The 72089-nt window shown below is 41.1% G+C and overlaps 1 protein-coding gene across 1 annotated transcript; it reads left to right on the forward strand.

The window, feature by feature from the left end:
- The first annotated feature begins 18194 nt into the window (after window positions 1–18194).
- LOC100341492 (vomeronasal type-2 receptor 116) lies at window positions 18195–25569 on the forward strand. Its single transcript, XM_089315515.1, has 4 exons — window positions 18195–18263; window positions 20224–20451; window positions 23019–23142; window positions 24656–25569. Exons 1-4 carry the CDS (start codon window positions 18195–18197, stop codon window positions 25567–25569), a joined length of 1335 nt encoding a protein of 444 aa, XP_089171641.1.
- The last annotated feature ends 46520 nt before the right edge of the window (window positions 25570–72089 follow it).

Raw genomic sequence — 72089 nt, forward strand, 5'->3', positions numbered from 1 at the left:
CTCTTCACTATAACACTTTCCTGTTCTACTAGTTTCTGAGTTTCATTTTGACTCTTCCTTAAAATTTCATTTTCACGAGAGAGATTTTCAATCTTGTCCATTAAGGATTTCTGTAGTTCAAGGATTTGCTTTTGAAAACTTCTAAATGTTCTTATCATAAATTTTTTGAAATCCGTATCTTGCATTTCTTCTATCTCATCATCTTCATACTCTTGGCTTGGGGTGTTTTGCTTATTTGGAGGCATCATAGTGTCTTCGTTGATCTTGCTCCCTCTATTTCTGTGTTTGTTACTCGGCATAGTTAATTCTTCTTGCGTCACTGTGCGTTTTTTTTTTCTTTCTTTTTTTTTTTTTATACTGTGTCCGTGTTAAGTGGACTTCCTGCTGTTGGAGGAGCCTTGGAGGCTTGAGATGGGTGCGGCCTGAGAGCTCTGCCTGGTTCTTCCAGGTTAAGGGTGTGCAAAGGTGACACCCTCAGGTTATGCGTGGTAAATCTCTCTCTTTTTATTTATTTATTTATTTTATTTATTCAGAGGGTAAGTAACACCGCAGGGCACGGCTGTGCAGAATTGATGGTATTTAGCTTCCAGTCTTTGGCTCCTCTGGACTCCCACTGGGTTGCCTAGGCTACTGAATTGTAGTGACTCAGTTCCTTAGCTCTCCCCCATTGATATGTAAATCCAGAGAGCAGGCCTGCTCTTTGTCTCTTGGGAATTCTTCTAGCCTTGCAGCCTTGTAACCTTTGCAAGGTTAGGGGGAAGAGAAACCCTGAAGCTTTTTTTTTTTTTTTCCTTCTTTCCGGTAGTGAGTTTGCTGCACTTTCCGGCCCCCCTCTAGATTCTGACCCCCGTTTCCCCACCAATGTCTCGGGTTATTGAGCTCACCTCCCCTTCCAGCGCCGATGTGTGGACTCGGAGCCCTGAGCGTCCCAAGTCTCCCCACTGTTGTCTGTGTGGCATGCACTCCCCTTGGAGCACTGGGGCTTCTGCGGCTCGGTCCCGCGACTTGGCTTCCGCGCGGTGGGCGGCCTTGTTCTCCCAGTAGGTCCTCCGATTCACGATTCCCGTGCAATTTTTTCCTGGTTCTTTTTTCTGCGGCTACCGTAACTCCCCTTTTATTAAACTAAATTTTCCCGGACTATCGGTGCGCGCCCTCACTATTCCGCCATCTTGGCTCCGCCCCAGTTGGTTTCTTTTTTGTGTTTTTTTTTTTTTTCACTGCAGCAGCTTTTATGTTTGGACTATGTCTTTTGCATGAATGGAATGTCTGCTTGCAGCAAATACCTAGAGGTATGATTTGGCTGTGGCCAAGGAGCTCTGTTCAGTGCTCTAGGTTGAAGGGAGTTTTAAGGTGACACCTAGGTTGGCATGGTAAAACTTTGTTATCAGAGGGGAGGTATGTTCTGTGCTGTTGGCGTGGATTCAGCTCCCTTAATCTCCTCAAAGGAGACCAGTGCTGGGTGCTAGCCGCAGTGTGTATAATATTTGTCTCACTTCCACAAGGGCCACACAAAGGATCTGTGCAGTCCTCAGTGTAAGCAGATTTCCCAGCAATGTCCCTCACCAGGGAACCAGGGAGCCCTGAGTGTGTGGATCCTCTCACAGTGACTGCCAAAAGTCCCAGTCACACCCTGAGCCTTCCCACATGGCCTCAGTGTTTTCTCAGTTCTGGCACACAAGCCTCCCACAGTCTCAAGCACCCAGGTGCCTGTCAGTCCTCCCTGCCAGACTCAGGCGTCTCCACTCAGCTGGTTTCTGGGTATGGACATGGGCTGGTGCAGCTGTTATGTATGTCCAAAATTGCACCCACTCTCTATTGGCTTCTTACAGGACACTCTTGCAGAGTGATCTGAGAGAAAAACATGCCCCTTCCTCCTTTGTTTCTCCTCTAGTTAGGCAGGTACACTATCTGCCACAGAGCTGCAATCAGGATTCCCTCCAGGATTTTCTTGCAGCTTTATCACCAGTGGCTTGGGCTACTGCAGTCTGGTCTCATCTCTCTATACAAAGCTGGTATGGAGGCTCTTGGCTGCTGGAGTCCTTTTTTGTGTGCATCCACACCCTCCATGTAGGTCTGCTGTGTCCATCTAATTTGTGTGGCGTTTTCTCTGCTGTTTTCTAACTCTTCCCTGTGACTGTACTCTCTCCACTTTTTAAAAACTATCTTCTCATAGATTAGAGCAGCAAGCTTCCTCCCTAGTCTGTCATCTTAACCATTTTAAACTGAAGTCAGTTGTATTTAAGTATACTCACATTCATATTTTACATCCATAGTGTAAATAGCATGTTCAAAAATTATGCTATCATCTTCTCTATGTAGATGCAAAACTAGAAGGTACTATCAGTGAAATTTGCATACATTAGTCTTGGAAATGATTTGTAGGATAAGTGTGAAAAGCCATAACAAGAATAAGACAAAAAACAAAGAAGATTCCTTCTATCTAAAAATTTTCAAAAGAACAGACAATACAGTGAAGAAGCAACCAATAGAAAGCTTTTGCATGGGAAAGGAAATGATCAATAGAGTTAAGAGACATCCAACAAAATGTGAAATATTATTTGCAAGCCACCTATGTGACAAAGGATTAATAGCCCAAATATACCAGCAACTTAAAAATTCAACAAGAACAAAACCCATCCAGTTGGGAAGGGTTCTAAGGACCTCAATAGACAGTTCTCAAAAAAAAGAAATACAAATGGCCAAAAAAATATATGAGAAAATGCTCAACCTCAGTAGCCATCGGAAAATGCAAGTCAAAACCATAATGAGATATGACCTCACCCCTCCCAGAATGGCTAAATTCCAAAACAGAGAGTTACAGATGCTAGAGAGGATATGGACAAAAGGGACACTTATATAGTGATTAGGGGGATGTAAATTAGTTCAACCAGTGTGGGAAACAGTGTGAAAATTTCTTACAAAGCTAGAAATAGACTTGGCATATGATCCAGCAATTCCACTACTGGGAATATACCCAAATGACTTGAACACTGTGCATCAAAGAGATACCTACATCACCACATTCATAGCAGCTCTGTTCACAGTAGAAAAAAGTGAAATCAACCAAGGTGTTGGTCATCAGATGAATGGATAAAGAAAATATACATTTGTATATTTTATATACATCTTATATACATATGCATTTGTATATTTTGTATATTTGTACATTTTGTACAACAAGGAATGAAATTCTATCATATGCAGCAAAATGCACACAACTGGAGTACATCATGTTGAGTGAACTAAGCCGGACCCAGAAAGACAAATACCATATGTTCTCTTTTATGTGGGAGCTAAAATTAAAAAAAAAGAAAAAAAGTAAGAAATGTCTGTGTGTATCATTATTCTGCATCTATATATATATATATATACATATATATATGTAAAATTTTGTTTTATACCTGGGTGAAACCAATGGTTAAAAATGTGATACTACTATAGTTTTTTTTTTCTGTTTTTTTTTTTAACTTTTATTTAATGAATATAAGTTTCCAAAGTACGAATAATGGGTTACTATGGCTTCCCCCCCATACCGTCCCTCCCACCCACAACCCTCCCCTTTCCCACTCCCTCTCCCCTTCCATTCACATCAAGATTCATTTTCGATTATCTTAATATACAGAAGATCAGCTTAGTATACATTAAGTAAGGATTTCAACAGTTTGCTCCCACACAGAAACATAAAGTGAAAAATAATGGATGATTTTTTTTTTAATGATGATGAAATCAGATCAGACCTATTGTCATGTTTAATCCCAGTGAGAGTCAAGTTGGGAGTTGATAGTTTCTTTTCTTTTCTTTTTTTTTTTTTCCAGAGGATCAGTTTAGTATGCATTAAGTAAAGATTTCAACAGTTTGCACACCCATAGAAACACAAAGTGAAATATATTGTTTGAGTACTCGTTATAGCATTAAATCTCAATGCACAGCACATTAAGGACAGAGATCCTACATGAGGAGTAAGTGCACAGTGACTCCTGTTGTTGACTTTACCAATTGACACTCCTGTCTATGGCATCAGCAATCCCCCTATGCTCCAGTCATGAGTTTCCAAGGCTATGGAAGCCCCTTGAGTTCTCCGACTCTTATCTTGTTTAGACAAGGTCATAGTCAAAGTGGAGGTTCTCTCCTCCCTTCAGAGAAAGGTACCTCCTTCTTTGAAGACCTGTTCTTTCCACTGAGATCTCACTCACAGAGATCTTTTGCCAGAGTGTCTTGGCTTTCCATGCCTGAAATACTCTCATGGGCTTTTCAGCCAGATCCGAGTGCCTTTAGGGCTGATTCTGAGGCCAGAGTGCTATTTAGGACATCTGCCATTCTAGGAGTCTGCTGAGTATCTCACTTCCCATGTTGGATCACTCTCCCCTTTATTTATTCTATCGGTTAGTGTTAGCAGGTACTAGACTTGCTTATGTGCTCCCTTTGACTCTTAGTCCTTTCATTATGATCAATTGTGAACTGAAATTGATCACTTGGACTAGTGAGATGGCATTGGTACATGCCACCTTGATGGGATTAAATTGGAGTCCCCTGGTATGTTTCTAACTCTACCATTTGGGGCAAGTCAGCTTGAGCATGTCCCAAATTATATATCTCTTCCCTCTCTTATTCCCACTCTTATGTTTAACAGGGATCACATTTCAGTTAAATTTCAACACTTAAGAATAACTGTGTATTAATTACAGAATTAGACCAGTCATATTAAGTAGAACAGACAAAAAAACTACTAAAAGGGATAATGTATTAAGTTGTTCATTAACAGTCAGGGCTATGCTGATCAAGTCACCGTTTCCCATAGTGTCCATTCCACTTCAACAGGTTTCCTTCAACGGTGTTCAGTCAGTTGTCACCGATCAGGGAAAACATATGGTATTTGTCCCTTTGGGACTGGCTTATTTCACTCAGCATGATGTGTTCCAGATTCCTCCATTTTGTTGCAACTGACTGGATTTCATTGTTTCTTACTGCGGTATAGTATTCTAAAGAGTACATATCCCATAATTTCTTTATCCAGTCTACCGTTGATGGGCATTTAGGTTGGCCCTGGGAGTGACATCAGACACGGTAATGATGACGATTCCTGTGGTGCATGAAAGGTTATTGTGATGGATGTCAACCCTTCATCTTTTGTCAACAGTATTATGTGGGAAGATGCAGCTGGGTGTTTTTGTCATTCCAACACCAACTTTTTCTAACCCTGCCAAATCTATGAAAGCTGTCTATTCACACAACTCTTGGCCACTGTGCACACTGTTTAACAGGGATGCCGTTCCAGGATGCAATGATTGCCAAAGCCTTGTTTGACTATTATGCAACCCTAGAGGCAAGGGAGGTAGACAAATGCAAAACATGTTTTTCAAAAGGGTTTTCCCCCATAATGGAGGGCAACAGGTGCAGTGCCTCAGGCAGGTGGATCCCCTGAGTTTCTGGATGAGACAAATGGGAAGCATTGAAAATACAGGGAACCCAGAGCAGCTCTGATCACAGGACACTCACAGCCAGGTCTCAGCACTGTGACTTGCTTTGAACTCTGCATTCTGCTTCTAGCTGTGCTCTGGTCTAGCTCACCAGACTGGCACACAGGTTCCTACAGGCAGAGGACACTTGTCAATACCTGGAGTAAGCTGTGCTCTACACAGAGCTCCACTGTCACTGCTGATTGATGAGCCCTCAGACCTGATCCAGCCCTGTGTCTCCTCCTCTCAGCTGAGACTCAGGGCTCTCACTATAGTTTGGGGAGACAGTGACATGTCATTGCCTCTGATTTTTCTCTACCTACTCCTGCAGGCTTTATCTAATTCACAGGTCAAGAATGATGAGAACTGCCTTGATTACCTGAAGCCAAGTGTCTTCAGAGATGGAGACCTAGTGCTGGGAGTGTTTTTTCCCCTGTACTACATGGAACCAGAAAGAGAGATGATCCAATTATCCTTTTTATTCAAGCCTGAGTACAAAGTGGTGGCATCTTGGTAAGTTCAAGGTGTGTGTATCTGTGCTTTTAAAGTTTTATTTAAGGTACACATATTCATGCATTTCATATATGCAGGATCAGGAATAGTAATCCTTCCCTCTCCCTGTGCTCTCACTCTTCTTCCTCTTCCCTTTCCCATTCCTACTACTAATTCTACAAACCTATTTTCAATTTTCTTTATACTCATAAGATTAATCCTACAGTACATAAAGAATTCAACAAATAATATGAGGGGAAAAACCCACTGTTCCTCAACAGTAATCGAAGGGCTGTAAATAATCATTGAATCTCAAAATGTCATTTTCACTCCTATCCATTATATGTTAGATATTCTATATCTGTTAAGCGTTGTTATGCCTGCATTTGAGTACATGCTCATGTCTGTATGTGTTCAGTACCTCTTGAGGCTTCTGACAATTCTGCACAGAATGGCAGAAACACAGTTCCATGAAAGCTAAGGTCCTCTCCTTTCTTTCACGTTTCACTACCTTTCAATTCCATTTGCTTTCTGACTCCTTCAGATACATAGGCAAGGCACTAAGATTTTTGTGCCTATTCCATTGGCCAGCTATCTATGATTAAGCCCTGGGGTTCTTGGAATCAGATGGTTAGGAGCTCAAGTCCTCTGTTGCTAGCACCTTTGGAGGGAGCACACTGGAGTTCTAAGACCATGTCCTGAGGTCAATGTCGGGAGGGCCTCCGTCTAGGTAGCCACTGATGACAAGGGTGATACTCATTTTGTCTGTGACTTGAAGCCATGAGGCAGACCCTGTGCCCTCACAGATTAATAATTAAATCCTACTACACTAGAGGCATTTGAACCCTCATCCTGAAAATCAGAAGCAAGGGAAATAATCTTCCATATGTGTTTAATGGCTTCTCCTTGGAATCTGACATTTTCTTCTCCAGGAACAATGCAGAAACTGCATGTATTCTGAGCTTTGCATCAGTGGTGTGTCTTTCTGTTAACGGAACACTGTGTTTGTGCCTAAGAAGGGGCTTAGTAGAAGGCCTGTGTCCGCACACTTTGCTGGTGCCAACAGTGGAGTTGGCCTCTCAGTCGACCCTGAGATCCACATGCTTATGTGTTAGGAGAGAGTTTTGCAGTGTGCAGTTTGTTTAAATGATGTGAGTCTGTCCTTGTCAGTTCTTTCTGGTGTGTAACACTTGTTACCTCTGCAGGTTATGCTGTGCTAGTGAGAAAGTGGGGGTGCTGATCTTTGGGTCAGAATCACACCTTGTATTTTCTCCTAACAGTACCATTACATTCTTGTTCTTTTTCAGTGTTTCTCTTTGAGTTTCCTTACCTCTTTGTATTTTCTTCATTGCTAGTCCCAAAGTGAAATGGCACTTGTGTTGGAAAACGTTTCATGCTTGTGGATTCTCTGCTTAGGTGGCAGCTGATTTCTGTTTGCATTCTGCCAGTGGTGGGGCTCTGTGTAGGGAAAGTGAGGACCTGCCTTGTTCATGAGTCCCAGAGGAGAGTTCTGTTTATGTCACAAGTTTAGAGGCCAAACTCTGCACTCTGCCTTATGTCCTCCAGCCCAAAACATGTCTGGCCACCCTCCCTGTGTGCTGAAGAGTGCCAACCATCATGTGCTTGTTGTGTCCTAGAATGTTCTAGGCCTCAACCAAGGTAAGCCCTGTTACAGGCAGACTCAGTTTCTCCTCTATTATGCTTGCAAACCTAACAATATATCATGAATGTATTTCCCTATAACTGATGGATATTGTTACTGTTTCCATGCCAGCCAAGTTTTATTTTATGTTAATAATGCACACCTGTTTGCTCAGTATTGTATATTTAGGAACTCACTAATTGTGTGTGATTATGAGTAATATATAATGATCATTTTTAGTTAATAAAGCTTGCATTTTTTTCTTACTGAGATAATTAGGCTAATTAATAGGTCATGAGGTATGCTGTTTCATAAATCTTTCAGTGCTTATTGCCAAATACTTGCTGATCAACTGGGAGACTTTCAAATTCTCCATACCTATTTTCAGTGCACCCCCATCCCTCTGACCTTCCCTCCTTCACTGGATAACTCTAATCCATCCTTGGTCTCTGTGGAGCTGCCTATTATGGACATTTTCTGTAAACTGATTCATGTGTTTGTGATCTTTTTGACTGAGCTTTTTGGGTGCACATTATTTTCACACTTTATCCATGGCAGAGCTTATAACAATGCCTAGTATACATTTATCCTAATATCTTAATAACTAAGTCTACTTTTGGCATTAAGATCTTTCTGGTTGCTCGTAGCAGGCAAGGAATATTATTTGTTCCTCAATGTTCTGGGTATTAGTTGTACCACTGGCAATATCTATAATTTAAACAATCAGAAAAAAGTCCTGAGTTTGAGCCATCATATTCTTTTGCCTTTAGAAATTGGATTGTAGATTCAATCTTACTTTATCATTGGTTCCTTAAAGCTGTCCTTTGTTTCTAAAATGTTTGATAGACATGCACTGTTATTCACTTTAGTTGTACCAAATAAATATCTAAAACATGTATATAGCATAAACTGACACTATAATATATTGCATTCACCAATGTATTCTGTGAAATGATTGCATCAAGATTTGTAAGTGGAATCAGAAGAAAATAATTCCTTTAAGAATAGTAATGCCTCTTCCTCTTTCCTCTTCCACTCTTTATTCAGTCACCAGAATTTTATGGGGATTGCAATGAATCTGTAGATAGCATTTTTTTTTACATGCAGAGTGAACATTGAGAGAGAGAGACACAGAGAGAAAGGTCTTCCATTGCCGTTGGTTCACCCTCCAATGGCCGCCACAATCGGCGCGCTGTGGCTGGTGCACCATGCTGATCTGAAGGCAGGAGCCAGGTGCTTCTCCTGGTCTCCCATGGGTTGCAGGGCCCAAGCACTTGGGACATCCTCCACTGCACTCCCGGGCCAAAGCAGAGAGCTGGCCTGGAAGAGTGGCAACCGGGACAGAATCTGTCACCCCGACTGGGACTAGAACCCGGTGTGCCGGTGCTGCAAGGTGGAGGATTAGCTTATTGAGCTACAGCACTGGCAATGTAGATAGCATTTTAACACTATCATTTATTCCAATCCATGAACAAGGGATATCCTTCCATTTTTTGTGTCCTTCATGATGCCTCTCATAAGTGTTTAATAAATTTCACTATTAGTTTCATGCTAGATAAATTTACCTTTTTGGTTTCATTTATTCCTAAATATTCAATTTTTTTGAAGGTAATGTGAATGAGATTTCTTTTTACAAAATTATTATATATTTTTTATTTATTTTCATTTTCTTTGAAATGCAGAGAAACAGAGACAGGAGAGAAGTGATATCTTCCATTTTCTGGTTTACTTCTCAAATGCCAGCAACAGCCAGGGCTAGGCCAGGCCATAGAAGCAGCTCAGAATTCAATCCAGGATGGCAGAGACCCAAGTACTTGAGCTATCACTGCTGCGTCCTAGCGTGTACATTAGCAGGTAGCTGGAATCAGAAGGAGAACCATGGCTCAAACATTGGCACTCTAAAGTGGGTTGTAGGAATCCCAAGCAGTGTCTTTTTTTCCTAAGTGAGAGCCATTATTTTATTTTAACTTCATGTATTTCAAAAGTACATCTTTAGGAATACAGTGATTCTGCCCACCATTGATCATTTTTTCTTTCTATTTGTATCTAATATCTTTTTCAACCCTTTACTCTCAGTGAATGTGTATCTTTACCTGTGAAGTGAGTTTCTTATAGATAATGTAGGGTTGGTTATAGTTTCTTTTTTTAAGATTTTATTTGCTTATTTGAGAGGTAGAGTTACAGACAGTGAGAGGAGGAGACAGAAAGAAAGATCTTCCTTCCTTTGGTTCACTCCTCAAATGGCTGCAATGGCTGGAGCTGTGCTGATCTGAAGCCAGTAGCCAGGAGCTTCTTCCAGGTCTCCCTCATGGGTGCAGGGGCCCAAGAACTTGGGCCATCTTCTATTGCTTTCCCAGGTCAAAGCAGGGAGCTAGGTTGTATATGTAAATTCTGAGAACTGATTGTCACCTAATGTATGGTTTATCCTGGACAGTGTTTGATGTTCTAATGAGGAGAATGTATATTCTTGTGGTATTTAATTAAAATGTTCTATCAATGCCTGAGTTATTCATTTGCTCCATGGTTTGGCTCTCTTATATACCTTTGTGGAGTTTCTGGCTAGATGATGTGCCTATTGATGACAGTGAGATATTGAAGTGTATCACTGTTATTGTATTGCAATCTATCTCATTTACTTATAATAATATTTGCCTTATATATTTGTTTTTTATTATATATGCCTATATGTTGTTATTTCTTCTTGCTCCATGAATCCTCTTATTAATATATAATCTTCTTTGTCTCTTTTTTAATTTCTGGATTGAAATCTGTTTTTACTTGATATGAGTACATCTACTCTTGATCATTTTTTCTTTCTATTTGTATCTAATATCTTTTTCAACTTTTTATTCTCCCTCATGGGTGCAGGGGCTCAAGCACTTGGGCCATCTTCTACTGCTTTCCCAGGTCATAGCAGGGAGCTCGATCAGAAAAGGACCAGCCGGGACTAGAACTGGCGCCCGTATGGGATGCCAGTGCTGCAGTGGTGGATTAACTTACTGCACCACAGCACCGGCCCTGGGTATGTTTTCTCTCTTCTCTTCTCTTCTCTTCTCTTCTCTTCTCTTCTCTTCTCTTCTCTTCTCCTCTCCTCTCCTCTCCTCTCCTCTCCTCTCCTCTCCTCTCCTCTCCTCTCCCCTCCCCTCCCCTCCCCTCCCCTCCCCTTCCCTTCCCTTCTCCTCTCCTCTCCTCTCCTCTCCTCTCCTCTCCTCTCCTCTCCTCTCCTCTCCTCTCCTCTCCTCTCCTCTCCTCTCCTCTCCCCTTCCCTCCCTTCCCTTCCCTTCCCTTCCCTTCCCTTCCCTTCCCTTCCCTTCCCTTCTCTTCTTGAAAATTATTTATTTATTTATTTGAGAGGTAGAGTTACAGACAGTGAGAGGAAGAGATAGAGAAAGGTCTTCCATCTATTGGCCCACTCCCTAGATGGCCGCAATGGCCAGAGGTGAGGCCATCTGAAGCCAGGAGCCAGGAGCTTCTTCTGGGTCAACCACATGGGTGCAGGGGCCCAACAACTTGGGCCATCTTCTACTGCTATCCCAGGCCATAGAAGAGAGCTATATCAGAAGAGGAGCAGCTAGGACTAGAACCAGTGCCCATATGAGATTCCAGTGCTTCAGGACAGGTATTTAACCCACTGCAATGTAGTGCTGGCCCCCTATTATTAACTTTTGACAATTTGATTGCAACATTCCTTGTGGAAAGTCTTTATAGTTTGAGTCTGTTCAGGGTTAAACGTCCTTTATCTGGATGTTCATATCTCTTTCAAGACCTAGGAGGCTGGCCGGCGGCGTGGCTCAATAGGCTAATCCTCTGCCTTGTGGTGCCAGCACACTGGGTTCTAGTCCTGGTCAGAGCACCGGATTCTGTCCCAGTTGCCCCTCTTCCAGGCCAGCTCTCTGCTGTGGCCCAGGAGTGCAGTGGAGGATGTCCCAAGTGCTTGGGCCCTGCACCCCATGGGAGACCAGGAGAAGCACTTGGCTCCTGTCTTCGGATCAGCGCAGTGCGCTGGCTGCAGCATGCCAGCCATGGCGCCCATTGGAGGGTGAACCAATGGCAAAAGGAAGACCTTTCTCTCTGTCTCTCTCACTGTCCACTCTGCCTGTCCCCCCAAAAAAGACCTAGGAGGCTTCCAATTATTGCATTCAGGAAGTTCTCCATGGCTTTTTCCTTTAATTATTCCTGTAACAACAAATGTTTGTTACTTATTGATATCCTACATATCACACTGGCCTTTTTATGGTTTTTATGATTGTATTGTTTCAAAAACCTACTCTCAAGATCAGCAGTTTGTTTAGATGGGATGTGGAATGTCAGCTGTGTGGTTGTTACTCTGGCTTTGGTTCTTGGTGAGCCCAGGATTGTAATCTCTAAGTGATCTCTTCAGCTATGACCAATGTCAGCAGTGTCTACAAATCCTACAGTTATCCAGTCTGCAGCAGTTCATGGGGGTAGTGGTAAGATTTTGTAGTGGGTTTGAGCTTCCAAATGTGTCTGTCTTCAGGCCCCAGAGTAAGCTGTGAATTGTAGTAGAGTTTGTGATGTCAGTCCTACCTTTTTAGATTGGGAGGGACACATATGTCTTTCCCTTGTCCCAGACTTGCTGGAACTTGGCACCAGTAGCTTTGTCCCTGTAACTGGGTGATGTGAGTAGACCTTTCCCATGTTTCCTGGCAGTGTGTGGGTAATAGTGGGGCTTATAGCACCAAAAGCTCTACTTCTAGCACTGGGAAATTTGAAAGGGACCATGCAGTTAAATGCAGGCAGGATTTCACATGGTCCTGCAGGCTGTTTACAGGTGATCTAAGAACTATAGTACTAACAATCTCAGTACTGTAGTTTCTGAGCAGGAAGGATATCTTTCATAGGTCCCAGAGTAAAAGTGTAGGTTGTGGTGAGGCTTACACATTGTCAGCCAAGGACTTCCATCAGTGCAATGGAAATAGAGCATTTCCCAGGTCCCACAGGAAAAGCAAGGTACTCCCAGGGCTTATCAATAGTTGCAGTTCTGGTGCTACTGGGTGCAGCTGAGACCTAGAACCTGGGGAACAAAGCACCAAGTGGTAAGAGATGCAGAAGGGGACTTCCTAAGTTTTGGTTTTCTGGGATTGTGTATTGGCTACTTCCAGTTGGCTCCAACACAGAAAAGCTTAAGAGAATTTCCTGAGATTGTGTTGAGGGAGCATAGCTCCAGGCCTGGTGCCCTGGAAATGTGGTCCTTCCTTTGTTCTGTGTTTTTATTTTCTGTCATGGAGCAAATGTTGGCCATCTCTAGCCATCTTGAATATTACTTCTTATATTCTGAATCTCTGCAAGTTTATGGCAGGGTCATTGATTAGAGAAGTATTCACTTTATTATCTGGTACTGGAAAGATTGGCCCTGGTAAAACAACCTTGTTATGGGCTTTGGTGCCATGTGGGGAATAAGGCTGCATATGTCACTTTTTTAAAAAAAGACTTATTCATTTATTTGAAAGTCAGAGTTACACAGAGAGAGGAGAGGCAGAGAGAAAGAAAGAGAGAAAGAGAGAAAGAGAGAGAGAGAGAGAGAGGTCTTCCATCCGATGTTTCACTCCCCAATTGGCTGGAATGGCTGGAGCTGCAGTGATCCAAAGCCAGGAGCCAGGAGCTTCCTCTAGGTCTCCCACATGGGGGCGGGGCCCCAAGGACCTGGGCCATCCTCAACTGCTTTCCCAGGCCATAGCAGAGAGCGGAATTGGAAGTGGAGCAACCGGATCTCAGCATAGGGGATGCCAATGCTTCAGGCCAGGGTGTTAATCCCCTGTGCCACAGTACCAGCCCTGCCACATTTTTTTTTAAAAGAGGACTTTTTTTCTTTGAAGACTTATTTATTTATTTGAAAGGCAGAGTTATAGAGAGGCAGAGGCAGAGGCAGGGAAATAGAGAGCAAACAAGCGAATGAGAGAGGTCTTCCATCTGATGGTTCACTTCCCAGATGACTGCAATGGCCAGAGCTGCACCGATCCAAAGCCAGGAGCCAGGAGCTTCTTCTGGGTCTCCTACATGTGTGCAGGGCCCCAAGACCCTGGGCCATCTTCTACTGCTTTCCCAAGCCATAGCAGAGAGCTGTATCGAAAGTGGAGCAGCTGGGACTCGAACTGGAACTCATATGGGATGCTGGCATTGTAGGTAGTGGCTTTACTTGCTATGTCACAGTGCCAGCCCCAACACATGTCACTTTGATGCTTATGATCTCTGAAGGTTTTCTACCAGCTTATAGCAGTGTTTACAAGTTTACATTAGGAAACAAAGAATTCAGCTGGTCATACTTCACTTGATAGCAGGTACTACAAATAGCTCTAGAGTGAATATAACTTCACTTCAAAAAGGAAAATCATAGCAATAAGGTAAAATGGTGAAAAGTAAAAAAAATCATTAACACTCTTAATTTATCATTTAAAATAATGTAAGCATTGGACAGATCTTCAAAGCCTAATTTTTGTGTTGGATCTACTTTATGTATAACAAATAATCCTGTATATGAGCTCAAATGTTTTTGATTAAATGTTTCCATAAAGGGAACATTTATTTAGGCAATAGAAGAAAAGTTCCAGTTTCATATGTAAGAATAATGCACACAATACTGTGTGACACACATGTAAACTCATTTTTCCTAAATGGAAAACTATGCCTTTTGGGAACTGTATAAAATGCTTTATAAATATTTAAAATAAAGTGACATTATATATTAGTATTAATCCCAACATTGAAACATAAGAATAAATACAAACCTCTAGTCTCATATAACCTATGAAGAAGTGATATTTTTCATAAGATTCAAATTATGGATGAAATGTAGAAATTAGAAAAAAGTTCAGAGCAATTCGCAGGAAGTTATTTTTTTGGCAAAAAATGCATAGAATGTTCAATGTGAAATATTAAGGAAGTTCAATGAAGAGGAAAAAGGACAACAAAATGATATAATTTGGGTTTATGTCACTTAGAAGTCCTAAATCTATTATTTATACTTGTTAAACTGTAGCTATAAATAATCACTATGTTCAGTGATTATAAAGTGAATTGAAACTATGTTATTAAAAATTAAAAGTAAAAAAAGAAAGGAATAAAGGAAGAGGGAAGGAGGGAAGTGCCATGTTCTTAGAATTGTTTCTTTGAAATGCACAATATCAGTCCTCTTTATATTAATAATAAAACAGGAAAAAAGCCCCTAATCAAATGCTTATTTTCAAAGGAAATATAATTTTTAAAGATTTATTTATCTATTTGAAAACCAGAGTTACACAGAGAGAAAAGGAGAGGCAGAGAGACAGAGAGGGAGAGGCAGAGAGAGAGAGAGAGAGAGAGAGAGAGAGATAGAGAGATCTTCCATCCGGTGGTTCACTCCTCAGCTGGTCGCAACAGCTGGAGCTGTGCTGATTTGAACTCAGGAGCCAGGAGATTCCTCTGAGTCTCCCACGCAGGTGCTGGGGCCCAAAGACTTGGGCTATCCTCCACGACCTTCCCAAACCATAGCAGAGAGCTGAACTGGAAGAGGAGCTGCCGGGACACAAAATGGACCCATATGAGATGCCAGCACTGTAGGCAGTGGCACCACCCAGTACACAACAGTGCTGGCCCCCAAAGTAAATATAATTTAACAAAGCTTCTTTCACAGGAGCTGATACATCAGAGTAGAAAATTGCAGAAATGGCACATGCAAAATGAATTCAGGTGAATGTGGTTAGAGAGGATAATATTTAAACAACTGGCAAATCAGTTGTCATTTAAACTCTTTCAGAACTAACAGAAAAGAAAAAGTGCATCTTGATTTCTGTCTCTGAGTAAAACTCAGATTCCATATTGGGATACATCCAGGCTTGTCTATAAAGCTCACACAGATGAGTGTGTGCGTAGGCAGTTTGCTTCTTTCTCACATCTGCACTGAAGAACTCACTCCTTTCCCTAAATATGACCTCTTCATAGGTGGTTATGGAAGAACTACCAACATGTCCTGGCTTTTCACTTTGCCATCCAGGAGATCAATAAGAATCCCCACTTACTCCCCAACATGTCCTTGGGTTTCCAACTCTACAATGGTTTTCCCAGTGATCAGTTCAATTTATGGAGCACTCTGCACTGGCTCTCAGGACAGGGTATATTTGTCCCTAACTACAACTGCAAAAAACAAGACAAATCAGTCGCCATCATTGCAGGAACCACAGCAACATTTTCTGCTGAAATTGGAACCCTTTTGGAGCTCTACAAAATCCCACAGGTATGTGTGTTCTGAATTTCAGAGAAGAATGCTTGAATGTCCCCTAACTCCATTCTCACCTGTGTCTAAAATGCAATGTGGAAGCCAAGAATACATATCCCACCGTGATTTAAAGCAGGAAAACCCTGGGTCGTGAAATTATTAACAGAGGGAGGGAGAAGGAAGAAAGCGAAGGGGCAGTGAATGCTTAGAGTCTCCACTCAGATTCCTACCTAGGGCCAATATATCCATCCCCTACTACTGGGCTTATTGACTTCATTGTACTCACAGCTCAGTGCCTCCAAGGAAATATCCACAGCACCAAGCAGTGTCCTGTCCTGGGTGGCATCCACAGGTGAAAGATACAGATGTGGAGATTTAAAGACCTGGACATTTACTTTTTCTTTGGGACATCACAGAGGGCCATGCCTTCCCAAAGACTGCTGAGTGTTGGAGGCTCAGTTCCAGGGAGATAGGTGTTCCCAGACTCCCTCTTCCAAACTTCTCTCACTCACCTGCACCCAATGATTTCTTCATAGGAATCCCAGTGAGTGTTCAACTATTTACAATTCCTGAAAACACAGATTGTTTTTCATAACTGTTGATTCAAGAGGCAGAAAGAATGATAGCAGAGGTCTTCCTTTCATTGCTTACTCACTGATGTGCTGGGCGTCTGGCCATTGCAGGCCCTGGTTCTATAAATTCTGTTCAGGTCTCTCATGAGGGTTAACTATTTCAATTAATCAAAACATCACAGCTGCCTCCCAGGGACTGTATTAGTTTCTCAGAGACTTTTGTGAGATACAGTACACACCATCACCAATATGGGCACATTGCCACCAGACACATACTAGGATTCTAAGCTGGAAAAATTATTTCATGAAAAATCAGAGTGGGTAATTGTGATTCTCATAACAAGATTTGTGGTGTTGTGAAAAGAAATGGACTTGTATATCCTAAAAACCATACAAATTTTGTCATAGTTTACATGCCACCTTGGTTCTGTCCCACACTGGGTGAGGATGAGGGCAAGGATACTATCAGGGCCGGTGCTGTGGCTCACTTGATTAATCCTCTGCCTGCAGTCGTGGCATCCCATCTGGGTGCCGGTTCTAGTCCCAGCTGCTCCTCTTCCAGTCCAGCTTTCTTCTGTGGCTCAGGAAGGCAGTGGACAATGGCCCAAGTGTTTGGGCCCCGTACCTGCATGGGAGACCAGGAGGAAGCACCTGGTTCCTGGCTTTGGATTGGCATAGCTCTGGCTGTAGCAGCCATTTGGGGAGTGAACCAATGGAAGGAAGACCTTTCTGTTTCTCTCTCTCACTGTCTAACTCTATCTGTCAAATAAATGAAAAAATAAAAAAGGTTACTATCTTGGTGATATTGCATTCAAAATTCATGCCTTCCCAGTTTGCACTGCAGAATGTGAAGAGCTCACAGGGATATTACACATTTTCATGCTATCATATCAGCTTTCTTCCAAAGGCAAAGGGCATAAGAAGCATGGTGTTCTCTGGGTGCAGAATAACAGAGTTCAGCTATCTCTAGAGCAATTTTTCTTTTTACCCAGTAACATTCTCCTCAAAGGCCTCCCTTGGAGAGAATATCTCAGCCTTACCCCAACAAAGATACTTCACAGTCATGACTACTTTGGCTTTCAGATCACCTATGGCCCTTTTGATCCTCTGCTAAGTGATAAAGACTGGTTTCCCTCACTCTATCAGTGTCACACCAGTGACAGCGCTGTGGTCCATGGAATGATCTCCTTGTTGCTGCATTTTGGCTGGACTTGGGTGGCGCTCTTTGTATCTGATGATATGAAAGGAGAGCAGTTCCTTCGGTACTTCGAGGCAGAGATGGTAAAGAAAGGTCTCTGTGTGGCCTTCACACAAAAGCTCCCTGCCACCAAGAGACTGTATGCCTCCACTGATATCACTTTCATGACTGGGATCAGCCTTTCTTCTGCAAGTGTGCACATACTCTATGGTGAAGTAAGGAGCCTCATCAGTGTGGACTTTGCAGGAGGATACTTTTTAACCGTGGGCAAGGTGTGGATCATGGTAGCAAAGTGGAACATCGTTGTGCATGAGACATACCGTGCACTGCACTCTTTCCATGGAGGCTTCTCATTTTCACCACACAAGGGGGAAATCCCAGGCCTCAAACATTTTCTCAAGACAGTGGACCCTTCCCACTACCAGAAGACTTTTACTTCACTAAACTATGGTTCCACATTTTCACCTGCCTACCTTCTGGGTCGCTATGTGGAGAAATAGGAGACTGCCCACCAAACACTTCCTTAGAGTTTTCCCCAGGAGACATCGACATAATGACCATATCTGACTCTAGCTATTTCATCTACAATGCTGTGTATGCAGTGGCCCATGCCCTCCATAAGATGTTTCTAGAGAAAGTAGAAATGGGATCTCTAGGAGATGCAGCTCAACCTAAGCTTCTTCCCTGGCAGGTAATCCCCCTCCAGAGCAGGGTGGGCATGGAGCCACTAATGGCATTTACACATTTTTTTTTACAGAAGTAGAACTCCCTGGTTTTTGTCATATACTTCCAAATAAAATGTAGAAAGTTAATGAGTCCCTCAACTAATAGAGTGAGGAGAAACCCATATGGTATCTATTCTAAACATTATTGAGGTATAAAATTTTATGTATATAGAATTGAACATATATCACACATATGTTTGTCTTAAGTTGGGTCCTCAGGGACCTCCAGACATCTTTAGTTTTAGAAAAGTGTATATCTTTAACATAAACTAGGCTTATATGTCAAATTTTTGAAACATTAAAAAATAATCTTACTGTTAAGTTTACTTTGTTGAACCCTAGAAAGAGCTCAGGTAAGAACACAACTTGTTACGATCAAAAAATCATCCTTCAGCACCGCCATCCATGACAAACCCATGTTGAAGTACAAAGCTTAACTTCCATAAAGCCCCAAGTAAACCACCATCCTGGTCAATGACACATCAGAGTTCATACCTAAGTCACTTAATATAATTTACTGATTATATTACATCAGTTCTCATCCTTGTAATCAGGCAATGGTAGAATGGTTCTCTTTGCTTGAACCCATGAGATGATGACGACTCAAACCCTGCAAGTCTCTCCCAAGAAGAATTCCTGAGGATAGGGAGCCTGGGAATTGACTTCTTTTTGCACATGCACTGCTACAGCATCTCTGACTGAATTCCATTTCTGGGATTTCTTCAGTCTCATTATCTTCACAATCTAGTATTTACGTGTTGTGTTCTTTCTGGGTGTCATGTTGTCTTCCTTATTCTCTATCTTGAATTTGTTCATATGTTTTTTGGCATTTGTGGAGATAATTGTTCATTTCTTTGTTTTTTTTTTTTTTTCACTGTGGTGTCTTTCATCTTTGGACTATGTGTGTATTAGTGGAGTGTCTGCTTTCAGGGGCTACCTAGAGCTATGAAGTAGGTGTGGCCAAGAAGCTCTTTTCAATGCTCCAGTGTGAGAGCTATATCTGCAGTGACACACCCAGGTTTGCATAGTAAATCTCTCTCTCTCTTTTTGATCAGAGGGAAGGTTTGTTCTTGTCTGTTGGTGTAGACTCAGTTGAGTTCCTTTCCTCAAAGGAGACCAGTACCTGGGTGTTAGCCTCAGTGTGTATATTATTTGTCTGCTCTGCCACAAGGATGACACAGAGGATCTGTGCAACCTCTGTGTAAACTCAGATTGCTGGCAATGTCACTCACCAGGTAACCAGGCAGCCCTAATTGAGCGGAGCCCACTACAGTGACTGTCCAATGTCCCAGCCACACCCTGAGTCCTCCAATGCAGCCTCAGTGTTTTCAAATCCCAGCACACAAGCCTCCCACAGTCATGAGCACTCAGCCCCCTGTCTGTTCTCACCAGGCTCAGGAGTTTCTACATGGCTGTTTTCTGGTACAGCTTTTATGTATGTCCAAGATGACGCCTGCTCTCTATCAGCTTGTTAGAAGGCGCAGTTGCAGGGTGATTGGGGAGAGAGAAAACATGTTCCACCTTTGTTTTTTCTCCTGTAGTTTGGCAGGTACACTATCCCCCATGGGACTCCAAGCTGGATTCCCTCTAAGCTCTTCCTGCAGCTTCTTGCCAGTGGCTTGGACTGCTGCGGTTTGGTCTCACCTCACTCTCCAGTGCTGGTGCAGAGGCTCTCAGCTGCTGGGGTCCTGAGTTGTGCATGTCCTTGCCCTCCACATAGGTCCACCATGTCCCTCCAATTTGTGTAGAGTTTTCTCTGCTATTTTCTCCTTAACTCTTCCTGGAGCCTACAGTCTTTCCACTTTTTCTTAATCTATGTTCTCCTAGACTAGAGCAACAATCACCCTCCCTTGTCCACCATCTTAATCCCATCGCTAGCACCTAAACTTGAATGCTGTCCTTCTTACAATTATGTTTGTCCTCTAGCTTCACCCACTTCTGAAGAAAATCCAATTTAGGAACAGTGCTGGATATGACATATCCTTCCATGAAACAAGGCACGATGTGGTACAATATGATATCCAGAATATTGTGAATTTTCCTGTGGGCCTTGGGTTGATGGTCAACATTGGAAAGTTTTTCTCTAAGAGTTCACATGATCAAGCCTTGGTCATCAATGAAGAGATGATAGAATGGCCTATTGCATTCAAAGAGGTATGGATCCCTTTCAATTTCACAGACCTACATGAAGTAGATTAAATATGAAGCCTTTACGTAAGCATCAGAGTCTCACTTCATATCATGGCTTTCCAATACATAGTAATTCATATATATATATATATATATATATGTATGTATATTCTAGGTGATGCATGTTGAAAGAGCTACTTGGAATAATCTGATTTATTTTTAATTTGAGCATATATATTTATGCAGATATTGAGTGAATAGAATAAAGTATAATTAATGAAAGAAATAAAGAGATCAGTGTATAGACACATAAATTCTAAGTATATCTCTCTATGTATTCTGAAGGCCTTAATCACATATGGTGGGGCCTTTATGTTCTGATGCATGATGAACACAGTGGATTATGGGTCGACTTATCATTCACCTCTTTGTAGGTCACATTTCTTTTTTTTGCATTTTGCATGGTACTCAATCTTCCACATTTTATTCTTCATAACATCTTGAGGTATTGACATTAGTTTGTGTTGTTTCCAAAATATGATTTTTTCGCATGAGCTATTTATAACAACAATGCATTGCACCCAAGTGATGTGTTTATCTCTTGAAATTAATGGCCTGCCTGAATAGAGAATTTCAGAAATGTACTAAACACAATTATTGTTTCATAACACATTCTAACCATTTCTATGTTGACCTGATTTTTTCAGTTACTCTCAGTAGTATGCCTCCGTATCATGTCTTTTGTTTGTTTTATCTGTGATGTAAAATATTCCAATCAACTAAGTATGAGTTCATGGTCAAAGAGTTCTTAGACTTTCTAGTTTCCAGAACCATTGCTATATAGAAACCCACATTAAACATATTTTGGATATAGTGGTTCAATAAGAAGAGATAAATGGCAGAGGATGTTAGTGGGTGATGTGTGAAATAAAAGTGATTAACTGCATTTGTAATATTTGCTACATGTTGATAAAGTACAATGATGACCACAGAAGCTCCAAATTAGCTGCCTAGGTAATGATGACATGGCAGGCATAAGAGGAGACACAGTGATGACCTTCTTTTTTTTTCATGGAAAGAAGGAACTACAATATAAGTTTACTCTTGTACAAAAAATTTGAAATCTATGCGTCCAAGGGCTATTCTTTTTTTTAACTTTATTTAATGAATATAAATTTCCAAAGTACAGCTTATGGATTACAATGGCTTCCCCCCCATAACGTCCCTCCCACCGCAACCCTCCTCTCTCCCACTCCCTCTCCCCTTCCATTCACATCAAGATTCATTTTCGATTCTCTTTATCTACAGAAGATCAGTTTAGCATACATTAAGTAAAGATTTCAACAGTTTGCTCCCACACAGAAACATAAAGTGAAAAATAATAGATGATTTTTTAAATGATGATGAAATCAGATCAGACCTATTGTCATGTTTAATCCCAGTGAGAGTCAAGTTGGGAATTGATAATTTATTCTTCTTTTTTTTTTTTTTTTACAGAAGATCAGTTTAGTATACATTAACCAAAGCTTTCAACAGTTTGCACCCCCATAGAAACACAAAGTGAAATATACTGTTTGAGTACTCGTTAATGCATTAAGTCTCAATGTACAGCATGCTAAGGACAGAGATCCTACATGAGGAGCGAGTGCACAGTGACTCCTGTTGTTGACTTTACAAATTGACACTCTTGTTTATGGCCTCAGTAATCTCCCTATGCACCAGTCATGAGTTTCCAAGGCTATGGAAGCCTTTTGAGTTCTCCGACTCTTATCTTGTTTAGACAAGGTCATAGTCAAAGTGGAGGTTCTCTCCTCCCTTCAGAGAAAGGTACCTCCTTCTTTGAAGACCTGTTCTTTCCACTGGGATCTCACTCACAGAGATCTTTCATTTAGGTTTTTTTTTTGCCTGAGTGTCTTGCCTTTCCATGCCTGAAATACTCTCATGGGCTTTTCAGCCAGATCAGATGCCTTTAGGGCTGATTCTGAGGCCAGAGTGCTGTTTAGGACATCTGCTATTCTATGAGTCTGCTGAGTATCTCGCTTCCCATGTTCGATCACTCTCCCCTTTATTTATTCTATCGTTAGTATTAGGAGGTACTAGACTTGTTTAACACAGTGATGACCTTCAAGTGAAGGTCACATTTTCTTTTTCTTTTTTTTCCTTTTTTTTTTTTTACAGACAGAGTTAGAGAGAGAGAGAGAGAGAAAGAGAGAATGGTCTTACTTCCGTTGGTTCACTCCCCAAATGGCCACTACAGCTGGTGCAGCATGTTGCACCGGATCCGAAGTCAGGAGCCAGGTGCTTCTTCCTGGTCTCCCATGCGGGTGCAGGGCCCAAGCACTTGGGCCATCTTCCAATGCCTTCCTGGGCCACAGCAGAGAGCTGGACTGGAAGAGGAGCAACCCGGACAGAACGGGCACCCCAACTGGGACTAGAACCCAGGGAAGCAGCACCACAGGCAGAGGATTAGCCTAGTGAGCTGTGGCACCAGCCAGGTCATATTTTCTGTTGTGTGTGTGGGGGGAAGTATTGAAATTCCATTAAAGTGATAATATGCAAAATCAAGATGAATGTTTCTCTTTTCATTTCAGACTCCTCAATCTGTGTGTAGCCAGAGCTGTGGCCCAGGATTCAGGAAAGTGCCACAGGAAGGAAGACCTGTCTGCTGCTATACTTGCACTTTTTGCACAGACAGAGACATTTCCAATCAGACAGGTAGAAACCGTATCCATTTCTACTGATATCTCCACTGTCATAATTATACTACTCAGCCAAAAGAAAGAATAAAATCCAGTCTTTTGCAACAACATTGATGCCACTGGAAGACATTATGCTTAGTGAAATAATTCAGCCCCCAAATGACAACTATCATCATATGTTTTCTCTGATATACAGTAGTTAATATAGAATACAGAAAAGCCTTGTATAAGAATGAAACTGACTTCTTAGGATTTCATTATGTTTTTAGCTCTTTTCTATACCCCTGTGGAACAGTGTGCTGTTTCTACATTTTTCTTCTGGAATATTATGGCTGATGGTGCATTAAGCCTGTGGTTCTTAAGTAATTGAATTTATATTATTGTAAAAGTTAAATGAAAAGTAGGAAGGAGGAGTATTCTGGGAGGGAAGGGAGGAGGGAAGTATGGTTACCACCTTAGAGTTGTTTCTATGAAATATATGAAATATGTTCTCTTTACATTGATAACAATGTAAAAAAAGGAAAAGCAACCCAAGAATATTTGTAATGGGATTGCAGTGAACCATTGCTATGAATACATATAATCACTCGCTATCTCCACACATCTATTTTATGATTGCTATGTTTACCACATTATGTGTAGACTGGTATATGGTGGCACTCATCTTATTGGGCTCAAAAGTGCTATTGATTTGACAAGACATCTTATTTTACCCTCCAGTTCTGGGAGAGGCAGCCCTAATCTGAGCTCTTCTAGTGGACCATGCTTAGATCCAAGCAAGACATGTAAAAAGCATCACCACCAAGTTTTGTTATGCTTGCTTAGATGAGCAAATCCATGTATTTTCATGCACAAATACAATGTACAAGGCTGGTGCAAGTTGATACAGAAGTATTTTATTATTTTTGTGCCATATCCTTAATATTGTGCAGTGTGAAATATGAAGACAGAATATTGTAATACAGGATGCAGTTTGTCATCATTAAACAATTAACATTTAAGGAATTATCTATCAAAGACAATAAATGAAATTATGTGAACTGGATAAACACTACTTAGAAAATGCTTCCATTATTCAAAGTACAGAGTAGATAATAGTTTCTATTACTCCAAAAATAATCCTTCAATGACCATTAATGCAGCAGTAGAAATCATTTAATTTTTCACACTTTAGAGAGGGAGCAGATTTTTCAGGTGTAAAGATTATAACAAAACTTATCAGAGTGATGTGCTATACCCATTAAGTATATGAAACAAGAAAGAAAAATAAATTATCATCATATGGGAATTCATAGTTCATCATATGGGTGCTTATTTGTGTCCAGAATGTCTGAGACAAAAGCCTGGAGCACCTGCTGATTCTAGGAAGAAAGCATTCTCCCTGGATTTGGAATACAGACTTACCCTAGTGCCTGTTGGTATATGATAGAGGCAGTCTGTTCTCAAAGTGGCAGTGCAAAGGTGACCACTTTCCTAAACAGAACAAGTCAGCAATTCTGTGTCAGTGTTGAGTCTCTCTTTTTCCTCAGATGCAGAGCAGTGCATCCCGTGTGCAGATCACGAGTACCCAAACATGGAGAGAAACCGCTGCCTCCCCAAGCTGGTGACCTTCTTAGCTTTTGAGGAATCCCTGGGGATGGCTCTGGCCTGCATGGCTCTGTGCTTCTCTGTCCTCACAGCTGCCATCCTCTGGGTCTTTGTGAAGCACCGAGACACTCCCATCATCAAGGCCAATAACAGGACCCTCAGCTACATCCTGCTCATCACCCTCCTCCTGTGCTTCCTCTGCTCCTTACTCTTCCTTGGCCGTCCCAACACAGCCACCTGCCTTCTCCAGCAAATAACATTTGGCCTTGTGTTCACAGTGGCTGTTTCCACTGTGCTGGCCAAGACCATCACTGTGATTCTGGCCTTCAAAGTTACAAAACCTGGAAGAACTATCAGGCGATTTCTGGTATCAGGAGCTTCTAACTCTGTCATTCCTATCTGTTTCCTGATCCAACTGGTTCTTTGTGGCATCTGGCTTGGGACTTCTCCTGCCTTTACTGACACAGATGCACACTCTGAGCATGGCCACATCATCCTGGTGTGCAACAAGGGTTCAGCCACTGCCTTCTACTGTGTCCTGGGCTACCTGGGCTCATTGGCCGTGGCCAGCTTCACTGTGGCTTTCCTAGCCAGGAACCTGCCTGACACATTCAATGAAGCCAAGTTCCTGACGTTCAGCATGCTGGTGTTCTGCAGTGTCTGGGTGACCTTCCTGCCTGTCTACCACAGCACCAAGGGGAAGGTCATGGTGGCTGTGGAGGTCTTCTCCATCTTGGCCTCCAGTGCAGGGCTCCTGGGCTGCATCTTCCTCCCCAAGTGCTACATTATTCTCTTAAGACCAGAAAGGAATTCTTTGAAAGGCTTAAAGAAAAGAGCAAGTTCTAAGGGATTCTAAAAATTTCCAGTTGTTTTCCTGTCACATTTTCAGGGTTTAGGACCAAGAATGCAGGCTGAGTAGCAATCCAGATATATGAAGGAGCTAAAATGGATTTTTCCTTTATAAATGACTTGTTAGTTGGATGTTTAGCCTAGCAAACTGAGCTCATGGCATCTATTTCTGGCTCTGGTTTTGGCCCCTGACCTGGACTTTTGAGTCCTGGGGGCCCTCGGAAGGAAGTGGTGAATCTTCATGTAACTTGGTCCTGGCACCCATGTGAAAATCCAGGGTCTGACTCCCTGTTGTTGGTTGTAACCTCAGCCCAGGTGCAAGCATTGGGGGTGTAGATGTGTGAAGCATAGGATAGGAGGTCTCTTGGTCTCTATCACTAACCTTCTGTTTCTCTCCATCTCAGAGTTAGTAATGGAATTTAGGGGAAATTTTAAATTGAGTAAAAATGAATCATGCTTTAAATGAAACCTCTGATGGCCATCAAGGCTACAACAGCAAGGTTATTTTTTAAAAAGATTATTTATTTATTAATTTGACATGCAGAATTACAGACAGTGAGAGGGAGAGACTGAGTGAAAGTTCATCCTTCCATTGATTCGCCCCCCAAATGGCCGCTACCGGCAGAGCTAGCCTGATCCAAAGCCAGGAGCCAGGTGCTTCTTCCTTGTCTCCTATGTGGGTTCAGGGCTGAAGCACTTGGGCCATCCTCCACTGCCCTCCTGGGCCACAGAAGAGAGCTGGACTGGAAGAGGAGCAAATGGGAGTAGAACCCGATGCCCATATGGGATTCTGGTGCTGCAGGTGGAGGATTAACCAAGTGAGCCACTGCACCTGTCCCCAGTAATGTTATTTTATATTTAATAGCTATCCCTGAAATGGTGGAGACTGAATTAATTTCTATTTATTTATTAATGTGCAGACAATGTAAGTGTTCTTATTTGCTAAGACATCTAATTAACATGCTTCACATCTTGTTTCCCCTGGCTGTTGAATGTTTGTCATTTATTTGTTGGCATTGTGATTTAAGTGAGATTTCTTTCCCAGATATAGGAGCTGGTAGGTCATGCAGTATTCCACTGTGGGTATACCCTGTTTTCCAAAAAAATCTTAATAAATACTCATTGTTGAGCTATTTTGAAATGGTATCTTTATCACACATACATGGGATATTGATTTGCACATGTGAATGACTCAGTAACTATATGTTCTTCAGTCAAAATACTGGTTATGTTATTCCCTTGTTTTAATTTTTCTTTTGCAATAGCATATGGGGGCAGAATGCTGTTTGATTGATGTGAAATTCTTACAAATTGAAACATTTTTAAATTGTTCATGCAACCAATCGTCTCCTTCAGTTCCCTCCTTCCCTCCTTCCCTCCTTTCCTCCTTCCCTCCCTCCTTCCTTCCTTCCTTCCTTCCTTCCTTCCTTCCTTCCTTCCTTCCTTCCTTCCTTCCTTTTTTCCTTCCTTCCTTTCAAGGGAGTAGTGCACTTCCATTTTGATTATGGCCTTGTTTAAATAAGGTCAGAGTTTGTGAACTCTAGAGGCTTCCATAGCCTTGGCAGCTCATGGCAAATGTTTTGGGTGATCACCAGTGTCATAAATAAGAGTATCAATTGTTAAATCAACAACAGGAGTCACTGTTCACTTACTCCCCATGTAGGACCTCCATCCTTAATGTATTGTACTATGAGAATTAACAGTAAAATTAGTCTTTAAAGAGTACTTTATATTTTGTATGTGTGCATGTGTGTGTTGCAAACTGTTGAACTCTTTCCTTAGTATAGAGTTGATCTTCTGTATATAAAGATAATTGAAAATGAACCTTGATGAAGAATGGGGTGGTAGAGGGATAGGAGCAGGGATGGTTTGGGGATGGGAGGTCGGGTATGGGTGGAAGAACCGCTATAATCCAAAAGTTGTACTTTGGAAATTTATATTTATTAAATAAAAAGCTTTCTAGTCAGTATGTGGCATAGGAGTGTGGCTTCATTCAATTGGATCCAGATTCCAAACACATCCACATTGCAGTATGCGTCTTTCATTCCTTTTTTAAAAGTGTAGTTTTCCATTTTACTGATTTTCATCATTCTTTTTTTTAGACAGGCAGAGTTGGAGAGAGAGAGAGAGAGAGAGAGAGAGAGAGAGAAAGGTCTTCCTTCCATTGGTTCACTTCCCAAATGGCTCTTACGGCTGGCATGCCGTGCTGATCCGAAGCCAGGAACCAGGTGCTTCCTCCTGGTCTCCCATGTGGGTACAGGCGCCAAGCACTTGGGCCATTCTCCACTGCCTTGCCGGGCCACAGCAGAGAGCTGGACTGGAAGAGGAGCAACTGAGACTAGAAGCTGGCGCCCATATGGGATGCCAGTGCTGCTGGCAGAGGATTATCCAAGTAAGCCATGGAGCCACCCTGATTTTCATCATTCTGTTTTGCAGTTTTCTTTTTTTTTCTTTTGCTGAACCTAATATTTGTTTTGTTATTTTTGTGATAACATAGTTTTAGTTTGCATTATATTCAAAGACTTAATGCTCCAACAAAGAAAATGTTCAACAAATAAGCAAGAAGACCATAGTTCTGCAAGAATATAGGCCAGGGCTATAAACACATGTTTTGGTCCAGGCATTCTGAACCATCTTCATTCTAGAATGCTTCCTGGTCCTCGAAAATTTTCTTTCTTTGGTAACCTTTGAAAAATATGTGTTAGTGGCTGGCGCCATGGCTCAATAGGCTAATCCTCTGCCTGCAGTGCCGAACATGAGTTTCTCTCTCTCTGCTCACCTCTCAAAGGTGAGCAAAACAAAGAGCAGGTGCCATTTTAGTCATTCATAAAAGCTGCGTGACCTTACGGCTGTGCCCGCCCACAAAAAAGCTGACTCTGGAGGTGTGTGTGTGAAATAATAGGAGATTAGGACCTAATCAATGTGTAATGTGTGGAGCTAATGAACTGAGACTGTGAAAAAGAGACGGTGGGTGAGAGAACTCACAGAGTTCACGTGAGTACTCCCCAGAGACGCTACAAGTCGGTAACCTTGGCAACCCAGGGAGAGACTGCAGGAGAATTTGAGCTCACACTGAGAGCAGCACAGATTCCCTCTGTGGTCCTTGGAAAAGAGCAGGCAAATGTTATACCCACAGGAGCCAGAGATCAGAAGCTGAGTACCTTTAATTCCACTCAGCTGTGTGGAATTACTTCCCTTCTAAATAAAAAAAAATAAGATTTACCAAGCCTAACCTGGCAGTGTCACCTTTGGCACACCCTTAAACCTCAGGAACCAAACAGAGCTCTCTGGCCACACCCATCTCAAGCCTCTAAGGCTGCATCAAAGCAGACAGCCCACTTAAAACAGGCATAGTATAACAAGAAAAAAAATACCACAGTGAGGGAAGAAGAATCCAAAGAATAACTCTACAATGCCAAGCAACAAATGCAGAATCTGAGGAAACCAGAACAAGGAAGACATTATGATGCCCCCGAAAGAACAAGACACCTCAAGCCAAGATTATGAAGATGATGAGATGGAAGAAATGCAAGATACAGATTTCAAAAAATTTATAAGAACATTTAGAAGTTTCCAAAAACAAATGCTTGAGCTACATAAATCCTTACTGGACAGGATAGAAAATCTCTCTTGTGAAAATGAAATCTCAAGGAGGAGTCAAAATGAAAGGAAGAATCTAGTAGAACAGGAAAGCGTGATAGTGAGGAGAAATCAAAATGAAATGAAAAATTCAATAGATCAAATGACAAACACATTAGAGAGCCTTAAAAATAGAATGGGTGAAGCAGAAGAGAGAATGTCGGACTTAGAAGACAGAGAACAGGAAATTATACAGTCAAACCAAAGGAAAGAAGAGGAAATTAGAAATCTAAAAAATATTGTTGGGAATCTACAGGTTAGAATTAAAAAACCCAACATTCGGGTTCTAGGAGTTCCTGAAGGCATGGAGAGAGAGAAAGGATTAGAAGGCCTTTTTAGTGAGATACTAGCAAAGAACTTCCAGGGTTTGGTGAAGGACAGAGACATCCTAGTACAGGAAGCTCATAAAAGCCCAAATAAACATGACCAAAAAGATCCTCACCACGACACGTTGTAATTAAACTCACCACAGTGAAACATAAAGAAAAGATCCTAAAATGTGCAAGAGAGAAACGTCAGATTACTCTCAGAGGATCTCCAATTAGACTCACAGCTGACTTCTCATCAGAAACCCTACAGGCTAGAAGGTAATGGTGAGACATAGCACAGGTACTAAGAGAGAAAAATTGCCAGCCCAGAATATTATATCCTGCAAAGCTCTCATTTGTGAATGAAGGTGAAATCAAGACCTTTTATAGCAAACAGAAATTGAAAGCATTTGTTGCTACTCTTCCAGCCGTGCAAAAGATGCTGAAAGATGCGTTACACACAGAAACACAGAAACACGGTCATCAATATGAAACCTTACAGCAAAATATCACAGGAAGTTCAAAGCATATATTAGAAAATATCTTTGGAAATGCAGGGCAAAGTTACTGCTTATCAATAGTCACATTGAATGTTAACAGCTTCAACTGTCCAGTGAAAAGACACAGATTGACCGATTGGGTTAAGGAACAAAACCCATGTATTTGCGGGTTCAAGTCCTGGCTGTTCCACTTCCTGTTCAGCTCTCTGCTGTGGATTGGGAAAGCAATAAAGGATGGCCCAAGTCCTTGGGCCCCTGCACCCACGTGGGAGACCTGGAGGGGGCTCCTGGCTCCTGGCTTTGGATCAGCGCAGCTCTGGCCATTGCAGTCATCTGGGAGGTGAACCAGCGGAGGAAGACCTCTCTGTCTCTCTCTGTCTCTCCCGCTCTCTGTAACTCTTTCAAATAAAATAATCTTTAAAAAAAAAGGAGTGGATCTTATAAAAAAAAGTCACATTGAATGTTAACAGCTTTAACTGTCCAGTTAAAAGACACAGATTGACTGATTGGGTTAAGGAACAAAACCCATGTATTTGTTACTTACAAGAAACACATCTTTCCAATAAAGATGCATATAGACTGAAAATGAAAGGCTGGAAAAAGATACAGCATGCAAACAGAAATGAAAAAAGTCATCATAGCCATCTTAATATCAGACAAAATAAACTTTACCACAAAAACTGTTAAGAGAGACAAAGAGGGGCACTATATGATGATTAAGGGATCAATTCAACAGGAAGATATAATGATTATCAATGTATATGCACCTAATTACAGGGCACCATTTTATTTAAAAGATTTGTTAAGGGACTTAAAGGGAGACTTCGACTCCAATACAATACTGGGGAACTTCAATACTCCACTTTCAGAAATAGACAGATCAACCAGACAGAAGATCAACAAGTATACAGTAGATTTAAATGACACTATAGCCCAAATGGATCTAACAGAAATATAGAACTTTTCATCCTACTCTTGAAGAATTTACATTCTTCTCAGTAGTACATGGAACCTACTCTAGGATTGACCACATACTAGGCCATAAAGCAAGTCTCAGCAAATTTAAAAGAATTAGAATCATACGATGCAGATTCTCAGACCATAGGGGAATGAAGTTGGAAATTCAAAACTTAGGAATCCCTAGAGCATATGCGTTCACACCCAGGCTGAACAACATGCTCCTGAATGAACAATGGGTCATAGAAGAAATCAAAAGAGAAATCAAAAACTTTCTGGAAGTACATGAGGATAAAAACACAACATACCAAAACTTATGGGATACAGCAAAAGCAGTGTTAAGAGGAAAGTTTATAGCAATAGCTGCCTACATCAAGAAATTCGAAAGGCACCAAATAGATGAGCTTTCACTGCATCTCAAGGATCTAGAAAAACTGCAGTGAATTTGACCCAAATCTAGTAGGTGAAGAGAAATAATTAAAACCAGAGAAGAAATCAATAGTATTGAATCCAAAAAAAATTACAAAAGATCAGCCAAATGAGGAGCTAATTTTTTTAAAAAATAAACAAAATTGACACTCCATTGGCCCAACTCATTAAAAAAAGAAAAGACCCAAATCAATAAAAATCAGAGATGAAAAATGAAATGTAACAACAGACACCACAGAAATAAAAAGAATCATCAGAAATTACTACAAGGACTTGTATGGCAGCAAACAGGGAAATCTATCAGAAATGGATAGATTCCTGGACACATGCAACCTACCTTAATTGAACCAGGAAGACTTAGAAAACATAAATAGACCCATAACCGAGACAGAAATTGAAACAGTAATAAAGGCCCTCCCTACAAAGAAAAGCCCAGGACCAGATGGATTCCTGCTGAATTTTACCAGACATTTAAAGAAGAACTAACTCCATCTCCTCAAACTATTCAGAAGAATCAAAAAAAATGGAATCCTTCCAAATTCTTTCTATGAAGCCAGCATCACCTCAATTGCTAAGGCAGAAAAAGATACAGCATTGAAGGAGAATTACAGACCAATATCCCTGATGAACATAGATGCAAAAATCCTCAATAAAATTCTTGCCAATAGAATGCAACAACACATCAGAAAGATCATCCACCCAGACCAGGTGGTATTTATCCCTGGTATGCAGGGATGGTTCAATGTTCGCAAATCAATCAATGTGATACACCACATTAACAGACTGCAGAAGAAAAAAACATGTGAATATCTCAATAGGTGCAGAGAAAGCATTCAAAAAAATACAACACCCTTTCATGATGAAAACTCTAAGCAAATTGGATATAGAAGGAACATTCCTCAATGCAATCAAAGCAATTTATAAAAACCCATGGCCAGCATCCTATTGAATGGGTTAAGTTGGAAGCTTTTCCACTGAGATTTGCTACCAGAGAGAGATGCCCACTCTCACCACTGCTATTTAATATAGTTATGGAAGTTTTAGCCAGAGCCATCAGACAAGAAAAAGAAATGAAAGGGATAGAAATTGGGAAGGAAGAACTCAAACTATCCCTCTTTGCAGATGATATGATTCATGATTTAGGGGATGCAAAGAACTCTATTAAGAGACTATTGGCACTCATAGAAGAGTTTGGCAAAGTAGCAGGATATAAAAGCAATGCACAAAAATCAACAGCCTTTGTATACACAGGTAATGCCACAGCCGAGAAAGAACTGCTAAGATCAATCCCATTCACAATAGCTACAAAAACAAATACCTTGGAATAAACATAACCAAGGACGTTAAAGATCTCTACGATGAGAATTATGAATTTTAAAGAAAGAAATAGAAGAAGATTCCAAAAAAAAGAAAAATCTTCCATGCTCATGGATTGGAAGAATCAATATCATCAAAATGTCCATTCTCCCAACACCAATTTACAGTTTCAATGCAATCCCAATCAAGATACCAACGGCATTCTTCACAGATGTAGAAAAAATGATGCTGAAAATAATATGTAGGCACAGGAGTCCTTGAATAGCTAAAGCAATCTTTTACAACTAAAAGGAAGCTGGAGGCATCACAATACCAGATTTCAGGACATACTACAGGGCAGTTGTCATCAAAACAGCATGGTACTGGTACAGAAACAGATGGATAGACCAATGGAACAGAATAGAAACACCAGAAATCAACCGAAACACCTACAGCCAACTCATATTTGATCAAGGATCTAAAACCAATTCCTGAGGCAAACACAGTCTATTCAATAAATGGTGCTGGGAAAACTGGATTTCCATGTGCAGAAGCATGAAGCAAGACCCCTACCTTTCACCTTACAGAAAATTCCACTCAACATGGATTAAAGACCTAAATCTTTGATCCGGCACCATCAAATTATTAGAGAGCTTTGGAGAAACCCTGCAAGATATAGGTACAGGGAAATACTTCTTGGAAAAGACCCCGGAGGCACAGGCAGTGAAAGCCAAAGTTAACTATTGGGATTGCATCAAATTGAGAAGTTTCTGTACTGCAAAAAAAACAGTCAGGAGAGTGAAGAGACAACCGACAGAATGGGAAAAAATATTTGCAAACTATGCTATAGATAACGGATTAATAAAAAGAATCTACAAAGAAATCAAGAAACTCCACAACATCAAAACAAACCACCCACTTGAGAGATCGTTCAAGGACTTCAGTAGACGTTTTTCAAAAGAGGAAATTTAAATGGCTAACAGGCACATGAAAAAATGTCGAAGATCACTAGCAATCAGGGAAATGCAAATCAAAACCACAATGAGTTTTCACCTCACTCCAGTTAGAATGGCTCACATACAGAAATCTACCAACAACAGATGCTACTGAGGATGTGGAGAAAAAGGGACACTAACCCGCTGTTGGTGGGAATGCAAACTGGTTAAGCCCCTATGGAAGTCGGACTGGAGATTCCTCAGAAACCTGAAGATAACCCTACCATTCAACCCAGCCATCCCACTCCTTGGAATTTACCCAATGGAAATGAAATTGGCAAACAAAAAAGCTGTCTGCACATTAATGTTCATTGCAGCTCAATTCACAATAGACGTGGAACCAACCCAAATGCCCATCAACAGTAGACTGGATAAAGAAATTATGGGATATGTACTCTACAGAATACTATACAGCAGTAAAGAACAATGAAACCCGGTCATTTGCAACAAAATGGAGGAATCTGGAAAACATTGTGCTGAGTTAATTAAGCCAATCCCAGAGGGACAAATATCATATTTTCTCCCTGATCAGTGACAGCTAACCGAGCACCAACAAGGAATCCTGTTGAAGTGAAAGGGACACTATGAGAAACAGTGACTTGATCAGCCCTTGTCCTGACTGTTGATGTACAATGTAATACTTCATCCATTTTAGTATTTTTTTTGTTCTAGCTAATACTAGTGGTTGAACTCTGTAATTAACACACATTTAGTCTTAGGTGTTGAAATTTAACTGAAAAGTGATCCCTGTTAAATATAAGAGTGGGAATATGAGAGGGAGGAGATGTACAATCTGGGATATGCTCAATCGAACTTGCCTCAAATGGTAGAGTTAGAAACATACCAGGGGATTCCATTACAATCCCATCAAGATTGCATGTACTGAGTCCATCTCACTAGTCCAAGTGATCAATTTCAGTTCAGAATTAATCACACTGATAGGTCTAAGAGTCAAAGGGATCACACAAATGAGACTAGTGTCTGCGAATACTAACTGATAGAATAAAAAAGGAAGAGAATGATCCAACATGAGAAGTGGGTTACACAGCAGACGCATAGAATGGCAGATGTCCTAAACAGCACTCTGGCCTCAGAATCAACCCTTAAGGCATTCGGATCTGGCTGAAAAGCCCATGAGATTATTTTAGGCATGGAAAGCCAAGACACTCTGGAAAAAAAAAAACCTAAATGAAAGATCTCTGCAAGTGAGATCCCAGTGGAAAGAACAGGTCTTCAAAGAAGGAGGTACCTTTCTCTGAAGGGAGGAGAGAACTTCCACTTTGACTATGACCTTGTCTAAATAAGATCGAAGTCGGCGAACTCAAAAGGCTTCCATAGCCTTGTCAACTCTTGACTAGATCCTAGGGAGATTACTGATGCCATAAACAAGAATGTCAAATTGTTAAGTCAACAAAAGGAGTCACTGTGTACTTACTCCTCATGTGGGATCTCTGTCCTTAATGTGTTTTCCACTGTGAATTAATGCTATAACTGTACTGAAAGAGTATTTTCACTTTATGTTCTGTGTGGGCACAAACTGATGAAATCTTTACTTAATATCTACTAAATCAATATATATATATATATAAAGATAATTGAAAAATGAATCTTGATGTGAATGGAATGGGAGAGGGAGCGGGAGATGGGAGGGGTATGAGTGGGAGGGAAGTTATGGCGGGGAGGAAAGCCATTGTAATCCATAAACTGTACATTGGAAATTTATATTTACTAAATAAAAGTTTAAAAAAATAAAAAAAGAAAAATAGTAAGTTTGCCCTTCCATTTTCCCAAAGATATTTCTAATCATATGCTTTGAACTTCCTGTGATCTTTTCTTGGGATGTGTTCTTCCTTGAACTTCTTTCATACTGATGGCCGTGTTTCTGTGTATAATACATCTTTAAGCATCTTTTGCAGGGCTGGACGAGTGGCCACAAAGTCTTTCAATTTCTGTTTGCTATGAAAGGTCTTTATTTCAGCTTCATTCACAAATGAGAGCTTTGCAGGATATAATATTCTGGGCTGGCTCGTTTTTTTTTCTCTTAATACCTTGGCTGTATCTGGCCATTCCCTTCTATTCTGTAGGGTTTCTGATGAGAAGTCTGCTGTGAGTCGAATTGGAGATCCTCTGAGAGTAATCTGACATTTCTCTCTTGCACATTTTAGAATTTTTTCTTTATATTTCATTGTGGTGAGTTTGATGCCAATGTGTCGTGGTGAGTATCTCTTTTGGTGAGTTTGTTGGGGATTCTATGAGTTTCCTGTACTTGGATGTCTCTGTCCCTCTCCACACCGGGGATGTTTTCTGTTAGTATCTCACTAAAAAGGCCTTCTAATCCTTTCTCTCTCTCTATGCCTTCACGAACTCCTAGAACCCAAATGTTGGGTTTTTAAATTCTAATCTGTAGATTCCCAAGAATATTTTTTGATTTCTAATTTCTTCTCCTTTTCTTTGGTTTGACTGTATACTTTCCTGTGCTCTGTCTTCCTTTTTTAAACTTTTATTTAATGAATATAAATTTCCAAAGTACAGCTTATGGATTACAATGGCTTTCCCCCCCATAACTTCCCTCCCATGCGCAACCTTCCCCTTTCTCTCTCCCTCCCCCCTTCCATTCACATCAAGATTCATTTTCAATTCTCTTTATATACAGAAGATCAGTTTAGCATATATTAACTAAAGATTTCAACAGTTTGCACCCACGTAGAAACACAAAGTGTAAAATAGTGTTTGAATACTAGTTATAGCGTTAAATCACAATGTACAGCACATTAAGGACAGAGATCCTACATGGGAAGTAAGTGCACAGTGACTTCTGTTGTTGACTTAACAAATTGACACTCTTGTTTATGGCCTCAGTAATCACCCTAGGCTCTTGTCATGAGTCGCCAAGGCTATGGAAGTCTTTTGAGTTTGACAACTCTGATCTTATTTGACCAGGTCATAGTCAAAGTGGAAGTTCTCTCCTCCCTTCAGAGAAAGGTACCTCCTTCTTTGATGACCTGTTCTTTCCACTGGGACCTCACTCACGGAGAACTTTCATTTAGGTGTTTTTTTTAACCTTTATTTAATGAATATAAATTTACAAAGTACAGAATATGGATTACAATGGCTTCCCCCCCATAATGTCCCTCCCACCCACAACCCTCCCCTTTCCCATTCCCTCTCCCCTTCCATTCACATGAAGATTCATTTTCATTTCTCTTTATATACAGAAGATCAGTTTAGCATACATTAAGTAAAGATTTGTCTTCTAAGTCTGATATTCTTTTTCTGCTTCACTGACTCTGTTTTTAAGGCTCTCAAATGCATTTGTCATTTGATCTATTGTATTCCTCATTTCATTTTGCTTTCTCTTCAATATCACCATTTCTTGTTCTACTAGATTCTTCTCCTTTCATTTTGATTCCTCCTTAAGCTTTCATTTTTTACTGTGTTTTTTTTTAAATTTTTTATATTTATATTTTATTTTATTTAATGAACATAAATTTCCAAAGTACAGCTTATGGATTACAATAGCTTCCCCCCCATAACTTCCCTCCCACCCACTTGAGAGAGATTTTCTATCCTGTCCAGTAAGGATTTATGTAGCTCAAGCATTTGTTTTTGAGAATTTCGAAATTTTTTTTTATTTTTTTATTTTTTTAACTTTTATTTAATGAATATATATTTCCAAAGTACGATTTATAGATTACAATGGCTTCCCCCACATACCGTCCCTCCCACCCACTACCCTCCCATTTCCCACTCCCTCTCCCCTCCATTCACATCAAGATTCATTTTTGATTATCTTAATATACAGAAGATCAGCTTAGTATACATTAAGTAAGGATTTCAACAGTTTGCTCTCACACAGAAACATAAAGTGAAAAATAATAGATGATTTATTTTATTTTATTTTATTTTTTTTTATCTTTTATTTAATGAATATAAATTTCCGAAGTACGACTCATGTGTTACAATGGCTTACCCCCCCCATACCGTCCCTGCCACCCACAACCCTCCCCTTTCCCACTCCCTCTCCCCTTCCATTCACATCAAGATTCATTTTCGATTATCTTAATATACAGAAGATCAGCTAAGTATACCTTAAGTAAGTATTTCAACAGTTTGCTCCCACACAGAAACATAAAGTGAAAAATAATAGATGATTTTTTTTAAATGATGATGAAATCAGATCTGACCTATTGTCATGTTTAATCCCAGTGAGAGTCAAGTTGGGAATTGATAATTTCTTTCTTTCTTTTTTTTTTTTTTACAGAAGATCAGTTTAGTGTACATTAAGTAAAGATTTCTGTCGTTTGCACCCCCATAGAAACACAAAGTGAAATATACTGTTTGAGTACTCGTTATAGCATTAAGCCTCAGTGTACAGCACATTAAGGACAGAGATCCTACATGAGGAGTAAGTGCACAGTGACTCCTGTTGTTGACTTTACCAATTGACACTCCTGTTTATGGCATCAGTAATCTCCCTATGCACCAGTCATGAGTTTCCAAGGCTATGGAAGCCCCTTGAGTTCTCCGACTCTTATCTTGTTTAGACAAGGTCATAGTCAAAGTGGAGGTTCTCTCCTCCCTTCAGAGAAAGGCACCTCCCTCTTTGAAGACCTGTTCTTTCCACTGGGATCTCACTCACAGAGATCTTTTTGCCAGAGTGTCTTGGCTTTCCATGCCTGAAATACTCTCATGGGCTTTTCAGCCAGATCCGAGTGCCTTTAGGGCTGATTCTGAGGCCAGAGTGCTATTTAGGACATCCGCCATTCTATGAGTCTGCTGAGTATCTCACTTCCCATGTTGGATCACTCTCCCCTTTATTTATTCTATCGGTTGGTGTTAGCAGATAGTAGACTTGTTTATGTGCTCCCTTTGACTCTTAGTCCTTTCATTATGATCAATTGTGAACTGAAATTGATCACTTGGAATAGTGAGATGGCATTGGCACATGCCACCTTGATGGGATTGAATTGGAATCCCCTGGTATGTTTCCAACTCTACCAATTGGGGCAAGTCAGCCCGAGCATGCCCCAAATTATACATCTCTTCCCTCACTTATTCCCACTTTTATATTTAACAGGGATCACATTTCAGTTAGTTTTCAACACTTAAGAATAACTGTGTGATAATTACAGAATTAAACCAGTCATATTAAGTAGAACAGACAAAAAAAATACTATGAGGGATAATGTATTAAGTTGTCCATTAGCAGTCAGGGCTATGCTGATCAAGTCACCATTTCTCATAGTGTCCATTTCACTTCAGGAGGTTTCCTTTTTGGTGTTCAGTCAGTTGTCACTGATCAGGGAGAACATTTGGTATTTGTCCCTTTGGGACTGGCTTACTTCACTCAGCATGATGTGTTCCAGATTCCTCCATTTTGTTGCAAATGACTGGATTTCGTTGTTTCTTACTGCGGTATAGTATTCTAAAGAATACATATCCCATAATTTCTTTATCCAGTCTACCGTTGATGGGCATTTAGGTTGGTTCCAGGTCTTGGCTATTGTGAATTGTGCTGCAATAAACATTAGGGTGCAGACCACTTTTTTGTTTATCAATTTAAACTCCTTTGGGTAAATTCCAAGGAGTGGGATGGCTGGGTCGAACGGTAGGGTTATCTTCAGGTTTCTGAGGAATCTCCAGACTGATTTCCATAGTGGCTTGACCAGTTTGCATTCCCACCAACAGTGGGTTAGTGTCCCTTTTTCCCCACATCCTCGCCAGCATCTGTTGTTGGTAGATTTCTGTATGTGAGCCATTCTCACTGGGGTGAGGTGAAACCTCATTGTGCTTTTGATTTGCATTTCCCTGATTGCTAGTGACCTTGAACATTTTTTCATGTGCTTTTTGGCCATTTGGATTTCCTCTTTTGAAAAATGTCTATTGAAGTCCTTGGCCCATCTCTTAAGTGGGTTGTTGGTTTTGTTTTTGTAGAGTTTTTTGATCTCTTTGTAGATTCTGGTTATTAACCCTTTATCTGTTCCCACTCCCTCTCCCCTTCCATTCACATCAAGATTCATTTTTGATTCTCTTAATATACAGAAGATCAGCTTAGTATACATTAAGTAAAGATTTCAACAGTTTGCTCCCACACAGAAACATAAAGTGAAAAATAATACATGATTTTTTAAATGATGATAAATTCAGATCAGACCTATTGTCATGTTTAATCCCAGTGAGAGTCAAGTTGGGAATTGATAATTTCTTTTTTTTTTTTTACAGAAGATCAGTTTTGTATACATTAAGTAAAGCTTTCAACAGTTTGCACCCCCATAGAAACACAAAGTGAAATATATTATTTGAGTACTCGTTATAGCATTAAATCTCAATGTACAGCACATTCAGGACAGAGATCCCACATGAGGAGTAAGTGCACAGTGACTCCTGTTGTTGACTTAACAAATTGACACTCCTGTTTATGGCATCAGTAATCTTCCTATGCTCCAGTCATGAGATTCCAAGGCTATGGAAGCCTTTTGAGTTCTCTGACTCTTATCTTGTTTAGACACGGTCATAGTCAAAGTGGAGGTTCTCTCGTCCCTTCAGAGAAAGGTACCTCCTTCTTTGAAGACCTGTTCTTTCCACTGGGATCTCACTCACAGAGATCTTTCATTTAGGTCTTTTTTTTTGCCAGAGTGTCTTGGCTTTCCATGCCTGAAATACTCTCATGGGCTTTTCAGCCAGATCCGAATGCCTTTAGGGCTGATTCTGAGGGCAGAGTGCTACAGAGTGCTATTTAGGACATCTGCCATTCTATGAGTCTGCTGAGTATCTCGCTTCCCATGTTGGATCACTCTCCCCTTTTATATTTTATCGGTTAATATGAGCAGGTACTAGACTTGTTTATGTGCTCCCTTTGACTCTTAGTCCTTTCATTATGATCAATTGTGAACTGAAATTGATCACTTGGAATACTGAGATGGCATTGGTACATGCCACCTTGATGGGATTGAATTGGAGTCCCCTGGTATGTTTCTAACTCTACCGTTTGAGGTAATTCCGTTTGAGCATGTCCCAAATTGTACATCTCTTCCCTCTCTTATTCCCACTCTTATGTTTAACAGGGATCACATTTCAGTTAAACGATGTCTATTGAGGTCCTTGGCCCATCTCTTAAGTGGGTTGTTGGTTTTGTTTTTGTGGAGTTTCTTGATTTCTTTGTAGATTCTGGTTATTAATCCTTTATCTGTTGCATAGTTTGCGAATATTTTTTCCCATTCTGTCAGTTGTCTCTTCACTCTCCTGACTGTTCCGTTTGCAGTACAGAAACTTCTCAATTTGATGCAATCCCCATAGTTGATTTTGGCTTTGACTGCCTGTGCCTCCCGGGTCTTTTCCAGAAATTCTTTGCCTGTGCCAATATCTTGAAGGGTTTCTCCAATGTTCTCTAAAACTTGATGGTGTCAGGTCATAGATTTAGGTCTTTAATCCATGTTGAGTGGATTTTTGTGTAAGGCGTAAGGTAGGAGTCTTGCTTCATGCTTCTGCATGTGGAAATCCAGTTTTCCTAGCAGCATTTATTGAATAGACTGTCCTTGCTCCAGGATTTGGTTTTATTTCTTTGATCAAATATAAGTTGGCTGTAGATGTTTGGGTTGATTTCTGGTGTTTGAATTCTGTTCCATTGGTCTATCCATCTATTTCTGTACCAGTACCATGCTGTTTTGATAACAATTGCCCTGTAGTATGTCCTGAAATCTGGCATTGTGATGCCTCCAGCTTTGTTTTTGTTGTAGAAGATTGCTTTAGTTATTCGAGGTCTCTTGTGCCTCCATATGAATTTCAGCATCATTTTTTCTAGATCTGAGAAGAATGTCTTTGGTATCCTGATTGGAATTGCATTGAACCTATAAATTGCTTTTGGGAGAATGGACATTTTGATGATGTTGATTCTTCCAATCCATGAGCTTGGAAGATTTTTCCATTTTTTGGTATCCTTTTCTATTTCTTTCTTTCAGATTTTGTACTTCTCATCATAGAGATCTTTAACATCCTTGGTTAAGTTTATTCCAAGGTATTTGATTGTTTTTGTAGCTATTGTGAATGGGATTGATCTTAGCAGTTCTTTCTCTGCCGTGGCATTGCTTGTGTATACAAAGGCTGTTGATTTTTGTGCATTGATTTTATATCCTGCTACTTTGCCAAACTCCTCTATGAGTTCCAATAATATCTTAGTAGAGTTCTTTGGATCCTCTCAGTAAAGAATCATATCATCTGCAAAGAGGGATAGTTTGACTTCTTCCTTCTCAATTTGTATTACATTTATTTCTTTTTCTTGTCTGATGGCTCTGGCTAAAACTTCCAGAACTATGTTAAATAGCAGTGGTGAGAGTGGGCATCCCTGTCTGGTTCCAGATTTCAGTGGAAATGCTTCCAACTTTTCCCCATTCAATAGGATGCTGGCTGTGGGCTTTTCATAAATTGCTTTGATTATATTGAGGAATGTTCCTTCTATACCCAGTTTGCTTAGAGTTTTCATCATGAAAGGGTGTTGAATCTTATCGAATGCTTTCTCTGCATCTATTGAGATAATCATATGAGTTAGATAGTGAGAGAGAGAGACAGAGAGAAATGTCTTCCTTTCGTTTGTTCACCCCCCAAATGGCTGCTATGGCCAGCGTGCTGCACTGATCTGAAGCCAGCAGCCAGGTGCTTCCTGCTGGTCTCCCATGTGGGTGCAGAGCCCAAGCACTTGGACCATCCTCCACCATCCTTCACTGCCTTCCCTGGCTACAGCAGAGAGCGGGGCTGGAAGAGGAGCAACGAGGACAAGCTGGTGCCCCAACTGAGACTAGAACCAGAGTACTGGTGCTGCAGGTAGAGTATTAAGCTAGTGAGCGGTGGCACAGGCCTTCTTGTTTTTTTTTTTTTTTAACAGGCAGAGCAGATAGCAGGAGAGAGAGAGAGAGAGAGAGAGACAGAGAAAAAGGTCTTCCTTTGCCGTTGGTTCACCCTCCAATGGCCGCCGTGGCCGGCGCACTGTGGCCAGCGCATCACACCGATTCAAAGCTGGGAGCCAGGTGCTTCTCCTGGTCTCCCATGTGGGTGCATGTCCCAAGTACTTGGGCCATCCTCCGCAGCACTCCTGGGCCATAGCAGAGAGCTGGCCTGGAAGAGGGGCAACTGGGACAGAATCTGGCACCCCAACTGGGACTAGAACCCAGTGTGATGGTGCCGCAAGGTGGAGGATTAGCTCATTCAGCCACGGCACCGGTTCTTTCTTGTTTTTGTTTCCTTGGTTTCTGTATTTGTTGTTTGGCTTTTTAGAGTTATTCTTCATTTCTTCTTCTTTTTTTTTTCTTGTTGTGGTGGCTTTTCTCATTTTAGTATGACTCTAGATTAAGTGGACTGTCTACTTTTGTTGAATTTCTAGAGGCTTGTGTTGGGAGCGGCTAGAGTGCTGTATTCAATTCTTCAGGGTTAAGGGTGTGCCAGTGGTGATGCACCCAGGTTTGGTGTGGTAAATCTTCTCTCTCTCTCTCTCTCTCTCTTTCTCTCTCTTTTCTGAAGGGAAATAATTCTGCTCAGCTGAGGTCTTTTCCTTAATGCAATTAGTGCCTGAGCGCTAGCCCCAGTGGGTAGTTTATTCATCTGCTCTGTCTCAAGGACCACACAAAGGATCTGTGCAGTCCTCAGTGTAAGCTCAGATTCCCCTGCAATGTTTCCCACTGGGTTGCCAAGGTTTCCAAGTTTGTGGCATCTCCCACTGAGAATACTCACGTCTCAGGCACACTGTAAGTTCTCCCAGCACCGTGCTTTTTTTTTTCACAGTCCCAGTTCATAAGCTCCACACATTCACTAGGTCTTTTTTTTACAGATTTAGACAGAGAGAGAGAGAGAGAGAGAAAGAAAGGTCTTCCTTTCCATTGGTTCACCCCCAAATGGCCACTAAGGTCGGCATGCTGTGCCGATCTGAAGCCAGGAGCCATTTTCCTTCTCCTTGTCTCCCATGCGGGTGCAGGGCCCAAGCACTAGGGCCATCCTCCCCTGCCTTCCTGGGCCACAGCAGAGAGCTGAACTGGAAGAGGAGCAACAGGGACAAAATCCAGAGCTGCAACCGGGACTAGAACGTGGGGCACCAGCGTCACAAGTTGGTGATCAGCCAAGTGTGCCACAGTGCCAGCCACATTCACTAGGTCTTAACCTCGTGTTATTTCTCCCCACCAGAGTCAGGTTTTTCTGCTTGGCTGAGGGCAGTAACAACCCTGAGCTGACGCAGCTGCTATGTATGTCCAAAATGGCGCCTGCTGTATTTTGTTTTACCCCACCTTTATAAGGTGAGTGGAGAGAGAGAATTGTGTCCATACTGGCCCCCTTTCTTTTCTTTTCTTTTCTTTTCTTTTCTTTTCTTTTCTTTTCTTTTCTTTTCTTTTCTTTTCTTTTCTCTTTCTCTCCTCTAGTTAGGCTGGTGAACTTTTCCCCATGGGGCTTCAAGCCTCGTTCCCTCTAAGCTCTTCCTTTCGCTTTTCCACCAGTGTGTAAGGCTACTGCGGTTTTGCCTCACTTCCCTTTCCAGCACTGGTGTGTAGACTTGGCATCTGGGATCTTGAGCTGTGGGCATCTGTGCCCTCTATGTATGTCCACCATGTCCCACTAGTTCCACAAGAGTTTCCTCTGAAGTTTATTCCCTAACTCTCCCCTGAGACTACAGTATCTCCACTTCTATTAAACTATCTTTTCCCGGATTATCAGTGCACACCCTCCCTATTCCGCCATCTTGGAGCTCCTCCCAAAATTGTTTTACTAAACATAGTTGGTTTTCAAAAACTTATCAACAGGTAAGCTTTTAAATTAAACAATTTTTAACTTATTTTTGTTTTTATAAAGAGAACAAATGTTATATATACACATTTTAAAAAAGATTATTTATTTGAAAAGAGGAGTTACAGAGAGGCAGAGGCAGAGAGAGAGAGAGAGATCCATCTGCTGGTTCACTCCCCAGATGGTCGCAATCACTGGAGGTGAGCTGATATGAAGGCAAGAGCCAGGAGCTTCTTCCAAGTCTTCCATGTGGGACAAGAGTGCTGGATTGGAAATGGAGCAGTTGGGACTCAAACTGGCACCCATTTGGGATGCCAGCACTGCAGGCAATGGCTATACCCACTATGCCACAATGCTGACCCCCACATATGTGGTTTTAAGAGATAATGGGGGCCTGTTGCTGTGGCCATTGGATTACTTGGGGACTGAACCAGTAGAATGGAAGAACTCTCTCTTTCTCTGACAGTACCTCTTTCTGTAATTCTTTCAAATCGATAAAAAGAATTCTTTAAAAAAAGAGCTTAATGATGCTTCCCACTCTACCCTCCCTCCCAGCCTCCTTCTCCTTGAAAGGCAGAGTGATACAGAGTGATGGAGAGACAGGGAGAATAAGAGATCTTTTATCTGCTGGATCACTCCCCAAATGGCAGGAGTGGCTGAGGATGGGTTAGGCTAAAGGCTGATATCTGGAACTCTGGTTCTCCCACATGGTGGCATAGGCCCAAGTACTTGGGTCATCTTCTACTGCCTTCCCAGGTAAATTAGTAAGAAGGTGAATGATATAAGAGCAGCTGTGACTCAAACCATTGCTCCGATATGGGATGCTGTTATGTCAGATGGTGGCTTAAGTGGCTGTACCACAATTCCAGGTCCAATAAGGAATGGTTCAACAAATGTTGAAAGTATGAATGGATTGAAACAGCTAACAAAAATAGGGCCTAATTCTAAGGGAAGAAAAAAATGAATTTGTAATGAGAAAATAGAACATTAAATCTTTGAGAAACAACATGTGATAATTATTTTAAATCCATGAACTCATATTTTTGGTTAAGGTATTTAGAAAAAGTTGAGGATGTTTAAGTATTAAAGCTGAAATGATAAAGAATTGTTTATTACTGAGATAAACATGTAAGAAAACTGAATGAACAGCTTCATATCTATGACAATAAATTAGAAGTCATGAATCAAATGCGTATTTTTCCAGGAAAACATGATTGAACACAACTACTTCCCTAAGATTTGATATATTTGAGAATAAATTGTGCAAACTGTCCACACCAAATGCCTCAGGTAGCTGAAGAGGCTTAACTTTTGTTTGACTAGCTGAATAAACCTTAACTTTGATTATTCAACTGGACTATGAATATTTAAGTAAACATTTGTTTCTGCTTAGCATAAAAATGAGAGTCCATGGTGGAAGCATCCAGGTTTTCTAAGTACTCATGGATGTTAATGCGTATACTCCTAATTTGTGTCCCTGGAGGATATCTTGCTATCTCATCAATTCATTGATGTGTCATGCATTTATAGGACCTTAGAAAAGACAAATCAATCTGGTTAACAGCTGTATCACTCAGCATAATGTCACCTCACCCCACTCACCCTGCAAACCTCTCTCAGTGATTTGGACACTGTTACATAACAGTGAAAGAAGAGCTGTTCCAAGATCTTCCACTACCCTGGTAACCTCAGTCACCCCAGCTTCATGAGCAAGTGCAGGAGAACCACTGAATGACAGCCTGGGTCTGACCGTACTTCAGGATATTGTTAAGGAGCTAGCTCCCTAAATTACATGATCTGACTCCTCTCTCAAATGCTGCTCCTGTCTTTAGGTAGTTGCAGAAGAACTTCTGATAATTTCTGGTGTTTCATTTTGCCATCCTCAGGATCAGTGGATCAGTGAGAACCTCCATCTATTCCCTAGTCTGTCCTTGGGTTTCCAAATCTATAGTGCCTTGTCCAGTGGTCAGTTCCCCTTGTGGAATACTCTGTATCGGTGGTCTGGAAAGCATTGAGTTATCGTCAACTACAGCTGCCAGGCACAAGACAAATCTGTTACCATAATAGCTGGAACCACAGTAGCATTTTCTGCTGAAATAGGAACCCATTTGGATCTCTTCAAAAGCCCACAGGTAAATGTGTTGTGAATTCTGGAGAAATCTTTGATTCTCCCCAAAACCATTCTCTCATATCTGATGAGAGGGAAGTATGGATGTAGACTACACAATTTCCCTGGTTTGAAACATATCCCAAGGAATTTTCCTGGGTTGTGAGATTTTTGATAGTGGTCATGAGAAGGAAGATGCAATCAGCACTGGATGTGCAGAACCTCCCACAAGATTCCTGTCTAGAGCCAGTGTGTACATCCCCTAAACACTGAGAATGTTGGCTTCTGACTGTTCACATCTCTGTATGAAAGTAGTGTCCATAATAGAGGGACTATCCTGTAGCAGGAAATGTCTACCTGAGGAGTCACTCAGTGGCTATTGACTCTCAGATGTGGGTACAGAAATACCTGGATAGCTTCTTTCCATTTGGGGCCACCTTGAGGTTCATCCCATTTTGGGAGATCCAAAAGAAGTGTTTGGGGCTCAGTCACAGATTGGAATCCATCTACTCCTCTGCCTAATCCTGCCTTACATCCAAGCGATCATATCTCTTTACAGCTCTCTCAGTGAATTTTCCACAGAGTGACAGAGAGATGTGGTTGGGTGAGGGAGAGGTCTTCCATCTGATGGTTCACTCCCCAATTGCCTGAAATAGCTAGTACTGCACTGATGGGACACCAGGATCCAGGAGCTTCTCCTGGGTCTCCAAAGCGGGAGCCCAAAGACTTGGGCCATCTTCTGTTGCTTTCCCAGGCCATAGCAGAGAGCTGGATCAGAAGTTGGGCAGCCAGGACTAAAACCAGTGCCCACATGGGATTCCGGTATGCAGGTGGTGGCTTTACCCACTATGCCACAGTGCCAGCAACTGAATTCTTTTTTAAAGCATTTATTTATTTATTTGAAAGTTTGAGTTACACAGAGATGGAGAGGAAGAGACGGAGAGGGAGAGGGGCAGGGGGAGGGGGAGGCAGAGTGAGAGAGGGAGAGGGAGAGGGAGAGGGAGAGGGAGAGGGAGAGGGAGAGGGAGTGGGAGTGGGAGAGGGAGAGGGAGAGGGAGAGGGAGGTCTTCCATCCACTGGTTCACTCTCAAACTGGCTGCAATGGTCAGAGCTGAGATGATCTGAAGCCAGGATCCAGAGCTTCCTCCAGGTTTCCCACACAGGTGCAGGGGCCCAAGCACTTGGGCCATCTTCTACTGCTTTCCTGGGTCAGAACAGAGAGCTGGATCAGAAGTGGAACAGCTGGGACTTGGAACTGGTGCCCATAAGGGATTCTGGCACTGCAGGTGGTGGCTTTAACTGCTATGCTATAGCACTGCCCCCCACCCACACCAATCAGTGTTTTAATATAATCAGTCTAATCAGGATAGGGTTAATCTTTCCACTTGCAAGCCTTCACAAGGACTGAATGGATATCTCGAAGACTGAGTGGAAATCTTGTGATGAGCTTGATGTCTGGCTTACCAGAGATCAAGTAGTGTTTTGTGATAGTTGTATAGGATATCCTGCTATGTCCTCCTAATGATAAAGTCAAGCCATCAGGCCGGCGTCGCGGCTCACTAGGCTAATCCTCTGCCTAGCGGCGCCGGCACACCGGGTTCTAGTCCCGGTCGGGGCGCCGGATTCTGTCCCGGTTGCCCCTCTTCCAGGCCAGCCCTCTGCTGTGGCCCGGGAGTGCAGTGGAGGATGGCCCAGGTGCTTGGGCCCTGCACCCCATGGGAGACCAGGAAAAGCACCTCGCTCCTGGCTCCTGCCATCGGATCGGTGCATGCGCCGGCCGCAGCGCGCCGGCCGCGGCGGCCATTGGAGGGTGAACCAACGGCAAAGGAAGACCTTTCTCTCTGTCTCTCTCTCTCACTGTCCACTCTGCCTGTCAAAAAAAAAAAAAAAGTCAAGCCATCAAGTAAGTTTCCCAGAGCTGTGCTGACATCTGAGATACCCTGTGATCAGACAGACAACCAGCTTCCGCACCTTTCTTAGCAGCCCAACTCCTTTGCAGCCTCCTTGAAGACCTCAGAACCTCCTTACTGTGCAGGATGGTAGTTCTTGAGACTCAGAAGTCTACTACCTCCTAATCTGTTGATAGGTTTTTTTTTTTATCTTTTATTTAATGAATATAAATTTCCAAAGTACGTCTCATGGGTTACAATGGCTTTCCCCCCCATACCGTCCCTCCCACCCACCACCCTCCCCTTTCCCACTCCCTCTCCCCTTCCATTCACATCAAGATTCATTTTCGATTATCTTAGTATACAGAAGATCAGCTTAGTATACCTTAAGTAAGGATTTCAACAGTTTGTTCCCACACAGAAACATAAAGTGAAAAATAATAGATGATTTTTTTTTAATGATGATGAAATCAGATCAGACCTATTGTCATGTTTAATCCCAGTGAGAGTCAAGTTGGGAATTGATAGTTTCTTTTTTTTTTTTTTTAACAGAAGATCAGTTTAGTGTACATTAAGTAAAGATTTCAATCGTTTGCACCCCCATAGAAACCCAAAGTGAAATATACTGTTTGAGTACTCGTTATAGCATTAAGCCTCAGTGTACAGCACATTAAGGACAGAGATCCTACATGAGGAGTAAGTGCACAGTGACTCCTGTTGTTGACTTTACAAATTGACACTCCTGTCTATGGCATCAGTAATCTCCCTATGCACCAGTCATGAGTTTCCAAGGCTATGGAAGCCCCTTGAGTTCTCCGACTCTTATCTTGTTTAGACAAGGTCATAGTCAAAGTGGAGGTTCTCTCCTCCCTTCAGAGAAAGGCACCTCCCTCTTTGAAGACCTGTTCTTTCCACTGGGATCTCACTCACAGAGATCTTTTTGCCAGAGTGTCTTGGCTTTCCATGCCTGAAATACTCTCATGGGCTTTTCAGCCAGATCCGAGTGCCTTTAGGGCTGATTCTGAGGCCAGAGTGCTATTTAGTACATCCGCCATTCTATGAGTCTGCTGAGTATCTCACTTCCCATGTTGGATCACTCTCCCGTTTATTTATTCTATCGGTTAGTGTTAGCAGATAGTAGACTTGTTTATGTGCTCCCTTTGACTCTTAGTCCTTTCATTATGATCAATTGTGAACTGAAATTGATCACTTGGAATAGTGAGATGGCATTGGCACATGCCACCTTGATGGGATTGAATTGGAATCCCCTAGTATGTTTCCAACTCTACCAATTGGGGCAAGTCAGCCCGAGCATGCCCCAAATTATACATCTCTTCCCTCTCTTATTCCCACTTTTATGTTTAACAGGGATCACATTTCAGTTAATTTTCAACACTTAAGAATAACTGTGTGATAATTACAGAATTAAACCAGTCATATTAAGTAGAACAGACAAAAAAAAATACTATGAGGGATAATGTATTAAGTTGTCCATTAGCAGTCAGGGCTATGCTGATCAAGTCACCATTTCTCATAGTGTCCATTTCACTTCAGGAGGTTTCCTTTTTGGTGTTCAGTCAGTTGTCACCGATCAGGGAGAACATATGGTATTTGTCCCTTTGGGACTGGCTTACTTCACTCAGCATGATGTGTTCCAGATTCCTCCATTTTGTTGCAAATGACTGGATTTCGTTGTTTCTTACTGCGGTATAGTATTCTAAAGAATACATATCCCATAATTTCTTTATCCAGTCTACCATTGATGGGCATTTAGGTTGGTTCCAGGTCTTGGCTATTGTGAATTGTGCTGCAATAAACATTAGGGTGCAGACCGCTTTTTTCTTTACCAATTTAAACTCCTTTGGGTAAATTCCAAGGAGTGGGATGGCTGGGTCGAACGGTAGGGTTATCTTCAGGTTTCTGAGGAATCTCCAGACTGATTTCCATAGTGGCTTGACCAGTTTGCATTCCCACCAACAGTGGGTTAGTGTCCCTTTTTCCCCACATCCTCGCCAGCATCTGTTGTTGGTAGATTTCTGTATGTGAGCCATTCTAACCGGGGTGAGGTGAAACCTCATTGTGCTTTTGATTTGCATTTCCCTGCTTGCTAGTGACCTTGAACATTTTTTCATGTGCCTGTTGGCCATTTGGATTTCCTCTTTTGAAAAATGTCTATTGAAGTCCTTGGCCCATCTCTTAAGTGGGTTGTTGGTTTTGTTTTTGTGGAGTTTCTTGATCTCTTTGTAGATTCTGGTTATTAACCCTTTATCTGTTGCATAGTTTGCAAATATTTTTTCCCATTCTGTTGGTTGTCTCTTCACTCTCCTGACTGTTTCTTTTGCAGTACAGAAACTTCTCAATTTGATGCAATCCCAATAGTTGATTTTGGCTTTGACTGTCTGTGCCTCCCGGGTCTTTTCCAGAAATTCTTTGCCTGTGCCAATATCTTGAAGGGTTTCTCCAATGTTCTCTAATAACTTCATGGTGTCAGGACGTAGATTTAGGTCTTTAATCCACGTTGAGTGGATTTTTGTGTAAGGTGTAAGGTAGGGGTCTTGCTTCATGCTTCTGCACGTGGAAATCCAGTTTTCCCAGCACCATTTATTGAATAGACTGTCCTTGCTCCAGGAATTAGTTTTAGATCCTTGATCAAATATAAGTTGGCTGTAGATGTTTGGATTGATTTCTGGTGTTTCAATTCTGTTCCATTGGTCTATCCATCTGTTTCTGTACCAGTACCATGCTGTTTTGATTACAACTGCCCTGTAGTATGTCCTGAAATCTGGCATTGTGATGCCTCCGGCTTTGTTTTTGTTGTACAAGATTGCTTTAGCTATTCGAGGTCTCTTGTGCCTCCATATGAATTTCAGCATCATTTTTTCTAGATCTGAGAAGAATGTCTTTGGTATCCTGATTGGAATTGCATTGAATCTATAAATTGCTTTTGGGAGAATGGACATTTTGATGATGTTGATTCTTCCAATCCATGAGCATGGAAGATTTTTCCATTTTTTGGTATCCTCTTCTATTTCTTTCTTTAAGGTTTTGTAATTTTCATCGTAGAGATCTTTAACGTCCTTGGTTAAGTTTATTCCAAGGTATTTGATTGTTTTTGTAGCTATTGTGAATGGGATTGATCTTAGAAGTTCTTTCTCAGTCATGGCATTACTTGTGTATACAAAGGCTGTTGATTTTTGTGCATTGATTTTATATCCTGCCACTTTGCCAAACTCCTCTATGAGTTCCAATAGTCTCTTAGTAGAGTTCTTTGGATCCTCTAAGTACAGAATCATATCGTCTGCAAAGAGGGATAGTTTGACTTCTTCCTTCTTGATTTGTATTCCTTTGATTTCTTTTTCTTGTCTGATGGCTCTGGCTAAAACTTCCAGAACTATGTTAAATAGCAGTGGTGAGAGTGGGCATCCCTGCCTGGTGCCAGATTTCAGTGGAAATGCTTCCAACTTTTCCCCATTCAGTAGGATGCTGGCTGTGGGTTTTTTATAAATTGCTTTGATTATATTGAGGAATGTTCCTTCTATACCCAATTTGCTTAGAGTTTTCATCATGAAAGGGTGTTGAATTTTATCAAATGCTTTCTCTGCATCAATTGAGATAATCATATGGTTTTTCTTCTGCAGTCTGTTAATGTGGTGAATCACATTGATTGATTTGCGAATGTTGAACCATCCCTGCATACCAGGGATGAATCCCACTTGGTCTGGGTGGATGATTTTCCTGATGTGTTGTTGTATTCTATTGGCCAGAATTTTATTGAGGATTTTTGCATCTATGTTCATCAGGGATATTGGTCTGTAATTCTCTTTCAGTGCTGCATCTTTTCCCGGCTTAGGAATTAAGGTGATGCTGGCTTCATAGAAAGAATTTGGGAGGATTCCCTCTTCTTCAATTGTTCTGAATAGTTTGAGAAGAAATGGGATTAGTTCTTCTTTAAATGTCTGGTAGAATTCAGCAGTGAATCCATCTGGTCCTGGGCTTTTCTTTGTTGGGAGGGCCTTTATTACTGTTTCAATTTCTGTTTCAGTTATGGGTCTATTTAGGTTTTCGATGTCTTCATGGTTCAATTTTGGTAGTTAGCGTGTGTCCAGAAATCTATCCATTTCTGATAGGTTTTCCTGTTTGCTGGCATACAGGTCCTTGTAGTAATTTCTGATGATTCTTTTTATTTCTGTGGTGTCTGTTGTTACGTTTCCTTTTTCATCTCTGATTTTATTGATTTGGGTCTTTTCTCTTCTTTTTTTAGTTAGTTGGGCCAATGGGGTGTCAATTTTGTTTATTTTTTCAAAAAACCAGCTTCTCGCTTGGCTGATTTTTTGTAATTTTTTTTTATTCAATCCTGTTAATTTCTTCTCTGGTTTTAATTATTTCTCTTCTCCTACTAGATTTGGGTTTGGTTTGCTGCAGTTTTTCTAGGTCCTTGAGGTGCGCTGAAAGCTCATTTATTTGGTACCTTTCCAATTTCTTGATATAGACACCTATTGCTATAAATTTGCCTCTCAATACTGCTTTTGCTGTATCCCATAAGTTTTGATATGTTGTGTTGTTGTCTTCATTTACTTCCAGAAAGTTTTTGATTTCTCTTTTGATTTCTTGAATGACCCAGTGTTCATTCAGGAGCATGTTGTTCAGTCTCCATGTGTTTGCATACTTTCTGGGGTTTCCTGAGTTGCTAATTTCCAGCTTCATCCCGCTGTGGTCTGAGAAGCTGCATGGTATGATTCTAATTCTTTTAAATTTGCTGAGACTTGCTTTATGGCCTAGTATGTGATCAATCCTAGAGAAGGTTCCATGCGCTGCTGAGAAGAATGTGAAGTCTGTAGATGTAGGGTTGAAAGTTCTGTAGATATCTGTTAGATCCATTTGGGCAATAGTGTCAATTAAATCTGCTGTTTCCTTGTTGATCTTCTGTCCGGATGATCTGTCTATTTCTGAGAGTGGAGTATTGAAGTCCCCCAGTACTATTGTATTGGAATCTAAATCTCCCTTTAAGTCCCTTAACATATCTTTTAAATAGACCGGTGCCCTGTAATTAGGTGCATATACATTTATAATAGTTACATCTTCCTGTTGAATTGAACCCTTAATCATTATATAGTGTCCCTCTTTGTCTCTCTTAACAGTTTTTGTATTAAAGTTTATTTTGTCTGATATTTTTTTTTATTGTGTATTCATGTATTTATTTTTTTTATTATTATTTTTTTTAACTTTTATTTAATGAATATACGTTTCCAAAGTACGAATAATGGATTACTATGGCTTCCCCCCCATACCGTCCCTCCCACCCACAACCCTCCCCTTTCGCACTCCCTCTCCCCTTCCATTCACATAAAGATTCATTTTCGATTATCTTAATATACAGAAGATCAGCTTAGTATACATTAAGTAAGGATTTCAACAGTTTGCTCCCACACAGAAACATAAAGTTTAAAATAATAGATGATTTTTTTTAATGATGATGAAATCAGATCAGACCTATTGTCATGTTTAATCCCAGTGAGAGTCAAGTTGGGAGTTGATAGTTTCTTTTCTTTTCTTTTTTTTTTTTTTTTTACAGAGGATCAGTTTATGCATTAAGTAAAGATTTCAACAGTTTGCACCCCCATAGAAACACAAAGTGAAATATATTATTTGAGTACTCGTTATAGCATTAAATCTCAATGCACAGCACATTAAGGACAGAGATCCTACATGAGGAGTAAGTGCACAGTGACTCCTGTTGTTGACTTTACCAATTGACACTCCTGTCTATGGCATCAGTAATCTCCCTATGCTCCAGTCATGAGTTTCCAAGGCTATGGAAGCCCCTTGAGTTCTCCGACTCTTATCTTGTTTAGACAAGGTCATAGTCAAAGTGGAGGTTCTCTCCTCCCTTCAGAGAAAGGTACCTCCTTCTTTGAAGACCTGTTCTTTCCACTGAGATCTCACTCACAGAGATCTTTTGCCAGAGTGTCTTGGCTTTCCATGCCTGAAATACTCTCATGGGCTTTTCAGCCAGATCGGAATGCCTTTAGGGCTGATTCTGAGGCCAGAGTGCTATTTAGGGCATCTGCCATTCTATGAGTCTGCTGAGTATCTCACTTCCCATGTTGGATCACTCTCCCCTTTATTTATTCTATCGGTTAGTGTTAGCAGATACTAGACTTGTTTATGTGCTCCCTTTGACTCTTAGTCCTTTCATTATGATCAATTGTGAACTGAAATTGATCACTTGGACTAGTGAGATGGCATTGGTACATGCCACCTTGATGGGATTAAATTGGAGTCCCCTGGTATGTTTCTAACTCTACCATTTGGGGCAAGTCAGCTTGAGCATGTCCCAAATTATATATCTCTTCCCTCTCTTATTCCTACTCTTATGTTTAACAGGGATCACATTTCAGTTAAATTTCAACACTTAAGAATAACTGTGTATTATTTACAGAATTAAATCAGTCATATTAAGTAGAACAGACAAAAAAACTACTAAGAGGGATAATGTATTAAGTTGTTCATTAACAGTCAGGGCTATGCTGATCAAGTCACCGTTTCCCATAGTGTCCCTTTCACTTCAACAAGTTTCCTTTTTGGTGTTCAGTCAGTTGTCACCGATCAGGGAGAACATATGGTATTTGTCCCTTTGGGACTGGCTTATTTCACTCAGCATGATGTGTTCCAGATTCCTCCATTTTGTTGCAACTGACTGGATTTCGTTGTTTCTTACTGCAGTATAGTATTCTAAAGAGTACATATCCCATAATTTCTTTATCCAGTCTACCGTTGATGGGCATTTAGGTTGGTTCCAGGTCTTAGCTATTGTGAATTGTGCTGCAATAAACATTAGGCTGCAGACCGCTTTTTTGTTTGCCAATTTAAATTCCTTTGGGTAAATTCCAAGGAGTGGGATGGCTGGGTCGAACGGTAGGGTTATCTTCAGGTTTCTGAGGAATCTCCAGACTGATTTCCATAGTGGCTTGACCAGTTTGCATTCCCACCAACAGTGGGTTAGTGTCCCTTTTTCCCCACATCCTCGCCAGCATCTGTTGTTGGTAGATTTCTGAATGTGAGCCATTCTAACCGGGGTGAGGTGGAACCTCATTGTGGTTTTGATTTGCATTTCCCTGCTTGCTAGTGACCTTGAACATTTTTTCATGTGCCTGTTGGCCATTTGGATTTCCTCTTTTGAAAAATGTCTATTGAAGTCCTTGGCCCATCTCTTAAGTGGGTTGTTGGTTTTGTTTTTGTGGAGTTTCTTGATTCTTTGTAGATTCTGGTTATTAACCCTTTATCTGTTGCATAGTTTGCAAATATTTTTTCCCATTCTGACGGTTGTCTCTTCACTCTCCTGACTGTTTCTTTTGCAGTACAGAAACTTCTCAATTTGATGCAATCCCAATAGTTAATTTTGGCTTTGACTGCCTGTGCCTCCCGGGTCTTTTCCAGAAACTCTTTGCCTGTGCCAATATCTTGAAGGGTTTCTCCAATGTTCTCTAGTAACTTGATGGTGTCAGGTCGTAGATTTAGGTCTTTAATCCATGTTGAGTGGATTTTTGTGTAAGATGTAAGGTAGGGGTCTTGCTTCATGATTCTGCACGTGGAAATCCAATTTTCCCAGCACCATTTATTGAATAGACTGTCCTTGCTCAAGAAATTAGTTTTAGATCCTTGATCAAATATAAGTTGGCTGTAGATGTTTGGGTTGATTTCTGGTATTTCATTTCTGTTCCATTGGTCTATCCTTCTGTTTCTGTACCAGTACCATGCTGTTTTGATTACAACTGCCCTGTAGTATGTCCTGAAATCTGGTATTGTGATGCCTCCGGCTTTGTTTTTGTTGTACAAGATTGCTTTAGCTATTCGAGGTCTCTTGTGCCTCCATATAAATTTCAGCACCATTTTTTCCAGATCTGAGAAGAAGTTCTTTGGTATCTTGATTGGTATTGCATTGAATCTATAAATTGCTTTTGGGAGAATGGACATTTTGATGATATTGATTCTTCCAATCCATGAGCATGGAAGATTTTTCCATTTCTTGGTATCCTCTTCTATTTCTTTCTTTAAGGTTTTGTAATTTTCATCGTAGAGATCTTTAACGTCCTTGGTTAAGTTTATTCCAAGGTATTTGATTGTTTTTGTAGCTATTGTGAATGGGATTGATCTTAGAAGTTCTTCCTCAGCCATGGCATTGTCTGTGTATACAAAGGCTGTTGATTTTTGTGCATTGATTTTATACCCTGCTACTTTGCCAAACTCTTCTATGAGTTCCAATAGTCTCTTGGTAGAGTTCTTTGGGTCCCCTAAATAAAGAATCATGTCATCTGCAAAGAGGGATAGTTTGAGTTCTTCCTTCCCAATTTGTATCCCTTTAATTTCTTTTTCTTGCCTAATAGCTCTGGCTAGAACCTCCAGAACTATATTGAATAGCAGTGGTGAGAGTGGGCATCCCTGTCTGGTGCCAGATCTCAGTGGAAATGCTTCCAACTTTTCCCCATTCAATAGGATGTTGGCTGTGGGTTTTTCATAGATTGCTTTGATTGTATTGAGGAATGTTCCTTCCAAACCCAGTTTGCTTAGAGTTTTCATCATGAACGGGTGTTGTATTTTATCAAATGCTTTCTCGGCATCTATTGAGAGAATCATATGGTTTTTCTTCTGCAGTCTGTTAATGTGGTGTATCACATTGATTGTCTTGCGCACATTAAACCATCCCTGCATACCAGGGATAAATCCCACTTGGTCTGGGTGGATGATCTTTCTGATGTGTTGTTGCATTCTATTGGCGAGAATTTTATTGAGGATTTTTGCATCTATGTTCATCAGGGATATTGGTCTGTAATTCTCTTTCAGTGCTGCATCTTTTCCTGGCTTAGGAATTAAGGTGATGCTGGCTTCATAGAAAGAATTTGGGAGGATTCCCTCTTCTTCAATTGTTCTGAATAGTTTGAGAAGAATTGGAGTTAGTTCTTCTTTAAATGTCTGGTAGAATTCAGCAGTGAATCCATCTGGTCCTGGGCTTTTCTTTGTTGGGAGGGCCTTTATTACTGTTTCAATTTCTGTCTCAGTTATGGGTCTGTTTAGGTTTTCGATGTCTTCCTGGTTCAATTTAGGTAGGTTGCATGTGTCCAGGAATCTATCCATTTCTGATAGGTTTCCCTGTTTGCTGGCATACAGGTCCTTGTAGTAATTTCTGATGATTCTTTTTATTTCTGTGGTGTCTGTTGTTACATTTCCTTTTTCATCTCTGATTTTATTGATTTGGGTCTTTTCTCTTTTTTTAGTTAGTTGGGCCAATGGGGTGTCAATTTTGTTTATTTTTTCAAAAAACCAGCTCCTCGTTTGGCTGATTTTTTGTAATGTTTTTCTTGATTCAATCCTGTTGATTTCTTCTCTGATTTTAATTATTTCTCTTCACCTACTAGATTGGGTTCTGGTTTGCTGTAGGTTTTCTAGATCCTTGAGGTGAATAGAAAGCTCATCTATTTGGTGCCTTTCCAATTTCTTGATGTAGGCACCTATTGATATAAACTTTCCTCTTAACACTGCTTTTGCTGCGTCCCATAAGTTTTGGTATGTTGTGCTATTATCCTCATTTACTTCCAGAAAGTTTTTGATTTCTCTTTTGATTTCTTCTATGACCCATTGTTCATTCAGGAGCATGTTGTTCAATCTCCATGTGTTTGCGTATGCTCTAGGGATTCCTGAGTTGTTCATTTCCAACTTCATTCCTTTATGGTCTGAGAAGCTGCATGGTATGATTCTAATTCTTTTGAATTTGCTGAGACTTGCTTTATGGCCTAGTATGTGGTCAATCCTAGAGAAGGTTCTATGTACTGCTGAGAAGAATGTATAATCTTTAGCTGTGGGATTGAAAGTTCTGTATATATCTGTTAGATCCATTTGGGCTATAGTGTCGTTTAAATCTACTGTATCCTTGTTGATCTTCTGTCCTATTGATCTGTCTATTTCTGAGAGTGGAGTATTGAAGTCCCCCAGTACTATTGTATTGGGGTCTAAGTCTCCCTTTAAGTCCGTTAACAAATCTTTTAGATAAACCGGTGCCCTGTAGTTAGGTGCATATACATTGATAATTGTTATATCTTCCTGTTGAATTGATCCCTTAATCATTATGTAGTGTCCCTCTTTGTCTCTCTTAATGGTTTTTGTGGTAAAGTTTATGTTGTGTGATATTAAGATGGCTACGCCTGCTCTTTTTTCATTTCTGTTGGCATGGTATATCTTTTTCCAGCCTTTCACTTTCAGTCTGTATGGATCTTTGTTGGAAAGATGTGTTTCTTGTAAGCAGCAAATAGATGGGTTTTGTTTTTTAACCCAATCAGCCAAACGGTGTCTTTTAACTGGACAGTTCAGGCCATTCACGTTCAATGTGACTAATGATAAGTGGTAACTTTGCCCTGCCATTTGCCAAAGATAAGTTCTAATATATGCTTTGAATTCCCTGTGATCTTTTGCTGTGAGCTTTCCTTCCTTGGTTTCCTTCCTTTACCTTCTTTCATATTGATGACCGTGTTTCTTTGTTTCTGTGTGTAACACATCTTTAAGCATCTTTTGCAGGGCTGGACGAGTGGCAACAAATTCTTTCAATTTCTGTTTGTTATGAAAAGTCTTTATTTCACCTTCATTCACAAATGATAGCTTTGCAGGATATAATATTCTGGGTTGGCAGTTGTTCTCTCTTAGTACCTGGGCTATATCTCGCCATTCCCTCCTAGCTTGTAGAGTTTCTGATGAGAAGTCAGCTGTGAGTCTGATTGGAGATCCTCTGAGAGTAATCTGACGTTTCTCTCTTGCACATTTTAGGATCTTTTCTTTCTGTTTCACTGTGGAGAGTTTAATTACAACGTGCCGTGGTGAGGGTCTCTTTTGGTCGTGTTTATTAGGGGTTCTGTGAGCTTCCTGTACTAGGATTTCTCTGTCCTTCTCCAAACCTGGGAAATTTTCTGCTAATATCTCACTAAAAAGGCCTTCTAATCCTTTCTCCCTCTCCATGCCTTCAGGAACTCCTAGAACTCGAATGTTGGGTTTTTTAATAGTATCCTGAAGATTCCCGACAATATGTTTTAGATTCCTAATTTCCTCTTCTTTTCTTTGGTCTGACTGTATCCTTTCCTGTTCTCTGTCTTCTAAGTCCGATATTCTCTCTTCTGCTTCTCCCATTCTGTTTGTAAGGCTCTCTATTGTGTTTTTCATTTGATCTATTGAATTCTTCACTTCAGTCACTATCCCAGTTTCCTGTTGTACTAGTTGTTTCGTTTCATTTTGATTCCTCCTTAATATTTCATTTTCACGAGAGAGATTTTCTATCTTGTCCATTAAGGATTTCTGTAGTTCAAGAATTTGTTTTTGAGAACTTCTTAATGTTCTTATCAATTTTTTGAGATCTGCTTCTTGCATTTCTTCTATGTCATCATCCTCATAATCTTGAATTGGGGTGTCTTTTTCATTTGAGGGCTTCATGGTGACTTCCTTGTTTTTATTACCTTGGTTTTTGCGTTCGTTATTTGTCATAATGGAGATATTTGGTTTCTTCACTGTGGTGCTTTTTCTTGTTATACTATGACTCTAGATTAAGTGGACTATCTGTTTTTGATGGAGCCTTAGGGCTTGAGATGGGTGTGGCCTGAGAGCTCTGTTTGGTGTGCCAAAGGTGACACTCCCAGGTTAGGCATGGTAAACCTCTCTCTCTCTCTCTCTCTCTCTCTCTCTCTTTTTTGATTCAACAGGGAAGTTATTCTGCACAGCTGAACAAAGTTGGAGGTAGTTAGCAGGCAAATGATATACCCACAGGAGCCAGAGATCGGAAGCTCTTTCCCAAGGACCACACAGGGAATCTGTTCGGCCCTTAGAGTGGGCTCAAATTCTCCTTCAGTCTCCCACTGGGTTGCCAAAGTTACGGAATTGTAGCGTCTCTGGAGAGTGCTCACGTGAATTCCGTGAGTTCTCTCCCCCACCGTCTCTTTTTTCACAGTCTCAGTTCAGTAGCACCATAAATTTACTAAGTCCTAATCTCCTGTTAATTCGCCCCACCCAGAGTCAGGTTTTTCTGCTAGGCTCAGGGCCGGTGCAGACCTGAGGTCGCTCTGCTTATGACGTATGTCCAAGATGGCGCCTGCTCTTTGTCTTGCTCGCCCTTGAGAGGTGAGCGGAGAGAGAGAAACCCGTGTCCGTAACAGTCACCTTTTTTTTTTCCCCTCTCTCTCTCTTCCAGTTAGCTTGGTGAAGTCCCCCCCGCCCCGGGGGTCGTTCCCTCTAGTCTCCTCTCTCCGCTTGCCTGCCGGTGTCTCGGGTTATTGAGGTTCGGCTCACCTCGTGTTCCAGCGCTGGTGTGTTGAGTCTGCCGCTGGTGTCCCGAACTGTGGGCTCCCACGCTCTCCACGCAGGTCTGCTCCCCTTCCAGCGCCGATGTGTGGACTCGGAGCCCTGGACTTCCCAAGTCTCCCCGCTGTTGCACTGCCCTTCGAGCACTTGCGTGCAGACCCTGCAGCTTGCGCAGCTCAGTCCCGCGGCTCGGCTTCCGCGGCTCAGTCCCTCGGCTCGGTCCTGCGGTTCGGCTTTCGCGCGCGGTGGGCGACCTTGTTCTCCCAGTAGGTCCTTCGATTCACGCCCACTGGATCCAGAAGAGTTTTGTCTGCAATATTTTCCTGGTTCTTTTTTCTGAGGCTACCGTAACTCCCCTTTTATTAAACTAAATTTTCCCGGACTATCGGTGCGCGCCCTCACTATTCCGCCATCTTGGCTCCGCCCCCAATCTGTATATTTTGTCTGATATTAATATGGCTACACCTGCTTTTTTTTGGTTTCTGTTGGCATGGAATATCTTTTTCCAACCTTTCACTTTCAGTCTGCATGCCTCTTTGTTAGAGAGATGTGTTTCTTGTAGGCAACAAATAGTTGGGTTGTGTTCTGTGAGCCAGTCAGCCAAACGGTGTCTTTTAACTGAAGAATTCAGACCATTAATGTTCAATGTGACAATTGATACGTAGTGACTTTGCCCTGCCATTTTCCCGGAAATATTTTCTAGTATATGCTTTGAGCTTCCCATGCTCTTTTACTGGTAGGTGTTCTTCCTTTCCCTTCTTTCATATTGATGGCCGTGTTTCTGTGTTTCTGAGTGTAGCACATCTTTAAGTATCTTTTGCAGGGCCGGACGAGTGGCCACAAAGTCTTTCAATTTCTGTTTGCTATGAAAGGTCTTTATTTCACCTTCATTCACAAATGAGAGCTTGGCAGGATATAATATTCTGGGCTGGCAATTTTTCTCTCTTAGCACCTGTGCTATGTCTCGCCATTCCCTCCTGGCTTGTAGGGTTTCTGATGAGAAGTCAGCTGTGAGTCTGATTGGAGATCCTCTGAGAGTAATCTGACGTTTCTCTCTTGCACATTTTAGGATCTTTTCTTTATGTTTCACTGTGGTAAGTTTAATTACCACGTGTCGTGGTGAGGATCTCTTTTGGTCATGTTTATTGGGGGTTCTATGAGCTTCCTGTACTAGGATATCTCTGTCCTTCTCCAAACCTGGAAAGTTCTCTGCTAGTATCTCACTAAAAAGGCCTTCCAATCCTTTCTCTCTCTCCATGCCTTCAGGAACTCCTAGAACTCGAATGTTGGTTTTTTTAATAGTATCCTGTAGATTCCCAACAATATTTTTCAGGTTTCTAATTTCCTCTTCTTTTCTTTGGTTTGACTGTATGTTTTCCTGTGCTCTATCTTCTAAGTCCGATATTCTCTCTTCTGCTTCACCCATTCTGTTTTTAAGGCTCTCTAATGTGTTTGTCATTTGATCTATTGAGCTCTTCATTTCATTTTGATTTCTCTTGACTATTACACTTTCCTGTTCTACTAGTTTCTGAGTTTCATTTTGACTCTTCCTTAAAATTTCATTTTCACGAGAAAGATTTTCAATCTTGTCCATTAAGGATTTCTGTAGTTCAAGGATTTGCTTTTGAAAACTTCTAAATGTTCTTATCATAAATTTTTTGAAATCCGTATCTTGCATTTCTTCTATCTCATCATCTTCATACTCTTGGCTTGGGGTGTTTTGCTTATTTGGAGGCATCATAGTGTCATCGTTGATCTTGCTCCCTCTATTTCTGTGTTTGTTACTCGGCATAGTTAATTCTTCTTGCGTCACTGTGCGCTTTTTTTTTTTTTTATACTGTGTCCGTGTTAAGTGGACTGCCTGCTGTTGGAGGAGCCTTGGAGGCTTGAGATGGGTGCGGCCTGAGAGCTCTGCCTGGTTCTTCCTGGTTAAGGGTGTGCAAAGGTGACACCCTCAGGTTATGCGTGGTAAATCTCTTTTTATTTATTTATTTATTTTATTTATTCAGGGGGTAAGTAACACTGCAGGGCAGGGCTGTGCAGAATTGATGGTATTTAGCTTCCAGTCTTTGGCTCCTCTGGACTCCCACTGGGTTGCCTAGGCTACTGAATTGTAGTGACTCAGTTCCTTAACTCTCCCCCATTGATATGTAAATCCAAAGAGGAGGCCTGCTCTTTGTCTCTTGGGAATTCTTCAAGTCTTGCAGCCTTGTAACCTTTGCAAGGTTAGGGGGAAGAGAAACCCCGAAGCTTTTTTTTTTTTTTCCTTCTTTCCGGTAGTGAGTTTGCTGCACTTTCCGGCCCCCCTCTAGATTCTGACCCCCGTTTCCCCACCAATGTCTCGGGTTATTGAGCTCACCTCCCCTTCCAGCGCCGATGTGTGGACTCGGAGCCCTGAGCGTCTCAAGTCTCCCCGCTGTTTTCTGTGTGGCATGCACTCTCCTTGGAGCACTGTCGCGCAGACCCTGGGGCTTCTGCGGCTGGGTCCTGCGACTTGGCTTCCACGCGGTGGGCGACCTTGTTCTCCCAGTAGGTCCTCCGATTCACACCTGCTCCATTCAGAAGGGTTTCCCCTGCAATTTTTGTTTGGTTCTATTTTCTGCGGCTACCGTAACTCCCCTTTTATTAAACTAAATTTTCCCGGACTATCGGTGCGCGCCCTCACTATTCCACCATCTTCTGTTGATAGGTTAAACTGTGCCTTTCTTTTACCCACAAACCTTGTCCTCATCATTTTGATATACCACCAGGAACAAGGACCTAGTTTTCAGTAATGCCACTACTTCAAATCCTCTGTTAAAAGATCAAGTTTTCAGTAATGCCACTATTTTAAATCCTGTTAAAAGTTCTTGAAGGAGGGAGCCAAGATGGCGGAATAGAGGGCACGCACCGATAGTCCGGGAAAATTTAGTGTAATAAAAGCGGAGTTACGGGAGCCTCAGAAAAAAGATCAAAAACAAAGCCGGAGGCATCACCATACCAGACTTCAGGACATACTACAGGGCAGTTATGATCAAAACAGCATGGTACTGGTACAGAAACAGATGGATAGACCAATGGAACAGAATTGAAACACCAGAAATCAATCCAAACATCTACAGCCAACTTATATTTGATCAAGGTTCTAAAACTAATTCCTGGAGCAAGGACAGTCTATTCAATAAATGATGCTGGGAAAACTGGATTTCCACGTGCAGAAGCATGAAGCAAGACCCCTACCTTACACCTTACACAAAAATCCACTCAACGTGGATTAAAGACCTAAATCTACGTCCTGACAGGGAACATTGGAGAAACCCTTCAAGATATTGGCACAGGCAAAGAGTTTCTGGAAAAGACCTGGGAGGCACAGGCAGTCAAAGCCAAAATCAACTATTGGGATTGCATCAAATTGAGAAGTTTCGGTACTGCAAAAGAAACAGTCAGGAGAGTGAAGAGACAACCGACAGAATGGGAAAAAATATTCGCAAACTATGCAACAGATAAAGGGTTAATAACCAGAATCTACAAAGAGATCAAGAAACTCCACAAAAACAAAACCAACAACCCACTTAAGAGATGGGCCAAGGACCTCAATAGACATTTTTCAAAAGAGGAAATCCAAATGGCCAACAGGCACATGAAAAAGTGTTCAAGGTCACTAGCAATCAGGGAAATGCAAATCAAAAGCACAATGAGGTTTCACTTCACCCCGGTTAGAATGGCTCACATACAGAAATCTACCAACAACAGATGCTGGCGAGGATGTGGGGAAAAAGGGACACTAACCCACTGTTGGTGGGAATGCAAACTGGTCAAGCCACTATGGAAATCAGTCTGGAGATTCCTCAGAAACCTGAAGATAACCCTACCGTTCGACCCAGCCATCCCACTCCTTGGAATTTACCCAAAGGAAATGAAATTGGCAAACAAAAAAGCTGTCTGCACATTAATGTTTATTGCAGCTCAATTCACAATAGCCAAGACCTGGAACCAACCTAAATGCCCATCAACGGTAGACTGGATAAAGAAATTATGGGATATGTACTCTTTAGAATACTATACCGCAGTAAGAAACAACGAAATCCAGTCAGTTGCAACAAAATGGAGGAATCTGGAACACATCATGCTGAGTGACTAAGCCAGTCCCAAAGGGACAAATACCATATGTTCTCCCTGATCGGTGACAACTGACTGAACACCAAAAAGGAAACCTCCTGAAGTGAAATGGACACTATGGGAAATGGTGACTTGATCAGCATAGCCCTGACTGCTAATGGACAACTTAATACATTATCCCTCATAGTATTTTTTTTGTCTGTTCTACTTAATATGACTGGTTTAGTTCTGTAATTATCACACAGTTATTCTTAAGTGTTGAAAACTAACTGAAATGTGATCCCTGTTAAACATAAGAGTGGGAATAAGAGAGGGAAGAGATGTATAATTTGGGGCATGCTCGGGCTGACTTGCCCCAATTGGTAGAGTTGGAAACATACCAGGGGATTCCAATTCAATCCCATCAAGGTGGCATGTGCCAATGCCATCTCACTATTCCAAGTGATCAATTTCAGTTCACAATTGATCATAATGAAAGGACTAAGAGTCAAAGGGAGCACATAAGCAAGTCTAGTATCTGCTAACACTAACCGATAGAATAAATAAAGGGGAGAGTGATCCAACATGGGAAGTGAGATACTCAGCAGACTCATAGAATGGCAGATGTCCTAAATAGCACTCTGGCCTCAGAATCAGCCCTAAAGGCACTCGGATCTGGCTGAAAAGCCCATGAGAGTATTTCAGGCATGGAAAGCCAAGACACTCTGGCAAAAAGATCTCTGTGAGTGAGATCCCAGTGGAAAGAACAGGTCTTCAAAGAGGGAGGTGCCTTTCTCTGAAGGGAGGAGAGAACCTCCACTTTGACTATGACCTTGTCTAAACAAGATAAGAGTCGGAGAACTCAAGGGGCTTCCATAGCCTTGGAAACTCATGACTGGTGCATAGGGAGATTACTGATGCCATAAACAGGAGTGTCAATTGGTAAAGTCAACAACAGGAGTCACTGTGCACTTACTCCTCATGTAGGATCTCTGTCCTTAATGTGCTGTACATTGAGGCTTAATGCTGTAACGAGTACTCAAGCAGTATATTTCACTTTGTGTTTCTATGGGGGTGCAAACGATTGAAATGTTTACTTAATGTACACTAAACTGATCTTCTGTAAAAAAAAAAAAAGAAATTATCAATTCCCAACTTGACTCTCACTGGGATTAAACATGACAATAGGTCTGATCTGATTTCATCATCATTTAAAAAAATCATCTATTATTTTTCACTTTATGTTTCTGTGTGGGAGCAAACTGTTGAAATCCTTACTTAAGGTATACTAAGCTGATCTGTATATTAAGATAATTGAAAATGAATCTTGATGTGAATGGAAGGGGAGAGGGAGTGGGAAAGGGGAGGGTTGTGGGTGGCAGGGACGGTATGGGGGGGGAAGCCATTGTAACCCATGAGTCGTACTTTGGAAATTTATATTCATTAAATAAAAGATAAAAAAAAAGAAAAAAGATCACGAAAAAATTGCAGAGGAAACTCTTCTGGAGCTATTCGCTGTGACTCAAAGGACCTACTGGGAGAGCAGGGTCGCCCACCACATGGTAGCCTAACCACGGGAGCCGCAGAGTCTGAGCGCCAGTGCGGGAAGGGGAGTCTATGTGACAAAGACACCAGTGGGGAGAGGAGGGACGCCCAGGGCTCCGAGTCCACACATTGGCGCTGGAAGCGGAGGTGAGCTCAGTAACTGGAGATATTGGCGGGGAAACGGCATACAGAATTTTAAAGAGACGCGGGTTTTGAAGCTGGAAAGTCCAACAGACTGACTATAGGAGAGAAGGAAAAATAAATAAATAAATAAATAAATAAATAAATAGGTGGGGGCATACTGGTACAGACAAGACACAAAGAGCTGGGATATACATAATAAAAGGGGAGAGTTAAGGCTACAATTCAGTAGCCTAGGCAACCCAGTGGGAGTCCGCAGGAGAAACCTAGCCTGCACAGATTCTTTGGGTAGAAGCCAGAGATCGGAAGCTACATACCATCCATTCTGCTCAGCCTTGCAGTATTACTTAACTCCTGAACAAAAAATAAAATAAAATAAAATAAAATAAAATAAAATAAATAAATAAGTGAATAAATAAATAAATAGAGATTTACCACGCATAACCTGAGGGTGTAACCTTTGCACACCTGTAACCCTGAAGAACCAAGCAGAGCTCTCAGGCCACACCCATCTCAAGCCTCCAAGCCTCCTCCAACAGCAGGCAGTCCACTTAACACGGACATAGTATAATAATAATAATAAAAAACCTCACAGTGAGGGAAACAGAATTAACCATGCAAGCAATAAACACAGAAATCGAGGGAACAAGATCAACCATGACATTATGATGCCTCCAAATAAACAAAACACCCCAAACCAAGATTATGAAGATGATGAGATAGAAGAAATGCAAGATACGGATTTCAAAAAATTTATGATAAGAACATTTAGAAGTTTTCAAAAGCAAATCCTTGAACTACAGAAATCCTTATTGGACAGGATTGAAAATGTCTTTCGTGAAAATGAAATTTTAAGAAAGAATCAAAATGAAACACAGAAACTAGTAGAGCAGGAAAGTGTGATAGTGAAGAGAAATCAAAATGAAATGAAGAGCTCAATAGATCAAATGACAAACACATTAGAGAGCCTTAAAAACAGAATGGGTGAAGCAGAAGAGAGAATGTCGGACTTAGAAGATAGAGCACAGGAAAACATACAGTCAAACCAAAGAAAAGAAGAGGAAATTAGAAACCTAAAAAATATTGTTGGGAATCTACAGGTTAGAATTAAAAAACCCAACATTCGGGTTCTAGGAGTTCCTGAAGGCATGGAGAGAGAGAAAGGATTAGAAGGCCTTTTTAGTGAGATACTAGCAGAGAACTTTCCGGGTCTGGAGAAAGACAGAGACATCCTAGTACAGGAAGCTCATAGAACCCCCAATAAACATGACCAAAAGAGATCCTCACCACGACACGTTGTAATTAAACTCACCACAGTGAAACATAAAGAAAAGATCCTAAAATGTGTAAGAGAGAAACGTCAGATTACTCTCAGAGGATCTCCAATCAGACTCACAGCAGACTTCTCATCAGAAACACTACAGACTAGGAGGGAACGGCAAGACATAGCACAGGTGCTAAGAGAGAAAAATTGCCAGCCCAGAATATTATATCATGCTAAGCTCTCATTTGTGAATGAAGGTGAAATCAAGACCTTTCACAGCAAACAGAAATTGAAAGACTTTGTGGCCACTCGTCCGGCCCTGCAAAAGATACTTAAAGATGTGCTACACTCAGAAACACAGAAACACGACCATCAATATGAAAGAAGGGAAAGGAATAAAAACCACCAGTAAAAGAGCATGGGAAGCTCAAAGCATATACTAGAAAATATCTCTTGGAAAATGGCAGGGCAAAGTCACTATGTATCAATAGTCACATTAAACGTGAATGGCGTGAACTGTCCAGTTAAAAGACAGACTGGCTGACTGGATTAAGGAACAACACCCAACTATTTGTTGCCTACAAGAAACACATCTCTCTAACAAAGATGCCTGCAGACTGAAAGTGAAAGGTTGGAAAAAGATATTCCATGCCAACAAAAACAAAAAAAAAAAGCAGGTGTAGCCATCTTAATATCAGACAAAATAAACTTTAATACAAAAACTGTTAAGAGAGACAAAGAGGGGCACTATATAATGATTAAGGGTTCAATTCAACAGGAAGATGGAACTATTATAAATGTATATGCACCTAATTGCAGGGCACCGGTCTATTTAAAAGATATGTTAAGGGACTTAAAGGGAGACTTAGATTCCAATACAATAGTACTGGAGGACTTCAATACTCCACTCTCAGAAATAGACATATCATCCAGACAGAAGATCAACAAGGAAACAGCAGATTTAATCGACACTGTAGCCCAAATGGATCTAACAGATATTGACAGAACTTTCAATCCTACATCTAAAGACTTTACATTCTTCTCAGCAGTGCATGGAACCTTCTCTAGGATTGACCACATACTAGGCCATAAAGCAAGTCTCAGCAAATTTAATAGAATTAGAATCATACTATGCAGCTTCTCAGACCACAGTGGAATGAAGCTGGAAATTAGCAACTCAGGAAACCCCAGAAAGTATGCAAACACATGGAGACTGAACAAATGCTCCTGAATGAACACTGGGTCATTCAAGAAATCAAAAGATAAATCAGACACTTTCTGGAAGTAAATGAAGATAACAACACAACATATCAAAACTTATGGGATACCTCAAAAGCAGTATTGAGAGGCAAGTTTATAGCAATAGGTGCCTATATCGAGAAATTGGAAAGGCACCAAATAAATGAGCTTTCAGCGCATCTCCAGGACCCAGAAAATTTGCAGCAAACCAGACCCAAATCTAGTAGGAGAAGAGAAATAATGAAAATCAGAGAAGAAATTAACAGGATTGAATAAAAAAAACATTACAAAAAATCAGCCAAGCGAGAAGCTGGTTTTTTGACAAAATAAACAAAATTGACACCCCATTGGCCCAACTAACTAAAAAAAGAAGAGAAAAGACCCAAATCAATAAAATCAGAGATGAAAAAGGAAACATAACAACAGACTCCCCAGAAATAAAAAGAATCATCAGAAATTACTACAAGGACTTGTATGCCAGCAAACAAGAAAATCTATCAGAAATGGATAGATTCCTCCCTTTGACTCTTAGTCCTTTCATTATGATCAATTGTGAAATGAAATTGAACACTTGGACTAGTGAGATGGCATTGGTACATGCCACCTTGATGGGATTGAATTGGAGTCCCCTGGTATGTTTCCAACTCTACCATTCTACCATATCTACTGAATATGACTGGTTTAATTCTGTAATTAATACACAGTTATGCTTAAGTGTTGAAATTTAACTGAAATGTGATCCCTGTTAAACATAAGAGTGGGAATAAGAGTGGGAAGAGATGTACAATTTGGGACATGCTCAAGCTGACTTGCCCCAAATGGTAGAGTTAGAAACATACGAGGGGACTCCAATTCAATCCCATCAAGGTAGCATGTACCAATGCCATCTCACTAGTCCAAGTGATCAATTTCAGTTCACAACTGATCATGATGAAAGGACTAAGAGTCAAAGGGAGCACATAAACAAGTCCAGTACCTGCTAATACTAACCGATAGAATAAATAAAGGGGAGAGTGATCCAACATGGGAAGCGAGATACTCAGCAGACTCATAGAATAGCAGATGTCCTAAACAGCACTCTGGCCTCAGAATCAGCCCTAAAGGCATTCCGATCTGGCTGAAAAGCCCATGAGAGTATTTCAGGCATGGAAAGCCAAGACACTCAGGCAAAAAAAGAAAAAACCTAAATGAAAGATCTCTGGGAGTGAGATCCCAGTGGAAAGAACAGGTCTTCAAAGAAGGAGGTACCTTTCTCTGAAGGGACGAGAGAACCTCCACTTTGACTATGACCTTTTCTAAACAAGATAAGAGTCGGAGAACTCAAAAGGCTTCCATAGCCTTGGAAACTCATGACTGGAGCATGGGGAGATTACTGATGCCATAGACAGGAGTGTCAATTTGTAAAGTCAACAAAAGGAGTCACTGTGCACTTACTCCTCATGTAGGATCTCTGTCCTTAGCGTGCTGTACATTGAGACTTAATGCTATAACGAGTACTCAAGCAGTATATTTCACTTTGTGTTTCTATGGGGGTGCAAACTGTTGAAAGCTTTAGTTAATGTATACTAAACTGATCTTCTGTAAAAAAAAAAAAAAAAGAAGTAGAAGAAATTATCAATTCCCAACTTGACTCTCACTGGGATTAAACATGGCAATAGGTCTGATCTGATTTCATCATCATTTAGAAAATCATCTATTATTTTTCACTTTATATTTCTGTGTGGAGCAAACTGTTGAAATCTTTACTTAATGTATGCTAAACTGATCTTCTGTATATAAAGAGAATCAAAAATGAATCTTGATGTGAATGGAAGGGGAGAGGGAGTGGGAGAGGTGAGGGTTGCAGGTGGGAAGGACGTTATGGGGGGAAGCCATTGTAATCCATAAGCTGTATTTTGGAAATTTATATTCATTAAATAAAAGTTAAAAAAAGTTCTTGAAGGAAATCTAGAAAATGTGACATCTTTTCACACCTAATTAGTCCTATACCTTCCTGACCTAAGGAACATTTGTTCCCTCTGATTTTTGTTGCATGGCACCGTTATTCCATCAGTTACTTATACTTCAGGTGTTTATTGAGTAAGCACTTTTTGTTCCACTTCATGAGCAGGTGAGTGAGTCTTGTGGAATGGAGATCTGGTCTATTGTTGAAGGCCATGGGGCTGCCACTGCATTTCTCACAGTGAAGAATAACAATCATCAAGGGCACAAGCATGATGAAGAAGCTATAGATAGGGGCCAGCACTGCAGTGCAGTGCGTAAAGCTGCCGGTGGCATCCCATATGGATGCTGGTTTGAGTCCTGGCTGCTCCACTTCCAATCCAGCTCTCTGCAGTAGAAGATGGCCCAAGAGCTTGGGCCCCTGAACTCACATTGGAGATCCAGAAGAAGCTCCTGGCTCCAGGCTTTGGATTGGCACAGCTTCAACTATTGCGGCCAGTTGGGGAGTGAACCAGCGGATGGAAGACTTGTCTCTCTGCCTCTGCTTTTCTTTCTGTGTAACTCTAACTTCCCAATAAAGAAATAAATCTTAAAGAAAGAAGCTATATAGTAATTGAGGAAGGAAGTGAAATATCTGTAAACTGAAAACTGTAAAATCTTGAGATAAATTTTAGAACACAGAAATAAATAGAAAGAAATCCCATGTTCATGGCCTGGAAGGACTAATAGTGTTAAAATGTACATAATACTGAAAGCCATAAAGTGATGTAGTGCAATCCTGACAAAATTCTTATGTCATTTTTCACAGAAGTAGAAAAGAACCAAGGTTGCCAGGCTGGGAGTTTAGAGACCCAGGGAGATATTGGTCAAAGGAATCAGAATTTCAGTTAGGCAAGACCAGTGAGTTCAAGTGCTGTCTTGCACGTCGTCATAGGGAAACAGGGACACCATTTTGTCCACTTGCAAAGTACTTAGTCAGTAGACTTTAAGTGCAGTCAACATATACAGATGAGAAGCATGTGAAGTAAAATACACAGTAAATACTTGAATGGAGCTAACTGCAATGTATATAGATATCAAATTGAGTCATTTCCTTGGAAGCAAAATCT

The sequence above is a fragment of the Oryctolagus cuniculus genome, chromosome 16, assembly GCF_051225735.1.
Source record: "Oryctolagus cuniculus isolate XC-2025 breed Fujian yellow rabbit chromosome 16, ASM5122573v1, whole genome shotgun sequence".
Lineage (NCBI taxonomy): Eukaryota > Metazoa > Chordata > Mammalia > Lagomorpha > Leporidae > Oryctolagus > Oryctolagus cuniculus.

Bases quoted from the DNA above. Each gene is read 5' to 3' on its own strand.
- LOC100341492 (XM_089315515.1), top strand. From the start codon at position 18,195: ATGTTTCTAGAGAAAGTAGAAATGGGATCTCTAGGAGATGCAGCTCAA. The intron at 18,264-20,223 runs GTAATCCCCCTC...TTTGTCCTCTAG, and splicing joins CTAAGCTTCTTCCCTGGCAG to CTTCACCCACTTCTGAAGAA. The intron at 23,143-24,655 runs GTAGAAACCGTA...CTTTTTCCTCAG, and splicing joins AGACATTTCCAATCAGACAG to ATGCAGAGCAGTGCATCCCG.